This window comes from Corapipo altera, unplaced genomic scaffold, assembly GCF_003945725.1.
Source record: "Corapipo altera isolate COAL_440 unplaced genomic scaffold, ASM394572v1 112, whole genome shotgun sequence".
Classification (NCBI taxonomy): Eukaryota; Metazoa; Chordata; class Aves; order Passeriformes; family Pipridae; genus Corapipo; species Corapipo altera.
In genome coordinates, this window is record NW_020884899.1 from 5601697 (window position 1) to 5673209 (window position 71513).

Sequence of the window (71513 nt, forward strand, 5' to 3'; positions counted from 1 at the left end):
AGATCACATGGGCCTGTGTAGCTATGTGGGTCTCTGGCTTTGGCTAAAGGATTGGTGTAATCCTCATAAATTCATTAGCATTTATCAGCTCCCTGTTTGTGGCTATACTGCTCCGTCTCCCCCTTTCTTGCCCTTCTCCCTCCATGGAGCAAAGATTTATCGGTGAATTAAAGCCAGAGAGCTCCTGGCCGATGAGCTGGGGAAGGAGGATAATTCTATTACTCATCAGAGCAGTTAAGGGGGAAGTTGTGTGCAATAACCACAGCTCAGAGCACAGGCTCCAGAAGTCCAAGCTTGTGAGATGGCATATGGGAAAAAAGTAGGGGAAAAAAAAAAAGACCAGGCAGATGCAGATGTTATGTTAGGAGGCAGCACAACCACATTGCAAGATACATGATAAAAATGAAGATTGTCAGGATTTACCCAAACTGAGAAGACGCAGCGGATGTTGCTCACCTGCCCCAGCTGTGGGTGAGCTGGGGTTGGGGTGCCCAGGGCTGGGGTTTTCCTCAGTGGATGTCCATGGTAAGGAGGCTCAGCAGCAAAGCCACCCATGCAACTCTTGCCCCAACACTAGGATCCCTCTGCACAGCCATGGACTGCAGTATCCTGTCAGTTTTTAACAGGGTGCTGAGAAAGAGGATACTCCTGCCAGGGGCAAAGCCTGCACTGAGGTGGGAAGGATTACCATGGCCAGACCCATGTTCCTACTCCTCCTCATCACTGGCAGTAACAATTATGGGACAGGGCAGGGAACTGATCCAGCAGGAAACCAACAATTTCAGAGGAGAAAAAGAGATCAGATGAGATTTTTCAGCCAGATCAGGTTTCTAGTATTGATAGAAAGAAGGGGTCAGCTATGACAGTGGAGGCAGGACCACTGTTGTGGCAGTGGGGTGGACTAAGACCAGCTGGGCTCACGGTGGTGACAAGAACCCATTTACATAATCCTTTACTTTTAACTGTGATCTCAGCAGCAAGCAAGTACTATTTGTGGACAATAACTTCATTAGGGAACAAAAGACACCACAGTGCTCTGGCTGTTGCCAAATCATGAGCCCATCCTGGTTTGTGCAGTATCTGTATTTCCCCAAATATTGTACTGTGCCAAAAATACACTCTCAGACCCAGCACTGAAGGCTTGATGTGTAAATCTGAACTGAACATTCCTGTTCTTCTTTTTTCAATTGTACTTATTGCTAGTGACACCTACCATCTTCATCTGGTAGCACAGAAAATGAATACTGCCACCTTTCCTTGCACTCTGCAGAGGATTTATGTTTCCTACAGCTTTCCATGCCCAAGGTGCTGCATCAGGTCTTAGTCAAGGTTACATTTTTCTCTGAGGGTCCCTGTTCAGCCCCAGGGCCTTTTCCATTATTGGGGCCATCACACCTCACAGCTGCAGCAAAGCTCTCTGGCTGCTCTTCTTTGGGATGTCGGGGTATGTGCTGCTTTTTATCAAGGGTGGGGAAGGATTCAAGGGATGAGGATGGAATATGGGAAACAAATGACTTCCAGGGCTGTTCTGTGAGTCTAGAAGGTCCCAGACATCCCTGAATTTGCATTGCTGTCAGCTAGATTGCCTCCAGAAAGATTCTTCAGGCAGTGTTTGGCTCTCACTTTAATGCAAGAGGATTTCGAGGCATAACACCTGGTGCTTGGGCATCACTCGTTGCTCACCAGAGGTGTTTGCTGAGCTTAGGACTCACCTGCCTGATGGCAGCTCCTCATAGCTGGGGTCACAGACTCCCACTCCTGTGACCCAGGATGTTTCTGAGCACACGCTGGCCCATCAAAAAAATTTAAGAACAAAAATGCCAGCTCGAGATCTCTTCTGGTGTTTGCAAATTGTCAAGTCAGAGGCCTTGGTCTAGAGGCTCTGCCATGCTCGGAGAGATCAGTGTAATTGCAGGATGAGATCTGGTCATCTACGTTCAGCAATTGCTGCTGAAAGGCTGAGGGTATTTATTTCCCAAGGTCTTCTCTTGCAGCCTTGGGTATAAATTTCCTTCCATTTATTTGTTAAAGGCTCTGCTCCTGTGCTGTGTGTGGGCTGTCAGCGGTTGCCTTGGACATTTAGGTCAATCACAGATATTATTTCTGTCTCTGGAGCTGGCAGCTCTCATCCTGGGCCTTGAGCTTTGTGCCTTGCCAATAAATAAAACACCATTCATCCTCAGCAGAGTGGGAAGAGGCAGTGATGAGCTCTAAGTGATCTTTCACAGGGAGGGGGGCTCATTTTGAATGGCTCAACCCCTCAAAGAATTATGAAGCCCCCTATTAAGCATCCCTATTGCTTTAATAAGGAAGCCTGGTGAGAATTAAGGGATAAAAATAGGTGTTAGAGCTGTTCTGTGAGGCAACTTGCATTTGCAGCTGATCATCCATGGGCTGAACAGAAGTCTGTGTGCGGGAGACTGGGAACAACTGGTGAACAAGGACAGGCAAAGGCAGAGCTTGAGGGGTGTAGAAACACTTGTGTTTGCTTTAGTCCTTGTAGGTGCTGGTTTAACATATGGTTGATGTTCCTGGAGGGAATGAGCCCCCAGAAGCAGGAATCTCAGTGATCCAAAGGCTTCTGGACCATGAGTCAGGTCAGTCAATGTTCTTATTGCTGACAAACACCAGTTCTCAGACCCCGTCTGACAATAGGCTACTGAGCCTTTTTCTCTTCAGATGAGTACATTGACATTACAAAAAATCCACAACAAAAAGCTTTTAAATATAAGTCCTAACCAGGGGTGTCTTCTGGTGGACACTAGATTGCTCAGCTCAGAGGTTTTTGGAGATAGCCTTTTTGGCTGTAGAGACAATAAATAGTCATTAATTTGGGTGATCATCATTCTGCAGCCATTTCTTCTCTAATGGCCTATGAATGCAGATCTATGCACTGGTAAGTAGAAGAGGATGTAAGCAGGAGAGGGTGGTTTTTTCAAATTATTCTGGGTACAAACAAATTTGAAGCATTGACTATTAAAGGGAAATGGGAAAAGCTTGCAAAACTGCTGAAATACACATCAGGCAGGCGTCTTTTACTGTAAATTATTCCTACCCCAAAGCAGCAGTGATTATAAGCTCTAGGTCTTTGTTTAATCTCTTACTTCTTTAAGAGTGCATGCATATTGTTTTGTCATTTATGGGAGTCATTTTGCAAAGTGGATCCAGGGTGTTTTCAACGGAGGTTTTACATTGCTTGTGATTGACTGAGCTGATTCCCTTCCAGACACTCGTGTATCTCCCTGCTGCATATATTAGAGCTGAGCACTTTTTATTTCCTTGCAAGGGAAATGAGCTCTGACGAATGGGGATGAGATGAATATCACATTATTTGGGGGCTGAGACAAGGTCAGGGGCCAAAAAGAAGACATTTCTCTGGGTTTGGCCCAGTCTATATCTTCTCACTTTTTTTTCTTTTACAACCCCATGCTGTGTAAAAAATAAAAATACAGTTAAATAATATTCCAGGCACCCGGTGATTATTATATTAAGATGTGATGAATTGCAATGCTCAAAAAAACTGACGACCCTTTGCCTCTAGATTTCCAACCATAACAGTGAGTTATGGGCCAAATTTTGGCAGGGGGACACTGAGAAGCTTCTGGGGCGAGGGGGATCATAGAATCAGCTGGGTTAGAAGGGACCTCCGAGATCATCAAGTCCAACCCTTGATCCACTACCGCTGCAGTTACTAGACCGTGGCACTAAGTGCCACATCCAGTCTCTTTTTAAAAATCTCCAGGGATGGAGAATCCACTACTTCCCTGGGCAGCCTATTCCAATGTTTGATCACCTTCTCTGTAAAGAAATTCTTTCTAATATCTGACCTGAAGCTGGGTCAGCTGGTCCTGCTGCCACCCTCCATCTCAGCATCCCTCCCGCTCCCTGAGCTTTGCCCTTAGCCCAGATGAGCCCACTGCGGGGTCTGGTCTGCCAGGCTGCTCAGCATGGATCGACTCCCCCTATCGTCCTCAGAAAGGCATAGATTTTCCTATGAGCTGCAATTCCTACTCATTGACAAATCCATCAGTGCGAGGCCTGGCTCTTTCTAACTCGTTTGCGTGTCCCCCCTAATTAGTCCATATTTAACCATTATTGTGGATAAAAGACAGAGACATGTTGCAGTCATCCTCACAAATCATCTTTTGTCCAGATGGCCCACAAAGTACATTCTAAACTTCATTAACAGATTGCAACAATTAATTAACTGATGCGGGAATCACTTGGCTTGCCACCAAAGGCAGCTGCCCCCAGGAGGGAGTGTAGCCAGGGAAGGACCTACAAAACCCATCCCCAGCTGCTGGCCAAGAAAGGGATCAGGGTCAGCAATATGAGACCTTTGCTATTGTTTTTTCAAATTTTAACTAGATATTTTTTTCAATTTCTAAATCTGATTTTTCAAGGAAATGCTGACTGTTTTCTTGAAAGATTTATCCTTGTCTTTCCCAAACTGGGAACCATGTGGCTTGAAATAGATCTGCCTTTCAAACCTTGCCAACAACAGGGAGCAGTTCTCTCATGGCCTTGGATGTATCTCTAGCTCTGTGAAGTTGTATGTCTTTTTTATGCTCCAAAGTAAGCAGATTATAAAAAAAAAAAAATCTCAGTCTAAAGCTCAGTACCTATTGATAAATTTGTAATGAATTTGTACTCTAGGCTAATAATTGCATTGCAGATGTTTAGCCATAGGATTCCAATGCAGATGGAGATCGATAAATGTTGAGATTAAATGATCCAACTGTTTTGAAACCCAAATAATCACTGCTTGAGCTTGTTCAGTTTGGGCTGAGGACAAAAGTAAATTCCTTCCCTGTGGACATTTCTATAAAATATAGTTGACACAAGAAATGATGAGACTCTGGAAAACTAGATTGAGCCATAAATATTCATCTCTGCAGTGGATCTGAGAACAATAATTTAACTTTCTTTAATGCCCAGCTCTCAGAGTGCTTAACAAACTCTCTATTCTTGGCAATCCTCAGATGTTTAACAATTCAGAGCCCCTAATCCATAACTTGGGAGGGAAAAATGAAGATTTGTTTCAAATAAACCCCTGGCTGATGGAGTTAGAGGAGCTTCACTGTGGCATTTGCAATCAGCTAAAAAGAACAGAAAAGGATGGGGAAGAGTGCCCCTGTCTGAAGTATCTACAGCTACTTCAGATAAGCTCTCCTACCATTTTTTTCCTGCTTTAAGTTCCTACTTCCTAGGACAAGAATCCTCTACTAGCATTTGCATGCCCTTGGCAGCAGTTTACACCTCTCCCTCTCCTGGGCCCTCCCTGGCTCTTTTCAGACCCTCTCCTGCTGCTTAAACGTGCTGTATCCAAGGACAGGGGAAACCTTTCCTGGTCAGCTGCAGTCACAGGGGCACATAACATCCACTTACCTTCTGAAAGTGGTTTGCCCCAGCACCTAGAGTCCTTGTCATCTACCCCCTTCCTGTCTGGAATGGGAATTTTGCTCTATAAATGAGTCCTGGGAGCAGCCCGGTAACGGGGGACCAGCAATGCTGAACTCAGTGTGTTTCTGTGCGGAGGCAGAGAATGGTTTTTAACCTGAACAGGGCAAACACTCAGGAGATCTGCTCTGTGTGCTCGATGGGGAGGGTTCTACAGCACATCCCAAGCAGATTCAAGAACTCAAACAACTCTTTACCCCTAGAGGTGCTGCTTCTTCTCTCTGTTCCTCTGCCTTTTCCCATGTGGTCCTTTATCCTACCCCTCGCAGGGATAATGCAACACAGTAGGGGGGTCTCTTTGCTGAACTCTCCCTTGGTTTTCCAGTACCTTTTCCCTTCATTTCTTCCTGGCAAAGAGCTCTGTTGTTGTTATAGCAACCTCAGTGCGGTTAAGTCTCTAGAGGCAAGGTTTATAGGGAGAGACAATATATTTTATTAGACCGCCTGATAAAGCTGAAAGAGAAATATGAAAGAGAAATATAAAAGAGAAAGAAAAAAAAGAAAAGAGGGACAGAGCAGCTCTCTGGCTCCCAAGCTCATCACAGGTCCCCAGAGCTGTGAGTAGAGGGGAACAAAGCAGGTACAGAGAAGGAGGTGACATGTGGGGATTTGTGGGCACCAGGGCAGACCCGGTGCAGGTTTGGTCAGGCTGGCAGGATGGCAGCCTGACAGCCCAGGAGTTGCAAGGGTGCTAATCTGGTTCTATCTGGTGGAAAGCAGTGACTCAGTGGGAAACAAGACTCATAGTCAATGTTGTCTCTTCCTGACAAACACTAGTACTGTGCTGGTTTGCCTTCACTGCCCCAGTACCTTCACAGCATCTCCCAGGCACTGGTGGTTACACTTGCTGCTGCAGGAACCATTGCACCCAGTGCCAAAATAACTCCAGTCTTCTGATTCTCTATGCTTTTAACCTCTGATGAAGCTACTCAGAGCAAACTTTGGCAGCACCCACCCTAAATGCTCCTCTCGGAGTACACACCCCACCTGATGTATCGAAGGCAGAAGAAAACACTTCAAGGAGCTAATCAGCAAGATAGTTCCTAGGTCACCTTCTGATCTAATCCTCAGCCCCAGCCCAAATTCCAGCCCCTCACCTGAACCTGCTGCTTTCAACATTTCTTCCAGTGCATCTCCAGAAGCATGAAGTGTCTCCTTGCTCATATCCCACCTGATCTGCTCTGCTCAATCAGGATCTGAGCTCTGGCATCCATCAAAGACAAGCCACTGCTTTAAGGTGCCTCATCCTTCAAGCAGGCAGTGCTCCTGATGTTGGTGCATCCCCATCAATCACTGGATAAAACCCACCTTCTATACAGCTGATGCTCAGCTGAATGGGATCTATTTCATATGCTGACTTCTGGGAAGTCTGTCATTTAGAATGTCAGTTTTCAGTTAAATTTATGGCTTGCTGATAATTTTATGTAAATAATGAACTCAGGGCAAAAAGCTTTGCAGGCAGTAACGTAAGAGCTCTTTTCTTTCTTCCTGGTGTTTCTAATCTTCAGTATTGCTCAACTGGCAAGTCACCTTTCATTTTGCATATTCTGTTCTGTTTAACGAGGCCCTTGTAACCCCCTGAACAGAAAAGCAGATCAGGCAATAACTCACAGCCTGTCTGCTGAAGAAAACACAAGCACTTAAAAGAAATGTAAATTAACTCAGCATTAAACAGGTGGCTCTGGGGAAGGATGGGCTTGCAAGTGGCCCAACAGAACAATGCAGGATGGAGTCATCTCCCCTGAGCCAAAAAGAGAAGAAAGGCCTGTGGTGGCTGATTTCTTCTTTGTAAGAGGAGGGGAAGTTGCACAACACTAGATAAGGTACTGCAAGGCTTCCTTTATTTTAGTAGCTGCAGAAGATTTTGTTTTGACATGTTTGATAACCACAGATGCTCAAGGATGTTCAAGAGTTGGATGAGGCTTTGAGCAGCCTGGTGTAGTGAAAGGCACCATAAACCCCATTTCAGGTTGGAAGAGACAACAGGCTTACCTACATGACATACAACAGAGTTATAGGCTCAGCCTTTTGTAGACACTGAAGTGCTTTTTAAAGCATCAAGGACTTTCACCTTAAACACAGAAAGGGATTGAAGGGATCACATGGAGGGATGATGATGTTGTATCCTAGATGGGAAGGTTGCAGTATTTCAGCACTGCATTTCCTTGTCCTGAGCGCTGCTGCATGCAGGCTGTATGGTGCTATTCTGTACTGCTACTGCCTAATTGGATCAAACTGGCTCTGATTACATTTAGGGACCTGATAAATAGCATATCTGAAAGCCACTCGCGCGTTACAGCCAAAGTGGCTCTTGCTGTAGGGAGTTAATTAAAGCCAAGGCTATAAAGCTCTTTTTGCTGCTCTGGAACTTGGCTTTTGGGGGCAGCTGGAGGCGTCAGTCTGAATGGAAACAGTCTGAGGAGCCCACACAGACTTATTTCCATTTAGAAGCAGAGTTGTCACTGCGGTTCCAATAAACCGTGAAGCTGAAATGTGAAGCCTTGCTCAGAGCTTGTCTAGAGCTCATCACCAAAGCAGGTTTGATTAGAATATGTTGCCTCCTTGACACTAACATATGCTAAGAGTCCTTGGTTTCCACTACATTTGTTCTGCAAGAGTTTCATTTCTCTGGGATATTGGACACCAAAGAAAAAGACAAGGTCAGAAAATGATGAAGAACTGTGAGAGTCAAATGAGCTTGAGGTATTTTTGTGGCTCATTCATATGAAATAAAAGGCCAGTTTAACCCTTCAGTCCTTCATTTTGGTGAATTCCCTTCACCCAAGGCTCCCTCACTCCATGACAGCACTGGAGGCAGCATCAGAGGTTTGTGAATGTGAACTGGAATCACCATGTACCCACCTGTGTTGCAATGTCTGTGCAGATGACACCTCAAATGAAAAACCACAGTTGGAACTGCTGTAGCTCAGGGGCAGACGGACACCAGTCCTGGATGGAGAAGCGCAAGGAGACTCTTTGGTCCTCCCTGGGTGCCAGGGTATATGCAAGAGCCCCGTGGTGGGATGCACAGCCTGATTGAGGCCCTGGGGAAGGCTGATCAGCCCTAGCCATGTCTTATCTGCCTCCATGGGACACATGAGTTGCTCACCACACATCTCTGGTCATGGGGATGGAGTCTGTCCATCAGGCAATTCTCAGTGGCTTGATACAGATAAGTTTCAATCCCATCACCATCACATTCCTTCAGTTTTGCTTCCCACACTGTAAAAGAAGACATCACTGCTATTCTCACTCTAGACAGTCCATCAGCTCCTCTGACTGATTCTTTGCTCTTATTAGCACAGACTCATGCTCATCAAAAATCAAATACTTTGAGTCCTCTTGCCTGACCAGACCCATGACACATCTGAGGGTCTGTAATTGCTGATCCAGGTGGCTGCTGCTCATATCAGCAAATACCATCCTCCTACCTTCAGAAATGTGTTTTTTTCACTCCTGGGCCGCAGTTGAAACAAAAACCCTTTCCACATAAGTAGGGAAACAACAAAATACAGAAGCCCTACACAAACCCACCCTGGCAGGCTGGACTGTATCACTGCTGATGAGAACTTTTGCTCTGCCATTTGCCTGAGGCACAATTACCAGCTCATTAGAGCTACTCAGTGGGAGAGAAGTGATGAATCTTAGAGAGTGAATACAACCTTGTAGCACAGTCACCTATCCTGCCTGAGAACATGGTCAGCAGCAACAGCACTGATACAGCTGGTGCCTGCTCCTTGCTGGGACTTGCTTTCTTGCCTTTGATAGGAACTTTCAGGATCTGCCAGTTTGGTGCTACTCCATCAGCTCTGGCCCTGGGCTGAACCTCCTGCAGGTACCGAGCCCTGGGCAGAGGAAGGACAGATGACTGGGAAGGAGTTGATGTCCTTCTGTCACCACAGCTAAAAATCTGTCTGGAAGTGTGTCCGTGTGCCTCCAGCAGAAAGCACATCTAGGTAAAAGGGAAGTCTGGTGGGTAAGTCATGACAAGATGCAGTGACTCTAAGCAGTGTGTTCTGCTCTGCCACCAAACCCTTAAGTGACCTCAGTGATATCACTTCATCTCCTAGTACATTCAGTTCCCTACCTCCAAAATGTGAACGTTCACTCCTTTCTCTCTTTTGCCTGCTTGTTTCTACTCAGACTCTCAGGTTTTGGTGGCAGCCACAGCTTCCTGCCATGCTTCATATATACACATCCTGACTCCTGAGACCCTACATCAATCTGGGCATTGATGTAGTAAAACCCGGAGTGCCCATCTTTTATGTGCACTTAAAAATGTGAGGAGCAAGATGTACACCCTTACTCCTATTCACTCCCTCCACCTGCTGCTACGTACTTGCCTGTGAGGAATAATAAGGCAAAATATTTCACACGGAATGGGCTTTCTCCTTTTCTCTTTTCGGCACTTTGCACCTGCTCATTAATGAATGTACACCATCCACACCGAATTGAACTTCGAATGCCTTTTCAGTGCCATAGCCTAGATAATAATTACTTTTATGACTCACTCGACTCCATGCTGCTGGAGCACCATTAGGAGAATTGACAGCACAAATAACAGAAACATTAAGCCTAATGATGTTGCGAGTGTTAGTCCTGATAAAGTGCTCCCAGTGTCACCAAAGAGGAGCTTTTCCCTTTAGCAGTTGTCCCTCCCAGGGGGGGTGTTTTCTTCCCATCCCTGGCATCACAGAGGAATGTCAGCTTTGAGTTTTGACAGTAGGAGTGTGGGGTGCACACGTGGCACACGTGTGCTCGTGCAGCAATCGTTCCCATCTCAGAATAGAATCATAGAATCATAGAAAGGTTGGGGTTGGAAGGGACATTAAACATAACCTAATTCCAACCCCACCCCCATGGGCAGGGATGCCATCCACTAGACCATATTGCTCAGGGTCCCATCCAACTTGGCCTTGAACAATTCCAGGCATAAGGCATCCACAGCTTTGAATTTTCAAACATTGACCAAATGCTCTGAAACACTTTTTCCCAGTGGCTCCACTCATCTTCTAGACAGTAAGTTCCCCTACCCCATCCCCAGGACCCCCATCTATTCCCCATGAGGATGAGTAACTCCCTGGAAAGTCTGGTCAGAAACAAGAAGCAGAAGACAGACGTACCTCCACTGCAGTGCTGCTGCAGTTACACCCAATGTGCATCTCACTGCAATAATTTACTCTCATTTCCACTTTTCCACTAACTTATGATTCTCAGGACTGGAATTAATACTTCCCAAATTATCTTTAAATAGTATATCTAAGGATCATGAAGTTTTTTGAATGTGACAATGGACTTGATAGATTTAATAAGAGACTTTAGTTCACGCAGGGAGTTTCCCCCACTGTTATTCCCAGAAGTAAAACTGTCTCCGTGAAATAGGCATTTCCTTTTCTTTTAACAGGAAAATTCAATTTCTCTTCCCTTTTTCTTAGCCAGTTCCTCCTCTGTGCCTTCATTGCCACAAATTCCCTAATCTCGTTATTCTTGGGTGTTGGAAAAGCGTAATCATCTGAGCCATGAAATCGAAGACAACAGCATCACTTCCAGGGAGGTGACTTAAGTCAGAGGAATTAATTCTCCCAGCAGACAGCTCTTATTTAGAACAAACGTGATTTTCAGAACTGAAGCTATGTTTTTAATGAGGCTCTGTGAAAATATGTGTAGCCCAGAGCTGCTGGGAAATTCAGCATTGTGCCAGAGAAATGCATCAAGTCAAGAAAACAACAGCCAAGAGGATTGTTCAGTCAGTTCATCCCTCAGTTCCCTGCAGAGAAAACCCGTCTGTGTATTTCTTATCCTCAGAGATTGCTGCCCTGAACAAGGGAATCTACAGCCATCTACTGAGTGTCTGAATCTGGCCCACCCAAAAGATGCATTTTGAGGTTTAATGGAGAAAAGAGAGGATTTCCCTCCCTCTCCTTCAAACGAAGCCAGCACGTATGAGCAGGTGGATCTCCACACAATACAGAGTTAAGACATGAAAGTCCTTGCCCTGGGATGTTACATATGTTGAGAGTTGTGGGTTTTTTCTTTCCCTGGGAAAAGCTGACACCCCCTTTTCAGCTCTGTGCCTCAAATTCCTTTCTTGCCTGTTGTCTTTCTCTTTACCCAGAGCAGGGACTGCCCTACTTGCACCTACATAGCGAAACACCAGGGGTATGGATGGGGCTCCTGGTCATCTCCGTGGTGTCAGACCACATTCAGAGTGATTTCCAGGGATTTATGGCCATGAAAATGGGTTTATCCAGCAAGGATGCAGGAAAAATCTGCATTAGTTTTGGAGCAGGTTGGTGTTTTCAGATGAAGCATAAGAAAGAAAAGCCATTTGTAGACCATCACGCAGGGCGAAGCTGGGAGGGCAGCCTTGGAGATCTTTCCATGCCCTGCTGCCTGGGTTTATCTCCCAGTCAAACAGCTCTGCCCCTCCCAAGTGCAGCTGTGATTGCCAGCCAAAGGTTCTTTTTCTCCAGTGAACTTGATGGCCCTGTGAAAGGTTCCCAGCCCGGAAACCAGCTCTGGCTGCTTGTTTGCACAACCAGCCATGGGGCGCAGGCATCAGCGATGTGCCCAGCCCTAAGGAAGCTGCAGAAGCCAGACCTTTTGGGTTTGCCAGCAGCATGTCCTTCCCACACGTTGAATCTGCCTCTGAATGGAGAGTGCACAGCTCCGGAGACAGCAAATGGGATAAAGCACCAGCCCCTTGCCGTGGGAGAAGGTCCTAATGACAGCATCATGCTTGCCTGGCTCAGCTGGAGATAAAAAGATGAACCATAGATCATACTGATTTCTCATGCTGAGATAACAGCAGAGAAGGATTTGTCTCCAAAAGAAGATTTTTGCCTGCCTATGTGCCAGTAAAAGAAATAATTTTTCTGTCAGACTTTATAACGAACTTTGTCAAATATCCATCTGGCACCAGGCCAGAGAGCTACGTATGACACTGTGTTTGCTGTCACAGCAGATGGATGGGAGAAACTCCAACAAAGGTTTCAGCAGGAGAGACCTACTGTGGTGGTTTTGGGAGGGTACAGAGATCTCCAGAGGCATGGCTTATTAAAAGCACTGTTGCAGAGAAATCTGGCTTTTTGGATTTGATAGAAAACAGGGGTTCTGATAATGAACTGTGGTCCCAAAGCTGCCTTTGAATTTTGGTTCTGATGTGGAGACAGAGTTTAACGAGATCTTTTTTTAGGGGTGCCTGGAGGATAGAGTAATAGTGCAATTCTCAAGTGTTCAGATCGGAAATTTCATCTGCAACCCAGGAAGTTTATTTCCTGGCAAAAGCATCATGAGAACCAGTGTCTTCTCAGGACAGGCCAATTTCAAGAAATCAAAATTTCCAGATGACAGTGGGCTCCCAAGAAAAACTCCTGGGGACTCTGCGTGCAAGGATGCCTCGAAAAACATCATGTGTCCTCCCAGGCCTGACACTCTCTGTGCTCTGAGAATTCAAAGCCGTGTCAGCGTGTGCAGGTCCCAGAGACAGACTGAGTGAGTTAGAAGTAGCAGGAGATCTGCTGATGGAAACAGCAAAATCTCTTCAGCAGAAACTTTGTTAATGAGACTGAACAAAGCCATGGAAATGAGCCTGTTTGGAGCAATCCTTGCTGACCAACCCTGACTGTCCAGCTGTCTCCTGCAGCCTGGTGGTTCACTGTGAGCCTGGGTGAACAGTGGTCTCCTCCCAGCAGTGGGGGCAGCTGGGACAGCAGAAGCCCCCTGACTGCATGGAGTGAGTCTCAAAGATCTTTAAATTGGTTTTAAAATTTAAAAAAAATCAAGCTCCCAGCTTCCCTAGGAAGTGAGTGAGAGCAAATGGTGTAAGACACCACCAGGGAGATGCTCCATGTCCTTAACCCATTTAGAGGGCTGTGCTGCTGCAGAGGATGAACATCTGCTGTGGCTTCACATCACCCTGGGGACATGGCCAGGGGGTTGCCCTGAGGCCACCCCAAATGAGGAGCTCTTTGGGGTAATCAGTCTGAAAGCCAGGAGTTTTAAACAAATATACAAACCTCTCCTAGAGCCTGTTGAGGTGGGGCTGCCAGAGGTGTCTGGACATCCCTTCCCTGGATGCTGCAAGCTCAGCTGAGCTGACAGCATCTGACAGTTGGAGAAAACCAGCCTTTCAGCCTCTAAGTTGAGCACATTTGCTATGGACTCACTGGAGACTAATGACATAAAAACTCTTTTTTTTTTTTTTTTTTTATCAGAGGGACTTTGCAAATGGAAATTTCACTTTTTCATGGATGCTTTTGCTCTTTCATGGGTTTTTTTTCCCTCTTCCAGGACTTATCCAGGGAAAAATGCCCAATTTCTTGCACAAGACAGACCTGGAAGGTTTGTACTTTGCTGTGGACTTGTGAGTCCTGCAAAAGAATGGCAGTTCAGGAGCATTCATGGAGCTCCTGAGCCAAAATCAGAGCAATAAGCCAAAGAGGGAAATGAGGGCTCCTGGGCAAGGGTGAGTATTTCACAGGAGGGAAGGATGGAAGGGGTCAGCCAGCTCAGCCTAATGAAAGGAAAGCTCTAGGAAATCTGCAGCAAATCTAAAATGTTTCAGAGATAAAATTTTCCAGGAGGTAAAAAGGTATCTCGGTTAGAAGCCTTTGCTGGTACAATGATAAAGGAAATAAACCAGCCACAGATAAATTTGGGCTGGAAATTAGAAAAAGTTAATTACATTTCATGTAATATTTCTGGTTTATTCTTCCAGAGAAGAGAGAGAAGCTCATGATTCAGGTTAGTGTTGAGCAGCTGCTGTGGCAAGAATACTACAGGCTGCAAGTCCAGGAGGATGGCAATGGGTGCTCTGTGCTTTTTTCTCTGGTCCCACTACTAAAAAAAGAAAAACCTTTCCAGGGAGTTCTTCCTAATGGCCAAAAAAATCCTTTCTGAAGGGAAAAGGTTTTCATTTTACACACATTGTCAGTGGAGCCTTCTTAGCCAGCTCATTTCCCAGGTCTTTAACCAGCCAGCCTGCCTGGAACGGAGAGATTTCCTCTCGTCTCAAATCACTTGGCTGCACATGGGAGAGAAGCCCTTTGACGAGGTGAATTTGCAAGGCTCTCAAATCCTCTTTATTCTCGCTGTGCTATCCTTCCTTGACTCATCTCCGAGAGACCGTGTTGGGCTAAGCCCAGAAGGAGCACGGAAAGGTGACAGCACCAATCCTAGATACACACAGGCACACACAGATACAGCTTCCACCCCTTCCCTGCACCGTAAATTAAATACCATCTATACCCAGGACTGGGAGGGATCTGCTAGAGTAATCCAGTCCTCCATCACCAGAGACTGAATCAGAGCAGCCCACAGTCCTCACCCACCCCAGACCAGAAACCTGCTCCTCCCATGTTCCTGATAAACCAGAGGCCCACAATTCACACCTGGCCTGTTCAGGTACCCAGGGGCAGTTAATGTACACATGCAGAAAAAAAAAAGGCTGAATTTGGCTATTCCTGAGTTAGTCAAAACAAGGGTTGTGAGAGTAGGCAGTGGGACTAGTGTTTAGACAACCAGGACTTCAAGGAAAAGTGGCATTCAAGAGGCAACATGAACTTTTAGGGATGCTTTTTTCCTTGCAGGTACTTGCATTTCTAGGAAATCAAGAAGGAGAGCGAGGAGCACAAGGCAAAATGAATACAGACAGGACTGGGGCACACACAGTGTAGGGAAAAGGGAGAAGGTGGTTGTTAGACTGAAAAAGCAGGCAGGCCAAATGCTTTCTGAGTGCAATTATTTTAATGGGTCTGTCTTTTCCAAATTCCACATTGCACATACGGAAATAGCAATTTCAAAAAAAGACTCACACCAGAAACACTGACTTGGAGAACAAGAAACTCTCCCTATCTCCCAGTACACAAGGAGGCACGAGATTCACAAAAACATTAGTAACAGCCAGTCAGAGAGTGGAGAGACAGACAGACAGACATGGAAATTCCAAAAGACAGAAAAAGGCAAAAGCAGGAAGGCAGCAGCTGTTCTCATGCCCACCTGGCTCTGCAGGCAGGCAGCTGGGGTCATGGCCTGGCAGACAGACCCACTACACCAGGGGATCAGCATCTCACTCGTCCTACACCTCTGCTTGCCCAGGTTCCATCTCTGCTGGTTGTCATCTCTTAGGTCCCAAGGATTTCAGCCCCCAGAGCAACACCGGCTTTGTGGTGACCTGCATGGGCAGCACAGGATGTGCCAGGCCCCAGGGCTGTGTCAGGACTTCCTATATGGCAGTGGTTGTGATGCCACAATGTGAGTGAACCACACCAAACTCCTAACTGGCCCTCAAAGTTCTGCTTTTGTCCTCTTTCCTGCCCAAGGGGCCTTCCACTTGTATGGGATCAGCCATTGTATTATCCAGCACTGGAAGCATTTCACTGTGCAGCTGTGATAAGGAGTCATTTCAGTATGCACTCCAGATTTGGCTTTCAAGTCTTCAGTGAATAAAAAAAAGGAGCTGTATGGTTACCACTTAATTTTACTAACTTTTTGGCTCCAAGTGCTCAAAGAAAAGTGCTGCAGTAACCATATTCATGTGGGAAACGCCTCTAAAGGACTTCCAAACTGTTGTTTGCTATTCCAAAAGGCAAGCTGGGAATCAAACCTACATCAGCAAGCTATGGCTACAGCACTCATGGGCAGACAAAAATCATGGGAGCCTTTTGCTCAGCACAGCAGTTCCTGCATGCCGATGGCAGGCGGTGCTGGAGGCAGAGCACACCCGTGAAAACAAGCTCTAAAGGAAATCATGCAGAGATCAGATCATACAGGCTCATCCACCTTCAAGCAATCTCCAGACTCAGGTGTGCTAATACCAACCTTGCTGCTCATCTTTGAAGCAGCTTTAAGTGGAGCTGGGAGCAGGAGTTTTTCCTTTTGCACAGGCAGGGAGCTGAGCAGCAGCACAACTAAATGAGTTGCCCAGGACCTGGAGGCTGCACCAAACATTTGAACCCACATCTTCCCAGACCCACACAAACATCCTTCTCCCAAGCCTGCCTCTTCTCCTTCCAGCCAGTATAGACCAGCCCTGCTAAAATCACGGATGTAATTCCTTGTTGTAGAAGGAGCTGTTAAAGGCAGCAAACTGTTGCAGCACTCAGGGAGGACCCACATTAAGACTGAGTGTTTAGTCACCTTTCACGAAGGAATTTTTCAATCCAAACTCAATCCAAGTTCATGAAGGGGTCATCAACTGCACAGTGGCTGCCCAGAGCAACCAGGACACCACACGCATGGACTGCACAGCACCATGGCTCCCCTATGAGCACACGTGTCCTCACTTAACCCAGCACACCAGTCATGTGGCTCTCACAGCCTGGCCATGCAGAGCTCTGCTTGTGGCCCAGGGGGGCCGTGGCCCTGTCACAACACAAATCCTTTGCAGCACTAATTCATCAGATTAGGGTCTTTCCAAGGCAGAGGGGGTGTCTTTGCTTGGAACAGCTCTTAATAAATTCCCTTTTGCAAGCTCATCCCATTGCTTTGCAAGCCCATGAACACACTGAGCATCCCATTTCCTGCAGCGAAGAGATCCACTCCTTGTAACGGATCTCCCAGTCACTTCAGGGAAGGAGATGCACTCACCATTTTTCAGCACAGCTATACTGAAGCCCATAAAATTATCTACTCCCCGCCCCGAGGTGATATGTGCCCCAGGCCAGCCTTCCACAACAATATGGGAAGGAAGTTGCCTAGCACTCAGTACATAATCATTGCCCAAAAATTTCATTTTCAGGTTCCTGTTAGTCTCTGGTTACTCCAGGATTCAGCCTGCCTGACCTTCCAAGATAAATACTTTGTGGAGTAGCACAGCTGCAGATCAAACTCATTAACACAAGAGGAAAACACAAGCACTAATTGTGATCCTTGTGATTAGTTCTCTTAGAATGGGTGGCAAAATCACCCAAACGAAGGCAAGATGTTGCAAGGATTTTCAACAGAAGGGAGATTGTTTCACAATGCTTTTCCAATAGCAAACACATAGATTTGTCCCTACTGTCAAAAAGTCTGGCACTAAAAATGCCGAAATCTTCTTGTGACTGAGTAGCATCAAGCTGTAATTTACTGCATTCCTGCTTCTTTTATGTCCAAGAATTGCTTCACTTCTGAGAAGAAAGAGCTGTCGTTTGTCAGTCCCATGTAGCCTCTCCTTCCAACCATCACATTTCCATATTATACTAGACAAATTAATTCATTCCCCTCTTCCTATCTGCTCCCCAAAAAAGGCAGTGTATTTCCAGGAACTGAGAGTCACCTTTTCACAGCAACATCATTATCAATTTTCTTTTAAAAACCATATAATGGGCATGTTTCGGCAAAAATCTGGTGTTTTTTTTTTTTTTTCAGCTGTTGCAACCTCCTCCCTTAAATTGGTTCGGAGAGACCTGACTGTCTACTGGCTTTTCACGAGCACCTTTCCCACACCTCTGACTGATGGTACATCAGGGTTTTCCAGCCCAGCCATTGCAGTGTTTGGCTGGCTGCTGACAAAAGCTCTGCCTGGGTTTAGGATGCAGCCAGGTCCCTGGGCAAGTTGAGCTGTATGGCCTCTCCTCCTGTGGTGTATTTGGCCACTGGCCCGTTGCCTTCCATGGTGAAGAGTTTGCAAGTCTTGGCGTTCTCATGAACCGGTGTGGACTTTTTGGAGGAGATGGGGGAATTTGTGGGGCTCAGCTGAACAGCAGTGGTATCCTGCACCGTGTGCTCACTAGTTTCAATTTCAAAGGCTGTGTTGCCAGGTTTGATGAGCCCAATGTTGGAACCTGGTTTGGATTTCCTGGCCCCATGAGCTGGGGGCCTCCGGCTGCAGATGCAGCAGGCACCAAAGAACGTGAAAGCCACCACCAACAAGATGGGTCCAATGATGATGGGAGGGTTGTTCACGGGGAGGAAGGTCCCAAAGGCAAATGCTCCCACTAAAGTGATGTTGATCCCTGCTAGCATGATGCAAAGTCCACAAGCGCAGCAGAGAGCAGGGGAGGGGAGGCCCTGAGGTCGGGTCTTTTTCTGGATGGGTTTTTGGGACAAAGAGGCGCTGCTCTTTTCGCTGAACATGTTGAGATGAGTCTCAGAGGTCACTTCAGTCCTCACAGGGTGTACGCTGTGTTGAGAAGGCTATCTCCAGTCTCCTGCTCCTGGAAATCCCTGGAGAGGAACAAAGAACCATGCAGCTGTCAGAGCAGTGAACCCACGGCACCTTTCCCCCAGCAACTTCTCCAGGTTTACTGATGCCAACAACTAAGCGCAAACCCAAGCCTGCTCTCAAGTCTGGGCTCTCCCTGACTGTGGTGGTCACATGCAGTCAGCATCAGGCTGGAGCACTGAGCCCAGTGTGCTTAATGTCCTTTGCTATCCCTATGGATGATGCCATCCACAGATACTGTGAATGACACACTGTCAGTCACAGAAGTCTATAAGAAAAGGATTCAAATGTGTGTGTTTTGTCAGCTGGACCATGCTTTCTGCCATGAATCACACCGTCTTCAGCGTGATCACAGGAGATCCCACAGAAAGGGACCAGGAACTTGTTTGCCTCAGTGACTGTAAAACCAAGCTTGCACAATGTTTGTGCACAAGCAACAGCAGCTCCTGGATGGAGGCTCATGGAAACTGAGATGATGAAGCTGAAAAAGAGCCTGTGTGTGGATCGGCCTAGGACCCAAGACAGGAACACATAGTCCTGACTGACAGTAGCAGCTTCTCCATGGAGAAGGTTATTGGATGTGATAAGAGCTGGCTTTGTGTTTGCTGTACTTCGCTGGAAAGTCAAATTGCCAGAGGCCAAATTGTCAGCAGTTTGCTGGTGATGTCTTTGATTTTACAGGCAGGAGAGCATTTCTCTTCCCAGCCTGATGGCAAACAATAGCGGTCTGCTCTCTCCTACTCCCCTGCCTAGCTCCCGAGCTTCTTCCCCTCTCTGCTGTCAAATCCTTTCAAAAGTGTTGTCAGCAGAAAGCTGATACACACAGTTTTTACTGCAGGAGCCAAGAATCACTGTTGTGCTATTACCAGTCTACACCTGCTAAATTAAAAAAAAACAAATAAAATCAAACCAAACAATAAACCATCACCCATCACCCTGAAACATGCCAGTGGGATCAGCCTGGCATTTTCAACATGTTTCCTAGGTTATAAAATTTTCCGGCACCTCCAGCTGAGGCAGAGCTCTCTGCTGCTTTATTGGGTGTCATATCTGATTTCCTTGGCTTGGGCTTTTGTTTAGACCTGAATAAGTGCAGCAGTGAACTTCAAGTGAAGTTCATATTCAGTGAGACATCAGCTGGAGCCAATAGGGACAGGTGCATGAAAAAATTAAATCCTTCCTCATCTAAGAATGCCTGACTGGGAAGGGGTCTCTCAGCGGGCAAAGATTTTTCAGGAAACTGAGAATGTCCAAGGGAGAAGGGGTATTTTCTCCATTAGCCAGGGTAACACATATGCATGTTTCCCTAGCAGTGTCCTTTTGTTCTGCCTGGGAACCCTGGCATGCTGATGTGAGCTGGAACCCTGGTTCTGCCTCCTTCAGCAGCCCTGGACCAGCAGCAAGATAGCTTCTGGTTAAAGACACACATACACACACTGTTTGCAGACCAGCTCTTGCGAATGCCACTCTGAACCTTTTGCACACAGAGGCTGCAGACAGCCCAGTGTGGCCCTTCCTCCTGCATTCTCCCACTGCAAAGTGCTCACCAGGGAACTGTGTGGCTTCTTGTGGTTAAATCACATCACAGATTCACTCTACCAGGTTTCTTGACTCCTCAGCCCTCACCCACTTCCATTCTGAAAGATTTCCCCCTCCTGGGAGAGCCAGACAGCTATCATGGGATCCAGTGGGATGCACAAATAAGCTGGCAGCCTCTACTCCTAGGCAAGACATCACCAGAGGTCAGGCTACCACTGAAATTTTCAAGAGGAGCTTCAACCTGTTGCCCATTGGATCTCTCAGTAGTCACCTGTGATCACTCTAAAGAGACCATGCTGGTTTCTGGCTGTTTTCAAGGCTGTAGTGATATCACCCAGCACGGCCCTTGGTAGCTTATTTTCTCTGCCTAGCAGTTTTTGTTCATCATTACAGAACCCTGAATGTAGGGGGTTAAGCTTGGGCAAAATCCTCACTGGACCTTGCCAGGCAGTAACAGGGGAGCAGGAGGAGAAGAGGCTCATTCAAGCACCATGGACAATGATAAATCAGGGTGGTCCATCCAAGGACAGTTCACCCCAGTAGGTAAAAGAGAACCACAGATCCACTCCGGAAGGATAAATGACACGAGAGGATGATCCAGCTGAGCTCAGAATGGGTTCAGGTACCATTAGCTTCCCAGGCATTCATGGTTGCTTCCTAGGAGGAAAGGGGACCAGATCTACAGTACAGAAACAGGGATGTGTAATGTAAAGAACTGAGACCTCTCACGCTGCAGCTTGACTGGAGGAGGCATTGGCTGCTCCTTGGGCCCCCATAAGACAGAGAGACAGCTGACAGGTTGTGCCAAGTGACTGGTCAGGAAACAGCCACTATCTGCCTCCTGGCAAGTGACAAGGGAAGAAAGGAGTCAGGCTTGAGATCTCATTTAAACTGTGTGAGCAATTCTGGGGCTTATCACACCCTTTCTATAGCTGCATCATAGGTGTTCTGGCCATGCTATGCCCAAGCCCAAACTTCTTTCCTATCCTCCTTGCTTGAAGCAGCTACATGGGGCAACAGACTTTTCCCAGCAGAAAGTGATGGACTCCCTGGAGATTCTAAGGGGAACCTCTTCCATGAGCTTGGGGAGAGAAAATCCTGGAAGACAGGCATTGTCACAGGGTTGGGACATGACCTGCACACACACCACAGGGTAACCAACAGCACGGAGAAAACAGTATTTCTGGACTGGGAACATTCAGAAAGTAGATCACTGTTTGCTGTTTTCTTGATCTCCATGGAAAACATCAGAGATTATGCACAAGGGACTCCAGTTGGAAAACCAGATGACATGGGGATGAGAAAGCCAGCAGAGCAGTAGAGGATAAAGCAATAAACAAACCAAAGCCACAGAATGCCTTATGCTATTCTCTACCTAATAAATCCCTGCAACAACACAAAGTCCATGTTTATTCTGATTGTCATGCACAGCAAAAGCATCTTTGCTCTCCTGTCATTTCCTAAAACACAGGCTGATGCTGTAGGTAATAGGGTCAGGGTCCTTCCCCGTTCCCATCTCAGCCACAAGAATATACTGGTGTGGGTCAGCTGCCACTGCTGACCTACCTGAGGATCTCTGGTAGCTTTTACCTTTCACTTCAGCAAAATCAATGGCTTAAAAAATGAACAACTTTCCAGCCAAATTATACTGCCCAAAATGAACAACTTCTGTTCCATCAGGATTGTAAAAAGTTGTCTTTGGGCTCTTTGTTTGAAACAGGTTCTTTTCTTATGGGTTGGAGTGTAGGTTTCTTCTCCAAACAACATTTCAGCTTGTAATGCACTACTGCAAGCACTGCTATAAGAATAAAAGCTGCATGTCCAAGCTAGCATGAGGGAAATCCAGAGGCTATAGTGATTCCTTCCAGGGGAATATCCATCCCTCCCTATATTCTCAGGGGGGCAAAGAGAGACTTTCATCCGTATCTCTGAGACTTCCTAGAGCTCGAAGGACATGCTGACATATTCATCCAGCATTTTAGGAGCATCTAAAGCCATACCAGCAGCATGTACAGCTAAGCACGTTTCCCTCTTAGTTGTCATGAGAGGGATCGAGCTGTCATCCTTCCACACCATCTCATTGCAACAGCACAACCAAAATATTTGCCAGACTCCAGATGAGTCTCCTTTCTAGAGGTGTGATGGAACAGCAAAATAATGACTGTGATCAGCAAACAGAAATTGCAGTCAGGCAGCTACAACAACCTCCCGCACACAGGCAGACTCACAAACACACAGACACGCACCCTTTAGCTATCAGGAGAAGCACAAGAGTTTTTTTTCCCTGGGAAAAGTGCTGGGAAACTCTCCGGCAGGGCCAGAGAGAGCCTCGGTGTCTGGAAGGGGAGGACACTCACCTGGGCTGGAACGTGGAGCCAGGGAAGGTGATGGAGAGAAATGTCCCGGGTCTCCCTTTCACCCTTCAGTCCGGGATGACAAAGCCATGGCTAGTGCCAGCAATGCCAGGGGTGGAAGCCCAGCTGTGAGCTGGGAGGCTAAGGATCTCACATCCCTCCTCCCCTCTCGTCACCGAGGTCCGGAAACTTTGCTGGGGTGTCAGGCGTACAGTCCTCGAAAGAGCTCAGCAGGCTCTGTGCGAGCTCGGCTGCCTTCTCCCCACTTTCCTCCTTCCCCTCGGAGGAAGATGTCGTTCTCCTTAGGCAGAAAGGGGTTTAGCCGCAGCATCCCTGCCCCGCCGCATCCTCTCCTGCCTCCTCCTCCTCCTCCTCCTCCTCCTCGAACGAACCCGCGGTGCCCAGCGAGGCTCAGCCCACCGCTCCCCGCTGTCCGGCACCGCTCGCCCTCTCCCCGCTCCTTTTCCTTCTTCCTTTTCTACTTCGAGGCTGTAGCTCCCGCCCCCTTCAGCTCACAAAGGTGCCCGGAGCAGAACATCCCCCTTTTTTTTTTCCCTAGGGAGAGGAAAAACCCAGGAGCGCGTCTACGCCGAGGGTCAGCCCCAGCTGCCCTGCGGCGGCCCCGGGGCGGAGAACGGAGCGCGGCCGCCGCAGGGGAGAAGGGGAGACACCGCCAAATGCCAAGGAGTAGGATGTAGGCTCTCGATGCTGCAGCGAGGCACGGATCTCTCAAACAGAAGAGGTCTGAAACGCACGTTACGAATAAAAAAAAAAAAAAAAAGAATACAACTGGTGTGCGGTGCCTTTGGATGCTGGAGGGATGCGGGAGGGATGCAGGAGGGAGTCTTTGCTGGGCGGCCGGCAGTGAGGGGTGCTGAGACAGGACCTCCAGAGGCGGAACGTCCAGGGTGTGGGGGGCTGGCAAATTAAAAGAAAACCGTCCCCAGATGCAAAACTGATGTTTAAAGTGGCAATCAGATCTCAGGTACACTCAAAGGCACTTACTCTAAAAACATGTCTAATGCTAGACCCTGTTGCTAGCACAGCCAAAATCTTAACTCCCATATTAAGAAGCCAACCTCTGTCTGTTTGCAGAGTTGGTGACCACAGGAAACATAGCAAACTGCAACTTATGCACTGGATGGTGTGTAGATAATCCACCCACAGCTGAAGAGGTGCTGATACTCACATGTCCTCATCTGCTCTCCATGCCCACACTTGCTGTAACCAGCCTGGATAATATCAGCAACAGCTGAGCAGAGGCTTCTCTCCAATTTATTGCAGAAGAGTCCTGTACAAAACCAGGCTGGAGCTGACTGAACATCAATCATGCTCCCTTCTTTTTGAAATTACTGCTTTCATGATTGAGAGGGAGAAAAGGAGAAAGGTAACAAAGATGGTGAAAAACAAAGGTCAAAGAGAGAAATCACTGAAGAGAAATGAACACTTACTTCTCTCTATTCTCCAGGCACCACTCCAACCTGAGTATTCTTAATACAGCATCCTCCTCTACTGCACCATACTGCATTTCATCTTGCAGGTCATCCTAGAAATTCAGGCAAAAACAAGCTTTGCAGAAAGGGGTTCATTCTCTGCCAAGGAAGACAACTCTGTTTTCTCCTTAGCTTAAGTAAAGCCAATGGCACACTGCATTGTTTGAGCAAGAGGGCAGGAGGGTGTTGGAAAAGCAGTACTGATCAGATGCCTTGACTGCCTGGGCTTATAGAAAGAAATAACTGGGAAATCTCATTTCAGATCTTTCCAGAGATGCAGTGTCTCCTCTAGGGATTCCCTGGACTCGTAACATGAAGTTCAAAATGGCTCAGTACTCAACCCTACCAGAGAAGTGAGGGGAGAGTGCACAGTGGAAGATTTTCTAGAGAAATCTCCCTCTGGCACATCCAAGAGAGACAACTCTACATGTGGCAGAACTGGTGTTCAGTGTTTGCTGACTGTTGCTGGGTAGAAACCAGAGTGGTTGAACTCATTCTTGGTGTAACTCCATAGAGCTCAACAGAAGCAGTTGAATAAACCCTGTTTATGTAGGAACAGTGGATGTCAGAGGGAAAGATACTGTCAGGGTCTTTGATTCGAGCCCACTGCTATCAAGTTGTATAATAGCATTCATAAAGCACTGAAGCTCCAAAGGGGGCCAATTAATACTGAATGACCTGTGAGTTGTCCCCTAATTGCTCAAAGCACTGATGAAGAAGGCTGCTTCTGCTTCTGTTTTGCTGTTGCATGTCTCTCCATCACACTTTCTGCTTAATGGTCCATAAACCCAATAAAAATGCTTTACTGAAACATTGCATATTTCGAGCTCCACTGAAACAATAATTCTGTGTTTCGCACATGTGGCCCTGACAACCTGGCAGACTGCATTCATGTGATTAAAACAACTGCTAATTCAAGAACTAAAATTAAAGGCTAGATTTCCCACTGGTATAAATCAGAGCAGATTCATTTCCTTGTGGAGCTTTGATAGCTCATGAGCATTCATGATTTGCCAAGGGGGTTTTACCAGACTGATGGCTTCTAGTTTTAAACTTGCCAGGCACTGGGAAGCCCTGCCTTCCTCAGAGGAAAGATCCCAACTCTCGGCTGATTAGAAATTATATTTCTCTGGGAGAAGCTGTTTGTTCCCTGCTTCTGCTGAATTCAGAAATTAGCTGAAGTCAGAAATTTTTGAATGTGAGGCAACATTGCCTGCCTCCCTTTTCCCACTGTCAGTTCCTGATTCTGGTTTCAGTACTAAGAAACCTGTCTCAAGCCCTTTTGCACCCACAAAGGCTGGGCTTCAGTGCCATCACCTCCTGGCCTGGAGCAGGTCAGGATGGTGACTACCACGTATGAAGCCCTCATACAATACACTGGCTATGTGAGGTTTCTGTCTGCAAGGATAACTGAAAAAGGTGGGAAGGGTGAGAATGATCCATGAAGATTTCAAAGGATTTTGTTTGGGAGTCATACTCAAGTGAAAGCACATGAGCAGCATCCACACTTAGGAGAACAGCAGCATGCCAATGGCCCAGTTCCTCAGCATGACAAGACCAAAATGCAGCAGCCCATGCTGCTGCCAGCTGAACCGTGCCCATCACACAAGAGTGTGTGGGAGACAGAGAATGCCTGGAAGTTTATGGCCCTTAATAAGATCATTAGACAAAGGTCACTGCAGAAATATCCCCCTGCAGATTTCCATGAGATCTCCAGAACTGGCACCTCTCTGCGAGTTTACAGTTTAATTGCCTCTTTAGGGAAGGAAATGCCAGACTGAATCTGTTGTTGCTCCAAACCAGCTCTGAATGCCACCGTGTCTGTCTGAAAGTTTGCACTATGGCAGGATCCTCTCTGTCTCATGGTTCTGTGCTGTCTCTGGCACTTCAGAAGGGAAAAAGGTCAATTTCTATAGCAATGTTTACATGTCTACAACATAAAGAAGGAGGCAAAAAACAGATTAGTATTTGTCATTCCTAGAGGCAGCTGTGAATTTACAATGCAGGGGATTTAAACCCACGAAGGAGACACTTCCTTGTACAATGTGTAATTAAAATCACAGGACTCGACCATGAAGAACACCAGCATTAATGTTCTCAGATCCAGAACACAGATAAAACTGGACTGTCAAACACAAAAGACCAGTTGCAGCTTCTGGCTCACCATGTTATGATTGAGAATGAACTAAGGAGGAAAGCTTGCTCTAGGTTTGCCACTGTCCTTCTAATCTAAGCCTCTGTTATTGAGAGCTGTTGAGGTAGAATAATAGGTAAGGTAGATTATTTTACCTAGTCCCATATGACTGTTCCCACATCAGGGTGAAACTTTTGTTTTTTTCTGAATATAGACCCAAACTGGCTTTCCTTATCAGAGAGACCTGGCAGACACACTTCATACCTAGTCTCACTCAGTACAACTGCAATATTCGATGTACTCAGAGCATCTCAGCAGGGATGATTCCTACTTTTACTCTTCTCTTCCCAGGAGCTCTCTCACCATGAGCAGCACTGTCTTCATGACCTGAAGCATCAGGGCCAGCTGTCCCCAGTTCCACTAGCAGATGTTCCCATGCCCATGGCTTCTCATAGTGTCCATCAACTCCCTTAAAGCAGGGCTCAATCAACTCCCAATTAGTCATTTCAGCTGAAGACTGTAGGCAGAATACCAATATTTGCTCACCAGGTCGCATCTCCTCAGGTTGCTGCAGCTCCTCACCATGTACCTGTAGAGCAGTCAGCCCACCCGAACCCACCAAGCCCCTCTGTTCAAAACCCTGTAACCTGACCTGGACATCTCTCCCACACGATCCAGTCGTGCCAAGAATCCCATGCACAGTGTCGAGGAAGCTGAAATCAGAACAGGAGAGACTGGGAGACAGACTGAGAAAGGTATAAAGAGTTGCCTTCGTGCCACGTTGTGTGGGATTTGAGCCCTGGACAGATGGGAATCTCAACTGGACAGTCAGCAGGTACCATCAGCCTGACTTCCAGCATCACTAAAGCTTTGCTTCTACCCTCTGATCTGATGCTCTACTTCCAGAGCACTTTTGTGGTTTGTTACGGTTTTTAAAATGATCTGGAGATAATTTTTCCCCTTCGCACAAACAAACAAACAAAACAGGCTTCCAGAGTTTCAAACAAGTTTCTCCTTCCTGTGACACCTTCTCAAAATACTGGAAAGTGAGCAGACAGGAAACATCTGTGCAAGTGGCTGTTCTATTACAAAAAGACATCAGTAATTTTTTATGAAGCTTTCTCAAACAGGAGGAAATCAGCGGGTCAGTTATCAGCAAGGGGCAAATATTTTTAATTATCTTGCAGGGGAGGATTATGTCTCCTCTGTTTAATTCTCAACGCCTCACTGACAACCTAATTAGCAAGCAGGATCACTGGAAGAGCAGACCTGAAGTTACGTGGCTTTATTCTCCCAGGAGTCAAACACTCACTTCGCTTCTCTCTGTCATATGGTGGATCTCTCTGCTGACCAGATCTCGACAAGGTGTAGTTGATCTGGAAGAGACAAAACCACAGAGTGTGCCCATCAGCTGCTCTCCCTCGTGATTTCAAATGTGGTTCATCAGAGACTTCAGTGTTATATCTTCTTTAAAAGAAGTGGCTGGTAGAGATTTTAGTTGAAGGACTCTTGGCTCCTCATTAACTGAAATCAGAGTTTGCTTTATGTATTGTAGTTTGTACGTAGTATGTTACACATTACACACTATAATAGTTTTACTTGTCTTTCACTTCTTTTCCAGGGAGAATACACCAATACATGTGATCTGCATTGGAGCTGCCAAGGCAATGGAAGCAGCACCACAAGAATCACTGATATTCATGAGAACAGAGTCGGGCCCCAAACACGAAACATTACAGGAACAAGGAACTGTCCTTCCAAGAGAATTTATGCTCTTCCTATTGGGAGTATGCTTTAGGTGAATTTGAGGACATTCCTGAGGATGGGATTTTGGTGGCATCACAAACCAGCAGTGGTGAACTGGAATTTTGATCATGAAGAAAAACGAAAATGATGGAATCTGAAAGGAAACAATAACCATATGCCATGTCCTCTCTGAATCCAATTCTTGTGGCTGAGCCCTGTACACGAGGAAGAGGCCAGCCAGCTGTGCCACCTTCTGACGCTGGATGATGTACCACAGGAGTTCAGCCTCGGGAACCAAATCCACCAAAGGATCCATTGGCCTGCCCAGTGTCCTTCTGTCCATCCAGCCACTCAAGAACTCCCTTAAGCAAGGTACTGCTGCCCAGTTGAGCCACAGACAACACTGGAGGCTGGCTCCAGGCATGCTCAGGTGCCTCACCTGCAAATAAGTTTATATCCCTCATCCCCATAGGGAAAAGCACCTACATGGTGATTTAAACCATCAGCATCTGTTTCCCAGTGGAAGCAGGCTAAGCTATTACTGTGCATAAAAAGATGAATTATAGCTTTCCAAATTCAACCTGTCCCTGGACATGGAGACCAAATCCCCTTTGGAACAGATCTGACGTTGCTTTGTGAGACAACAAAAAGAGACTTAATTTATGCCTCTTATATCCACCTGGTGGTCAACCTGCAGCACGCCAGACCACAGGAAATACTAATTACCAGCAGCACAAATCACATCACTCTTGCCAGTTTGGATTCCTGGAAAAGCTAGCTTTGAGGGATGTCAGACTCAACATCATGAACAGATGGTGTTTCTGTCTGAAGAGGAGACATGTCCTTGATCAGCCTGTCACTGCTTAGGGAGCTGATGCTTTTGTTTCACATCCAATAGTCTTCACCCAAGGACTGGGGCTTCACAAGGCAACACGAAGTCAATAAGGATGATTAAGACCTGGAAATACAGGCAGAAAAGCAATGTCAGGGTGATACAGTTCATGTCCCTTCAAAATATCTAAGAGCTCGGACACGGGTGTGATCTCTTGAAAGTTTTTGTGACTTGCAAAAACTTTCAGGCCCCTCATGGCTCATTCTGCAGTACTACAGTAGAACTCTTCACAAGGTGAGTCCTTAACTCTCCAGAGCAGCAAAATAAGCACGAATTAAGTGAAAATTCAAGGTCAGCGCTGGAAATCCTTCTGTGAAGGTCTGGAAACCTTTTCAATGGGTATTCTATCTCCTCAACTGCAGGCTGCAGGAAAAAACCAGACTGTTCAGACCTTTCTGTGGCTTAGGCAGATCCCACAGAACTTCATGGAAGTTGTTGCAGTTACTTCAGCAAGCTTTGAACAAGGTCTGTAGGATGCTGCCTTGCAAATATTTACCCTCTGTAACACGGCAGATGTCTCTGGCCTCCATATGGGATATCAAGTTATAACATGGCATAGCACAGATCATTAATCACATCCTTAAATGAAGTGATTATAAGGTCATCACGTCAAACATTGCCTAGCACCATTGTGCCTTCACAAGTTTTATTTTACACAGAGCCTGGGGAAGCATCTGTTTAAAACACTTGACTCCAACTCATTAGCTCTGCCACAAAGCCTCTCTCCTAATACACTTAATCTTTCTGCCTCTCTGTTCCTCCAACGCCCTCCCAGCGCCGTCACTGGACACAGTGAGCAGTTTCTCCTCTCCCTCAAAGTACCTGCTATTAGGATGGATTCAGTTCTCAGACACCACAGACCAGAAGTCCTCCTTTATTTGCCTGTAGCAGACACAGAGAAGCACACACTCCTCACCAGACCCCATAACTACCCACTGGTCCCGTAGGGAGCAGCTGCTTCTCACAGGTTTGAGATTAACTGCATGTGGTAGACGTGCAGCTAATGACTTCAAGACCAGGATCTCTTTGCCTTCACAAGAAGGATCCAGAGAAGGAAAAGAAATCCCATGTGCCATGAGAACTATGGCAGCTCATACATGATTAATTCAGCACGCTTTGGAAAAAGATCCTCAGCAGAAAGCAGCAGTATGGTCATACAACCATATGCAACCTTATTTATAGTAGCTGAAAAGAGAGACAAAGAACCCCAAGTCAAACAAGCTGCACCTCCTGCAAAGAGCAGTCACCAGTGTTTGCCCTCACTGACAAACTGAACTTTTTCTTTTAAGCAACTGGCACAAAACAGAGGTTCCTATTCCACCACACCATTTACAGACTGATGGGATCCATAAACAGATAAATTAGGAAACAAATCTCTCTCCTCCAGCACACACCATTTCAGGGACATGCCAGCAGGTGTTGGTGTCAGTGGGTTCAGAGCAGTGGGACCTGGGTGAGCACCAGCAGGCTGTGACTGCCAGCAGATACAGGGAAGCACTACTCACATACTCAGGCTGAGAGAAAAACTGTTGGGGCAGGACAAGAACCAGACAGAGGCACCTTTCTGTTGACATGGTTTAGTGATTAATTTTGTAACTCACTGAAATTGTACTGTTTCCCTTTCCCACCCCACATGCAGACATTGAAGGTAGGGAAAAGCTGCCTTGAGCATCAGTGAGACCCTGTTAACTCCTCACCCAGAGATGTAAATGAGGTAAGAATTAAACACAAGGCACTCAGCTATCATCACTACCAAGATAATGGGAAATTCTGATTAAATCTGACATCCTCCTTAGCAAGAAGCGTAGAGCTGAGAAATCATAAAGTGCTATTGAAAGCAGATGTTGCTTTACAGGAGGACTTTTCAACAAATGTGGTCAGAGCTGGACATCCCTTCCCTCATCACCTTTCAGTATGCTTTTTGTAACACTAACATTTCACCCCTTCCACAGAGATCAGGGAATAAATGTGCGTTTATGTGCCAGGTGCTACATAAACATGCAGATGTGAGGGATTTCTGTCTGAGAGAGGACTGGGGAATGGTGATACACACATTGGTCAGAGTAGGAAACTGCGGTGGAGAGGCTTTCCAGAGTTTGTGCACCGTCCAGAGACACAGCATAACTGCAAAGATACTGTGAATATCCCATCCCATCCCATCCCACCCCACCCCACCACCCAGGGGACTCAGCTTCTCTAAGGTCTGCAGAGGATAAGGGTTTCACTCTTTTTCTCACTAAATCATTTGTAAAAAGAGAGTAAGGACACTTAACCTGTCTGTTTGTGTATTCCTTGGGCAGCAGAAGTGGTGTCTAGAATCACTCACCACCATTTTAAGCAAATTGGAAAAAATGGTCTGTGTATCCAACATCCTGAAGATCAAACTGTGCAACAAACAAAGCAGCATCTGAGGCTGAGGGTAAGAAACTGCAGCTGGGAGAGAAGCCTGGCTGGCGCTGGCTTAGCTGGGGGAGGTGGTTAGTGCTGCAGCAAACTGCTGGGGGATGATCTGCAGGACCTAATGAAGCCAGGGTGGGTTTGTAACAATTTTCTCATGCCCAGCAAGTGAGAGATTGCCCTGAAAATACTGTGGTGTGTTTGGATATGGGATGAATTCACCAGCTGTTTTCTGAAAAGCCTGAGACCTGCAAACTTGATTAAGGAAGAGAAGGAAAAATAAATAAACCCAACTAATGGAAACAACTTGGATGACTGTTTCTGTGACTGTTTAAAAGGAGTGAAATTGCCTCCTCTGAACGCAAGGTTCCCCATCATCTTTACATGTGCTCTCTAATTGATCATTAATTTATCTAAAAAAGAACAGGGGGTTATAGAAGCATTCCCCTGGCTTTCTGGTCAGATGAGAACTGAACGTTCCCTCCCTCCTCAGAGACAGGGATGGGGATCTGAGCTTAGCATTCATTTTCAGTTCTGATCTGCAGTCCCTGCCCAGCCAGCACAGAATTTACCTCCACTGAAGAAACCCCCTTCCTAATGACTATTGCTGGTTTCCATGCAGACTTGCTTTTCTCCTCTCTTTTCAGAATCTGACTCTGCACACTCCCATCCCCTTCCAATTATGGACTGAATTGTGTTAGCAGCACCACGCAGTAATTTTTCCGTGGGATCACCAGGCTGGAAGCAAACACAGAGCTGGCTCTAGAGATTCAGCTAATGAGGGGCACCTCATTAAGTACCTCGGAGAGAGCTTTCAGTTGATGTGTTTTCCTTTGCACTCAAGATGGGCCCGGAGCACACACATGGAGTGCTCACAACTGCTACCTCATTAAGTGCAGTAACTCAACGACTTGCTGTATCTGATGGTCTGTGAATAATTAAGCATGTCCCTTACTGCTCCTTGCTGCTCCCTTAGCCAGTTTTCTAGCCATCTCCTTGCTGTCATCTTTCCTCCAATGAAATTTTTGGGGGGACTCATTGTATGTGCCCCCAGCCTTCCCCCTCTGCTGCTGCAGCTTCCAGGACAAGAGAAGCTGGCACTGCTTTGTCAGGGAAGAAGCTCATCCGATGGTCTCCAGCATCTTCTCTAGGGCCTCCCTCCTTAAAAGCCTCACCTTACCAAGGGCATCACATCTTCTCTGCCTCCAGGCTTTTACCACCAGCTTGCCCACGAGGAAGCTGATCCCTTATCTCTGCCAGGCACTGCTCAGGGCATCCCCAGGCACAGAAGGATCACAGGCTCACCTGGGTGTTTGTCACGTTTAACCCCATTTTATAAAATTGGAGGCAAACGCTCCTCCCATCCCTAACTCACCAGGGAGGAATCTTCTCTTGGTTCCTCTGCGTGTTCAAATGGGTGCAATTTGATGCTGGGTGAATTGAAAGTGCACTGGTACTTCCCTGTGAGATTTTCTGCTCACTGCTGGGGCTTGTACAACACCTACTCATCTCAGTGGGAAATGGTATATGCTTTATAGAAAGAGCAAGAAGCCAAAGTATGTGCATTTCTCAAGCAGTTCTGTATCCAACTGCAGCTTATTTGTGATTCAATAACATGGTGATCTCGGCTTCTGGAGAGATGGATTAAATCAATTATTAATTTAAAGTAATTTATACCTTTTATAACCATTCAAGCTTATTTCCCAGGCCTGAGACCTGTAAGCCACGCTGGATCAATGCCTGGAAATCTACGAGTAGTATTTCAGGTGTACCTGTAGCACAGCAACATCCTCACTGCTAAGGAGACAGTTCAGCTCCTGGCTCAGCCAGAGCGCTGTTTTCTGGCATTTTGGGTCAAGTTAACTCATTTGTTCCCTCCAGGGATGATCCAGCAGGTCTGGGGATGTACAAGTGCAGAACATGCAGAGATGTTTTTCTCATCTAACTCACCCCTGTGGTTCCTCTGTAGCTGCTCCTGTACAGCCTCAGGCCACTCTCAACGGAGAGCCAAGGTCCACAGCTCCCCACAGCAAACACCCAAGGGGCTCTGGAGCAGCCCAGAGGTCAAGAGGCACTTGCAAACTCAAACCTTCCCTGTGTTTATCATGCAACACAGTTTCGGTTGTTTTTTTCCTGATCAGGAGATTTCACTCAGCTCCTGGCGATAACCACACCACCCACGACACAGAGCAGAGACTCCTGCACCAGACTGGGACTGAGAAAAGGTTGTTGTGACTTGGGAAATGACGAGATGTGCTTTTTTCTTCCTACCTCTGCCCTGAATCCCACATGGCACCTTTGGAAGGACACGACTTCTCTGCACCTTGCTCACCCCTTCTGCAACACATGGCTAATTTTGTTTGAGCCTCTCAGTCTCCCTGGCTCATCTGCTCAGCCATAAACTCTCCTGCTCTGCACCTTGCTCCAAGTCTGCAGCCACCTGAATGGCCAGAGGAATAGAAACAGCTGCAGAGGGACTGAACTGATGATGACCTGGTTTTATAGACAACATAAAGTTGACTCTAATACTCGAGTGGCAGAAGTGTCTGTATGGGGAGAGAAGAGTAGAAGAATTGACTGCAAGAGAAGTGAAAATTAAGAAAATTAATGCAATACAATTTCCCCAGATAGCACTTGAGTGGCTAGTTATATCACAAGTGGTGGGTTTGTTAGAAAGCATTCATAAAACCTGCAGTATAATCCAGGAGAATTCATAGGAAACATTACACAGGAATTTATGGGTTTGCTGCAAAGTTTTATATTCTCAGTACTGAGGCTCAGTTCCAGAACACAGGCTCTGAGGTGGGAGGGAAGCTCTCTCTGCTCTCCAAAACAGGCAGGAGAAAAATGGGGGAGAGAAGCCTCTTTAGGGGTGGCGGGAACCTTTGTGGGACTTAGTATTATGCCAGTGAGGTACCAGAGCGTTTGAATTGGTTGCTGGTCCCTCCAAGGCAGAGAGAATTGCCCCACACGTTGATTCAGGTTTTGATCTGGCCTTTTCGTTTGCCAGAGCAGAAGTCAAATGAGTATTTTATTTTAGCCCTCCCAGCTGTACCCCCAGTCCTTGTGAGAGCAGGAGGCAGGATAGAGGAAGGGTAAGAGGCAGGACATAGGAAGGACAGGAGCAGGACTCTCTCTGCACAAAACAGAGATGAACAGATAAACAAAAGCAAAGCAGGGAGACAAACAAACACACACATGAACAGCACCATGTGAGCCTCACTTCTGAAGGAAACCTGGCCAAAAAAATTATTGAGACCTATTCAGATCCTTGCCAGCTGGATCCATCAATAGGCATGTGCATCTGCACAGGCATTTCAGAGCTCTGCTTCTGTGACTACCCAACTACAGGTTCATAGCAATGAGCAAATTTACTGTGCTGGGGATGGGAGGAGGGAGAGGTGATGCCTCTGCTTCATTGTGCAGTGAGTAGGGGTCACCCAGGAGCCTGCCCACACCACAACTGCACCCAGCCCCACCAGGCATCCAGCTGAGATCCCTCTGCAGCAAGGTGGAGGGAAGGGAAGGAAGTCAATGTAAAGGATGGAAAAAACCAGCAGTAGTCAGCCAAGAATTAAATACCCTGAGAAAGTGCCAGCAAGCACCCCTTTTACTTGTTATCATTCCTTTTCATTTGCTTTTAATTGGCTTAACCTATAATTTGTTAAACAGGCTGCCCAGCAGGTATAATCTCAGAGCTGACTGCTATGCAGGTGTTGCTTCTAGCCTGAAGTAGAGAGAAACATATTAACATCAAGATTGGGGCACAGCCAGGAAAACTGCTGATTCCACTGAGAAAATACTAAACATAAATGGTGTCCTGCTTCCTGCTGCTAGCAGGGGCATGAAAAATCACAATGCAGACAGGACACTGCTCAGACCACAGATGAAACATGACAGGAACAATGCAGGGACACACACAGGAGACCCATTTGGAACCCAGAAGGGCCAACCCACACCAGAAGAATCCCAATTTTTCAAGGCAGGGAGCTCTTTGCTCTGCATTTGCAGGGCAGCGCTGGATAGCATGGTTCCTTGGGTGGAGATGTGAGTAGCAGAACCAGACAGAACTGATCAGAAGCCTTTCAAACCCTTGTTTGCACAAAAAAAACCATACAAGGTTTCATCTAGAACATCATAGGCCCCATGAATCTAAACTGATTTTCCTGCAAAGACTGGATGCCTGCTTTCATCCTAGACCAATCAAGGACTGGCACCAGGTCCCAGAGGCTGCTGTCATGTGGATTAAGCAGGGCAGAGCTCCCAGATTTCCAGCAGAGACCTTGGAGCCTGGAGATGGATACAGAGGTCCCACTGAACCATCAATCCCTAAAAAGCTACTAAAGGAAACCAGAGTCAATATAAAACCCACAGACATTCCGGAGAAGGTACCAGGCCTGAGAGCATCGAGCTCACACAAAAACTTGACCCCAAATTGATCTTCTATCCTGCAGAAAAAACCCAGATTTTTATGCTTACTTTAGACACTCAAGGACAGCTGCAATCCCCAAACATAAGTAACAGAAGCTATTTGGCTGCTTAGATATTTTTTGATGGGAGGAAAGTGGTATGGCGAGACCAGAACACCCATCAGTTCATTTGGAAAAGGAATCCACATAAGGTATCAGCTTCTACAACCTGCTAAAGCTTTATTTTCCCCACCAAGTGCTTGTGGACACCCAGTGAATATTATGGGTTAGACACCCAGTGCCTGAGGGTAATTCATTTCGGTGTGAAGGACAGATTGACTTCAGGCCAGTTTGTAAAATGAGCCCAAGCTCCCACTTTCCCCTGTTTGCTTTCACTTTCTGTAAAATTCCCTTGGCTAGGCAGCACCACTGCCAGGCAAGTTGTATTTTAGACCCTTCTGAAGACATTCTATCCAACTATTTTTGGAGTGCAGTCCTGTGTCTCCAGCGCCACTGGCCCTGACTCCCCCACTGTGTTCACACCCCCAGTCCTGCTGTGTGAGGCACTCACACAGGTCCTCCAGGTCCAGCTGAGGACATAAACAGTATGTCAGAAGCAATTTCTGTCAAACAACACACAGCTCAGCTCACCCACGGGTGAACACACAGAAATCAAAGGAGTAAAGGCAACACGTGGCCCATCTGCAAGCCCTTTACCCAAACCACGCTCCTGTAATGTTCCCATAGGCCAGGTACTGCCAGCTGAAATCCCCAAGCCTGGCACCCTGAAGATGTGTGAGAAATGCTGTTTGTCTCCTCCTTCTCCCTAATTTTCAGTGACACAAAACAGTTTTGTGGCCAGCAGTTTCCATCAGCTCCAGCCAGAACAACCCCTTTGGCTGTAGGTGTGAGAATGGGGCAGTCAGTTCTGGCATTAACCAAGACCACCCCACCTCATCCTGCCAGACCTGAGCTCCCAGAGGTTCATCACCCTTTTGTCTTTGCATGATTCTCTCCTCTCTTCCCCACCCACAGTCTCCTTGAACCCTACACTGGTCTCATTCCTCTGCTTCACATGTAGTCACCACCATCCTGGGCCTCTGGGGCTGTGGGAGCAGAGCAGGGTTGACTGAGGAAATGTGCCATAAGGCAGAGGAAGACTTTGTGACTGGTTTTGGTGAAGATCTGCCACTAGAAAGCTGTGCTGAACCCTTTGGTCACCGGTTCAGAAGGCAGGAACTCTTCCCGAGACTGCAGCTGACACATCCCGCCCAGAAAGCTCTAACTTTGAAAGCAATTATTTCAGGATGAAGATGAGCTGTTGTTTCTCTCTGTAAGTCTTGTGAGAGCAGTGTGACCCAGTGTTTTTCACCCCCTCTCCTGCTTTCATCTGTCATAGGAAGCAAACATCAGCTCTCTGAGGCCAGACAACTTCCACTCAGGTTTCACCACCAACTAATTATTGCAAAGGGGTAGGAAATTAAAACCTGTCTAGGATCATACCAGACCTGGGCTAGGAAAATTCTCAAGTTCATCCTCTGTAGCTAAGCCACCTCTTACAAGCTGAACAAGAAAGATTATTAAAGATAATTGTTATTGCAGTTTTGAGGCAACTGAGACAGCTTGTACTGGGAAGAACAACACATTGTGCAAGTTGTAATCATGGGATTACATTTGCTCAGAAAGGTATCAGGCTGAAAGATGGAAAGGCTCAAATCTTTGGGCCATCAAACAGCAGCAAAACAAAGAGGGAACTGAATGTCACTGGAAATGGGGAAGATTAGGCAGAGCAATACGGAGTGTGGCTACACTTTTAGACACTGCTAAAACAATGCTGCTGGAGGAGTTGAAGCAAGGGGCTGCAGTGGTGAGGAATAACATGTGGGACAACAAAAACATCTTGCTAACTGCTCCCTTGCTTCTGATGGGCAAGGCCAGCCTCTCTGTCCCTCATTCAGGCCTTACAAGGCCACTGGGGTGGGCATGACCACTGTGGTCAATGCAACTGCATCTGCTCTTTGGGACAGGATTCAGTCTGTACAAAAGGTGCTGACGGGCAGTTTAGATGTGTCACTGGACCTCCTTTTGGGCCTCTTTTATGTGCTGAGATGAAGTGGCTTGCATTGGGTCTCACCACAAGGCTGTAGCAGGGCTGAGAACTAACCCTTCTCCCTCTCCGACACCATACTGATAAAGCCTTTGTCCTCATTTTCTCTCTGTGTACCAAACCATACACCAACTGATCTATCTGAATCTGCAGCTTGTAAACATGTAGAAAAGTACAGGCACTGATCCTGTACAGGCAAGCTCACCTTGGGGCAGCAGGAAAGTCTTCTCAAAGCCCTTTTACCAGTCTCAAAATGTATGATTTCCAATCTTCTTCCTTAGGACACAAGCTGGGAGGCAGCTGAAAAGATTTTCTCATTCTAGTGAGACAAAAAGGTAATACCAATACAAGGTCAGGTGCTGAACACACAAGCATTGCTGACCTGCACATGGCACACACATCTTCCTTCCTGCATTGGCTTTTGCTGATTTTACAAATGACATTTTACTAAAGAGAGATTAGTTCAGGTTTTACTAGAACTGGCCCCTCCACTTGTTTCAACTTTTGCATTAAGCATCAAGATGCTCAGAGCAGAAGAGGACGAGGTTCTCTAATAACTCAAAAGTCTCCAGCCAGCTTGGAAGAGAGTTTGTCTTCTTACAAGCTTTTAAGAAAATAGGCTACTAAGCAGAGGGGGAGAAATGCTCTTGCTGAAGAAAGGGCAACAATTGGCTACTGTCAATTGAATCTAGATAGAAAACAAGAAGGTCTAGGCCAGGGCAGATTAAAGCTGCTCTGAAAATCCTCAGTGCTAAGACAGCCAAGCCAATTGCGTCCATATGAGACACGAGCTGGCACAGCTACCTCTGAATTCCCTCCAGTCTATGCCCCATGACAGCTCCTGTTGGTAATAGGCCATAAGCAGAAGAGACAATGCTTTCTGCAGCCTCCACAAGGAGACATCCAGAACTCTGCATCATTGTGAGAGTCCTTAGCAGCCCACAAATAGAGCACTTGTGTTAAGAGACAGCTCCCACTTACACTGCCAGCAGCTGCCCTCTCCTACCGTGGCAAGAGCACTGTGGAATAAAGGACCTTGCCCCTTCAGAGTTGGTGCCTTGTTTTAGCTATAAGCATTGAGGCCTTGGTGACTGGGAAGGAGGAAAAAAGAACAAACAGCAGTGAGAGCCTTATGAAACCTACAGCAATGCTCCCCGTGAGATATTCCTGGGGTTTGAGACAAGCAGGATGGGCTGAAGGGAGGAGAAACGGCAAGATCAATGAACAGTACAGCTCATCCCTGAAGCCAGAGGGGTTCTCCACAGTCCAAGACTCATCTCAAACCATATAGAGGAGCACAACTTTAGTACTGACATTGCTCTGTTACAAAGTGAAAACGTGACAGTTCCATAGGATTAGGTTATGTGGAGACACAGGGTAAGGTCCTGAAGACTGGATGTCCCAAATAAAACAAGGAGACAGAAGATTAATTATCCTATTTCCTTTCTTGAAACTGGAGGTAAAGTGAGGCACAAAGCAGTTCCCAGGATGGGCGTCTGTGTGGATGGGTCAAGTTAGGGGTGCTAGAGAGAGAGCAAACATGTGCTTCGTGCATCAAAATCTCTGTGGACACAATCCAAAGAAAAGGAATATTGCTTTCAGTGGCTGCCTTTTTAAAATAGATTGGGCATTTTATTACATTTCAGAAATCACAGCACGTATGTTCTCACGCTGTACAGACTTGGCCCCTGCCAGGCCTCCAGCTCCTGTCCGGAAATAAAACAATGGGGAAAATCTGCATTCCTCTCTGGAAACATTCCCACAAACAGCAGCACAACTTTAATTAATATAATTAGCACCCATAATATATTCTGTTCTTACAGCTGTGACAGCACAGGCACCTCGATCTATACTAGGGCCTCTCTGGTGTGAGCTGGGACATTCTGTCCTTTTTCAGTGTGTCACGCCACTGCCACAAAGGAAGTTCTTCCTAATGGGTTTTCCAGGGGAAAATCACGACGATGGATGACTTGATGTTTCACAAAAGCCTGTGGTTCCCCATCCCAACTTTAAACAACCCTGTTAGATCACATCCTAACCATGCTGCTGAGAAGCCCCAAGCTGTTTCCAGCTCCCTGAAGGGGACATGCGGGTGCCATAGTCTGCATCCCTGGAAAAGGCTGCAAGAAACCCTGAGCTGGGCTTCCAGCTGGGGAGACTGAGGTGTGCTATCAGGCAAGTTCACAAGTTGCTAGACAGATCAGCAGAGAGAGATTGATTTTTACAAGCAAGCCAGATAGAGAGGTTAAGGTGGCATTAAATGTATTTTCCACTTCCCCTTTGCAAAACACCCTGCCAAGGTCTGTGGGTTGTTCAGTCTGTGACTGAATTGATACCTAACGCCCCTAAGGATAGCAGGTTTTTCTGGAAGTGGGGGTTTTAAACACATTTGTTTGGGTGACAGAGACAAAAATGGCAGGTAACAATGGATAGGAAATGTGGTGGGAGGGGGAGAGGCAACCCCCCAGACCTTCCCTTCTCATCTTTTCATTACCAGCAGGCTTACAACTGTGCCCTTTGCACTGCAAGATGTAACTTTGGGAACTGTGACAGCTCTGGAATAAATTCTGAGAAAGGACCGAGGATGCAGATTGAAAGACAACATGAATATGTGTCCAATGGGCAAGAACCAAAAAGACCTATTATCCCTGTGGAGTGCACAGACACGCAGCAGCAATCATTAAATGCAGTCAATTGTATTATCTCTCGATGTGTTCTTCTCCTGTGGACCTGACAATTTGTCTCATCCTACACCTTCAAACATCTGATAGCTGGGAGATGCAACAAGTGAGATCTCGCACCACAAGATATCATTAGTCTGACTACATCCACTCAAGGCTGTTTATTTTGCCTCAGTACAAAGCAGAACCATTTAAAACCTTGATGTACAGTCATGAGAACAAGTGAACCAAGAGCCCAGCATACCTGACAGTTCCCCTCTTTCACGCACTCTGCTAATTCGTGACCACTGATGTTCTGTGACAATTCTCCCCCTCATTAACAATTACTTATTAGCCATATAATTAACTCAGCCTCCTCACTGATGCTCTGTGAGAATCTGGCTCTTCCTTTCCCCCACGGGGCAAATATACCTCTCACAGCTTCACTTTGCCCCAGACCAGAATTTTTTCATCATCCTCCTTCTCTTTTTTTTTTTTTAAAGAAAATAATTGAAATGAAAAGAATACTGTTTCTACCAAGAGATAGTGGCAACAGCTCTGTAGCTTTTATGAATTACAAAACGTTGAAGAGAATAAGCCTGCTGAGAGGGAACAGGGAGATATCACTTGCTGTCATCAGAGGACCTCCTGGGAAGAGCTGAACCCTGAGTGTCCCAAAAATTAAGAGTGTAAATTGATATGTGCTCCTTTGCTTCACAGAATCTGCGTCATATGAGGCAGGGGTAGCTGTTACCATGGTAACTAATCTAATCTTTATTTTAATTTTTGTTGTAGTCAGATCACAACAGATAGGAAATAACTATGCTGAGAATTGGAGCAATTGTATGTGCAAACACATGCACAGAAAACGTGTAATTGCATACATGTCTGTAAGTAAATGTAAAAAAAAATGTTTTAAAATGGGGAATACACTTTTTAAGGAAATAGAACAAAATTTGACTCAATCTTGGAGACACACAGAACAGAGACAGCTCTATACACAGACATTGTGTTCAGTGTAACTGAGCCTATCACCGTCCTAGGGAAAAGGACAATGTACAACTTCTATACCTTCTCTTTGGAGAAATACCTTATCCCATCCAAAACTGCCTGTCAGCTCATTCTCCTTCCCATGAAGGCTTCTTATGGAGAAGAAACACAGGAAACTCTCAATTGTGTGCTAATATAAAAGCCCTGATATGATCCCTTAAGCATGATCCCAGGGATCCCGGTGTCTGGGTGGTGTCCTGGTTTTGGCTGGGATAGAGTTGATTTTTTTTCCTAGTAGCTGAGGTTTGGATTCAATACAAGAATAAATTTGATAACACACTGATGTTCTAGTTGTTGCTAAGCACTGTTTACACTAAGTCAAGGCCTTTTCTGCTTTCCCTTCCACCCCCACCATGAGTGGGCTGAGGGTGCATGAGAAGTTTGGAGGGGACACAGCCAGGACAGCTGAGCCCAACTGACCAGAGGGACATTCCATACCACATGGTGTCATGTGCAGGATATAAAACTGAGGGAAGAAGAAGGAAAGGCTGATGTTTGGAGTGATGACGTTTGTCTTCCCAAGTCACCACTACACGTGATGGAGCCTGGCTCTCCTGGGGATGGCTGAACACCTGTCTGCCCCGGGATGCGCTGAATGGATTCCATGTTTTTCTTTGCTTGTGTTCACAGCTTTTGCTTTGCCCATTAAACTGTTTTTATCTCAACCCATGAGTTTCCTCACTTTTGCTGTTCCAGTTCTCTCTCCCATCCCACACAGGGGGAGTGAGTGAGTGGCTGTGTAGGGCTGAGCTTCCCTCTGGGGCTAAGCCATGACAGTGGCCTCCAGTTAGGTACCACCTTAGGCTGCTGCCACCACCACAGGCTTTCAAAATGACAAGCCAGATCCTCTCCTGCTCTGAACTGAGATAGTTTTCTTGACACCATAAACAAAGCTCAACTATTTTACATCAACTTTGTTTCGTCAAAGGGTCCTTTTACAATGACTCTTTTATTGCTGTTTCCTTTTGCCTGGAGAGCAGGATTTTCCATGAAGAGATCCCAGACAGAACACCAAACTCTGACACTTCTGCCACCAATCCAAATGTAGAAGGCGGCTTGCAAACCTAACAGCTTAAGGACACAGCACACAGCAAAACTCACCACCAACAGGACCCACCCTGAAATATCCTGAATCAAGGGCAACATCAGCTAAAATTCAGCCTGTCTTCTGAGCCATGAGACTGGAGGAGGGTTGTGTCATGGGTGAATCAGACAGGAAGGGAACATGGAATAAGAGGTCTTCTTTAAGTTTGATAGAGACGACAAACATCTCCGCCCTTTGCTGACTGCACAGCACACATTAAGTCCTTTAGCTGCTGATTGCCAAAGCCTGGGGGTTGCCCACAGGAAAAGCAGAGTAATTGCATGTCTTCTTTCAACATCTCCTCCTGACCACTGACAGAAAAAGGATCCAGTTACACAGGATTTAGCTTGGCCCAAAACAGCCCTTCTAATTCTCAGCAAGAAGCATGTTCCAATGTCCAGTTTAGAGGGTGATGGGATTACCAACCTTCCCTTCAGCTATTACCAAACCAGACCCTTGCCTTGAGGGCCAAATCTCTCGTTAGCGTAGGAGGAAGCAAGTCAAGACTGTGGAATAATAGATTCCCTAAAGAAGAAGTTTTGCTTTGAGGCAGTGACTTAATTTGGGCAAATGAGAGAGGTGTTTAGAGAGAGATGGATGTTTGTGCCTGGAACGAGAACAAGCAGAGGAAGCAGCTCAGTAAATGATATGGGTTTAGGTATTTTTAGTAATGTAATGCAGCAGTAAGAGGAAAACAAAGAAGAAAGAGCAGGAAACAACAAAAATCAGTTCAGCTTCAGCCAAGTACAATGGGATCACACCTGTGCACCAGTGCAAGCTCCTGGTCACCACCTTTGTGGGCAGGCTAGAATAAACCCATTCCTATGATCCCACTGTCCCACAGAAAGCCTAAGCCCAGGGTTGGACTGAGCACACTCAATCCCATGGGTTTTAATCACACCCCACTAAGACATGTCCGTCTTCATCCATCTGCTCCTGGTTGCTGCTGGGAACCCTCCCATCACCTCTGATTGCAAAAACAGCAGCTGTAATTAATACTGTGGAGACACTTTCAAATGCTCATCTTGGCAGCCATCTGGCTTCACATCACGCATATCCCTGCTAGGCAAAGCAGAAGGGTATTTTATCTCCTGCCACTAATAGCTGAAGGATGGACTAAGACACAAGCAAGACTGATGTGAAAGAGGAGATAGATTATAACCAAGCAAGAGGCAGAGAGAGGGTGCTCAGCAATACATCCATGCAAACAAAAGGGGAGCTATCTTCCAGAAGCAACAACTGCGAGTTTGCATTCCCTGGGGGCCCATTTTGAACAATGCTCCATGAGCTTTCAATCATTTGTTTTGTCTACTTTCCCTAGTTTTTCCTACCATCATCATTTTTGCACATCTCAGTTTCCCTTCTCCAGGCTTTGAGTGCAAAACAAACACAAGAATTCAGGTCCTTAACAGCTCTAATTTGATGTCGTTCCCTGGATGTCCTGATTTAACTCAGCCTGGTGTCTTCAAAGGACCTTTTAATAGCAATTACAGGCCAGATGAGTGAGATTTTAATTTCAAATTAAGCCAGGCTAGCTCAATTCAGAAGTGCCAAATTTTACCCAGCTGTGCCATTCAGCTCAGAGTTCTGCACTGTGTGTAAATGCTGGAAACACAACAGGAAAGAAATGAGAAAACACACTTCCTGAGATTAGAACAACCTCTCAGAACCATGTTTGTGCAGTACCTAGTATAATAGGGACCTTTGCCGCATGTGAGGAGTTTAGACGTACATTTTAAGTTCAAATTTGAGATAAAAGTCTCTATCAAAGTAAGCATTCCATCCTACAACCACCAGTGAAAATTTTGCCCCAAGACCTAAGATGAGTATCTTCCCTGTGGAAGATCCCTGCAGGAAACATCACGCAGCTAAGACAACGATGTTGAACTCGGATGCAGCACTCAGTGTAATTTTATTTCAGCTGCAGAATTTTACTGGGCAGCAATTTGAGATGAGGCAAATTCTGGTCTCAGGCATGCTGCTGGCTTGAGGGAGGACTTGTCTGAGCCACATCAGCTTGCATTTCTACCTGATTCCTATGTTATGGCAGTTATTTTCCTGCAAAGGAGGTGAGGGACCTTGCAAATGTCCTCCCAAGTGGGACTCTTCAGGCATCCAAAGCTGCTGAACCCTGTTCTGGCAAGCAGAGGTGGGGATCCAGGAAAGGACAAATTCAAAGAGGACCAAGGACCAAAAATGTTCATCTGAAACCTATCAGTGTGAATCTTGATCTGAACAAACTCAAGCCAGTGTTGTCTTAATGCCATTTTAAAGGGGATTAAGCAATGTGCAAAAAGGCATCATGTGTTTATTTTTTTAAATCCCATCTGTGTCACATGGACCGTAAAACATCCAGCTTTTAAAAAAAATCAATAAAGTTGGAAAAGAAAAAAAAATAAACCCGCTGTCTACACAAACTTTTATTCACAAAAACATGGAAAGAAACAGAGCTGCCAACTGCTACACCTACACTCATCCTCTGAATTAGGTCTCTTCAGCAAGTTAACATCCTTTTTTCCATCCAGCTTTCCTGCTTGCAGATATTGAGACAGAATGAGGTTGCAAAGAGATTTCTATTACCATCACTTCCTTCCATGCACACTTCCCTTTCCCGCTTTGTTTTCCAGTGCGGGGCTTGGGTTTCTTCTATTCTGTTTATTTTTTTCTTCCTTGCCCGCTTAAGTTAAGACAACATCATTTTGTTCTGTATTTCCACGGCTCTTCCATGGTGATTTGTTAACAATGTTGGGTTTGCAGTCAAACGACTGGAAAGATAAAAAGTTGGCAAGCTGCTTCCCTCATTAGGGAACACAGCTCGCCCAGCCTACCAGCTGAATTATTCAACAGAAGAAAAAACACTTGACAAAAACAAACAAACAAACAAACAAAAAAACCCTGCAAGAGTAGGGAGGGAAGGGAAGCTTATCGACTTTGGAGCCGTCATAAAAGTTTGGCAGCATTCCTCAAAACTCATTTTGGGGTTAAACCCATCTGAGGAACTCCGGCAAGGCTGAACGGCTGTGTGGCAGCAGACAGAAGCTGGCATTCATAATTCAGACATTGGACTGTATTGTTGCTGTCTTCAACTGATAATGATGGAGCCCAAGGGGAGAATATTTCCAAAACCATAATGTAAGGGATCCGTTTATGTGCAGTTTGTGAGTAACTGGTGGTGCTGGAAATCTTCCATATCCAGCCACAGGCTTTAACAACTCACCACGACGACTCGCAGTAATAGTTTGTGTGTGTGTGTGTTCTTGTTGTGTAATAAATACTGTGTAATTCAGAAGAGCTTAACCACCCATGAGAGAGGAGAGTGTTGCCTTGCATGTGCCAATGGCAAGAGGAGCTGATGAGTGGCAGCTTGTGCTATAACAAAGCTATGAACTGGACCAAAAACTCGGATGGGAAAGTCAGGATTGCCCGGCATCTTTTCTCATGTAGCCTGAAAAAAGAAAGTACTTGTTTCAGGCACAAAGTTAGGCAGGATGGTCAAGACTTTGAAGTTCCTCATACTGCTGGGAAACTGCATGCAAATGAGTAAAACCAGGATCTTAGTCTTAACTCCTGAGAGAGATGACTAAGGACACAGACCCTGGTGAGAGGTTTCCTCCATCTGAGTTAAAACAGAGTTGGTATCTTGGAGATGCCTCCAGATAATGGACAAAGTCCTCCACTGGAGAAGTCAAAACATAGACTGGATGGTACAGAAGAGCATGGACAACTGTCCATACTCCAGAAGCAGCATGGACAGGGAAGAAGGGGGATACTCAAAGCACAAACAGGGCCTGTGATTTAGATATCAACTGGTAATCAAAAGCAGGAGAAATTTGGACTTGTCAAAGCAAAAATACACAAAAATTGGGAAGAAAACAGGAAGAAAAAAATCCCAAGATCTCTACCATTTCTTGCAGCTGTATATTATTTCCTGTGCAAAAGTAAAAGGCATTGAGTTAAGCTATAGGGATCTGTTTATTTTATTTGGTGTGTGATATTAGGAAGGTAAAACCAAATCTGGAGATTCAGGAAGCACATCCTTTAGCTACTGCAGAGCCTGAAAGAGCAATGCTGCATGTGCAGCAGGTTACCACCCACTCACTCGTTCCCAGGCAGGTTCTTTCTTTCACTCAGAAACATTGTACAAATAGATTTTTGTATATTTTCTTTAAGAGATTGGTCATACACACATTTTGTGTAAAAGTAACTTCAGTGATGTTAGCCCCTGAGAGGAATCTGCACAGAAGCCAGAATTTTTATGCCATGGTTGTGCTGACAGGACAGGATCTAACAAGTGAAGTGAAAGCAGGAACAATGGAATTCATCAAGCAATTAAATCATTTTAGCTGATGACCCAGACAGAAAGAGAAGTCAGGCAGTGAGTTCTGCTGATGACACTGAGCCCTCACTTAGAAGAGGAGCAGAATATCACAAGCATGATGCTGAGCACCTCAGTAATGCAACAGGGCTGAAAGTCAATAGGAGACAGCATCACTATTAGGGAGCAATTAGAATTTTTGCTGTGAATACTTGACCTCTGGTCTCTTGTTCCCAGAGGAGAGGAAGGACTGGGTATGCTGAAACAAGATAGTGGCTGCAAATACCAAGACACCCAAGGAATCTTAATGCAATTGGGTGAGGGATTTCTGTGGAGCGGGGAGGGATGAGGGCAGTGCGTAAGGCAGTGACATGCCCTGGGGCACACAGCTGCAACTGGAAGGTGGGGGGAGTTGCCCCATGAAGGGCTCAGAGTATTTACAAGGACATGCAAGGGCTGAGAAGGAATGTGATTACAAGAAATAACTAGAAATGCAGAGATATTTACACTGGAAGACGAGGTTCATTGCATGAACCAAGAGAGCGGCTGCCGATGTGTTCAGATGTTCCCTTCAGGCTCTCCTCCAATCTTTACAACAGCCCAAACCTTTCATGGCATCTGTACATGGCTTTGAAGGTGGGAAAGGCAAGTAGCCCTCACTTCAAACACACAAATTGAGCTAGAGTGCTTACATCACTTCCAGCCCTACGGAGAAGGGAAGGGAAGCTAGAACAGGTGGAGCAACTCTTTCTGGAGTAGCTACAGAGCCAGCTTAGTGTCTTCCCCAGAGACTCCTTGCAATCATTATCCTTTGGGATAACGTGTGTGGAAGGGAAACACACCACATATTAACAGGATCACTTTCAGATGACAGTGTTTGGTGTATGTTTGCAATGCCACACTGATGACAGCTGATATTTCCATATCGAGATGACCAGTCCAAGTTGCAAACTGATTCCCTAAAAATCACCCTCATCCACCCCAGTTTTTTAGAATCAAAAGCAAATTGGCCAAAATGGATTCAAATACTTGGTTGAGGCTTCTGTAAATTTCTCCACAGAATCAACAAGGCAGAAGAGAAACTGTTAGAGCTGAGGAATGTATGGTTTTGCTATTGATTAAAGTGAAGGTCTTGCTGCTTCCCAGACCTTGGGCAATGTTTTTGGCAGTGGGGAGTGTGCTGACATGGTTAAACAAAAGGTAATTAATCAGAAGCCAGTGTAATTGAACACTCCCACTGCTGCTCAATTAATCTGATCACTTCCCTTATAAATTCACAATCCCAGCCTGTGGCTGCAGCAGACCTTATTTATATGCCAGTGAGGTTTCCAGTTTGGATCAGACAGACTGTTCTGGCATTTCCAGACCGAGCCCTAGGGCTGTGTTCATGCCACTAGCACAGATATCACTGCTGGCTTCCTGCAATATATCTGCAGGGGGAAATCAGATGCTCCAGCAGCACATTTGGTGAGAATAGCAGGATGAAGGTTTGCAAAGCTGCCCAAGTGGTTTAGACCTAAAATGAAAAGAAGTGGGATAGCCAAACCTCATAGGGCCCTCATGGTATTTTCTTCAGGAGATAGAGCCTGTTCCACTTTCAAGTAAAACTAGAAGTGAATTGCTCAGAATGGGGCAGCTTTACAGCTGCCCCCTCCTGCACTGCAACAGAGCTGAGAGCAGGTGAAGAGATGGGAGGGAATGCACCCTGCTCTGATAAAGTACCACAGTGTTTTTGCGGGGCATGGATAGCACTGTGAGACAGTTTAAGGCAGGTCATGAGGAAAGCTCCATCCAGCTGATCCTGGAAGGACATTCGGGGAATTAAGGGAATCTTCTCTAGCCAGGGGTGACAGAATCCTTTCACAAAACACGGCAAAAGGCATGTTCCGGATGGCCTCTGCTCAGCTTGGAGAGCATTGGCAGGCTGCTGCAAACACAGCTTGAAAACACCCAAACTAGGTTAAGAGTTCTCTGTAGAGCAGCAAGGATATGAGACATCTCAATATAAGGGGAAACCAGCCAGCGTGGGACCAACACTTGTTGAAGTTAGTTGGAAGCTTTGTCCCAGCGCTCGGTGCTTAAGATGAGCATTTGCTCCACAGAAGTTTTTCACGGCAAGGATATACAGTTTTGTCTGAAAACAGCACGTTCCCATGGATAATGTCACACAGAAACAAAACACAACACTCACTTGAGAGTTATCAAAAGGACTCCACTCCTGGATCATCCCAGCAGTGCTGAGTGCAGCCAGCTCTGCCCATCCCTCTCCAGCAGCGCTTTGTCTCAGTCCCAACACAACCTCTCGCTTTCATTTAGCTCCTCTCTGCTAGAGAAGAAAAGCCAATCTGCTTCATGCACCACCACCATAAGTCCCTGTCAGTGTCACCAATAAAATCCCTTGGCAAAGGTTTGTGACAAGCAGGACCATCCGCACAGGTCTCCAGCAAACAGCTACTTCTGCTCGTATAACTGAAGGATATTGCAGTTCTTGCATCCCCAAAGCCAGCACGTAGTACCCCCAAAAGTCATTTTAATTTCTAATACCAAACAGTTGGCACAGCAACCATAACCAACTGTAGTGGTCAAGCCAGCTGCCAATAAGCCATGCAAAACATTAGTGCAGACACAGAGATATACACTTCTCTGCTCCCAGCAAGTCTTTAAAGCTGGAACAGTTTATATTGGGATTAATCCTATAACCCAGCTCTCTGACTGAAGAGGACAGGACTTGACCCTTCCCACATTCCCTTTTCACCAGCCTTTGTCAGTCTGTGTCTGCTCTTCTCCCACAGGTAGCTCCACAAGTTGTTTCTCCATTTCATTCCACAGCAGGTTGCAGAGGCCATGCCAGTCTGCAGGAGCCTCCCCTGGATAAGCAAGCGGATCTAGAGCTGCTGCAAGAATATCTGGATGAAGAATAGGAAATAGGATGAAGAAATAGAAACAAGGGACTGAAAAAAGGAGCAGGAAATGAGGCAACTTTGCTTTCCCCATAAGGAGCCTGGAGCTAAGTGCAGGCATTATGATTCCTGAGGCAGCTGACAAGAAAAAGTGTCTGAGGTCCAGAGTGATGGTTTTGGACAAGGGAACAATGGGGGAGCTGAGATTCACACACATACACATATACAGGAGTGCCCTAGAACTGGCCACAGGATTTTGATCAGATGGGGTGCCAGTTGGGCCATGAGATTTGTTCTGGGTCAAACAGAAAGCATAAACATAAAGCATCTGACTCCCAGGTCCTCTGTACCCTCTACCACTCAAAAGTCCTTGCCTTCACCCTGCTTCTTGCTTAGAAAAGCATTTCAGGGGGCCCAATTCCCCCTTCCCTCCCACTCCAGGCTGAATCAGAGCAAAGTTGCTGAACTGGGGCTGCTTGTCACCCTGCCAAACTTTGCTAACCAATCTTGGTGCGAAAGCAGCTGTGACAGGCAGCAGCAGAAAATCTAATGTCAAATTGATCAGCTGGAAGGGAACCAGCAAAACACTGGTACTCTGCCTCACAACCACTGGATGAGTCAATTCCCTCCACTCTCAGTATTACAGATGTTTGACTGGGTGCAGGGTCCAATTCCCCAATGCAGCCCCTGCCAGCCAGTCCCCACAAAACAATCTAAAGATGAAGCATTTCTTTTAGAGTTTGGGTTTTTTTCCCAAGTGGAAGGGAATTTGTGTCTCAGTGACATCTCCCTCCAGACTCAAAACAGCTTTTTTTTTTTTTTTTGCAAACAATGCCAGTGAAACGCCACCATCATTTTTACAACTTTTTTGTTCTCTTCCCAGAGAAGTGCATTTCTGTGCCTGGAGCATTTCAAAATGTGCTGATGGAATCTAGCAGGGGTAACCAAACACACACATCACATGGAAAACAGAATCAAGGAAGGAAAGAAGGGTATAAGCAAATATTTCTTCAGGATTGTCAGGCCTTTCAGTTACCATGGCAGTACGTTTCCATGGAAGCCAAATTTGAAGCCTGTTGCTGCCACTGGAGTGGCCCAAAGAAAATTATTAGTTTTGAAAATTAACAAAGCTACTCACTACCTTGAAAGCCAGCCCACCCACAGCCCTCAAGAAAACAAAGGCATCTTTGCATCCCTGTAAAGGATTCAATAAACATGCAGGGAAGGGAGAGAGAGCAGAAAAAAATACCACACAATGAAAAATAGGAGCTTCCTTTTATGCAACCAACAACGCAGAAACCACGCTGGTAAGCACAAGGCTGAATGCACTTGGTGAAATATTGCACATAAAGGTCAGTAAATTCCTACAGAGCATCCTGTGTCACTGGCTCCCGAGGGGACAGAATGGGGGATGCTTTGAGACTAGTGCTGCTTGGTTGCCATTTGTTTGAAATTATTTCCCCCTTAACTGTGCTGATGGCTCTCCCTTGATTTGCTCATCCACCTTCCAGGAAAACCTTCAGGAGGGGAAGCAGAATTTTCCTTGCCTTAATCAACATTAAAGATCAGCTTAGCTCCTTTGATGCTCCCTTTCCCAGTCAGAATATCTTTTTGAATTCTTGAGTTACCTTTTGCCTCACTGACCCTGCTTCCTCACCAAAAAGTCATTTTCTACCGCCCCTGTCATTTTTCAGAAGCCAGGGAGCCCACCTAAGCTGCCTGGTGTACTTTATCACCTGTATCTGAAAAAACATGGTACACCCTAACCCTTTCCAAAGTGGATGCATTAGGATCTGGTGTTGAAGTAGTCATGTTCCACAGGCTGCCAGACAATGGATAAGCAAGCAACACAAGCAAAGCCAGCACTACCTCAAAAGGACAGATCACAGAGTCTCTGATTTATGACTTTCTGCCTAGAAGCAACTGCCTCTTCCTCACTAACATGCAAAGAGCATCATGAAGGCCTTCCAAATTGGGTCTTCTGGGAATAACACGCCTGAGGAAAGCTGAACTCTCACTGAAAGGTAAAGATCAGAGAGAAATAGGCACCTCTTAGACCACCAGCTCAATCTGACTTCTCATTTTTTAGTCAAAGAAAGATCTAAGACCTGCCTCACTGAAACATCACTCTTGTACCACTGCTATAAGGTCTGTGGTGCTCTCTGCTACCTCTCTTGCCCAGGAGGAAGGAAAACCAGATCCTTTTAAAGCATACTTCAAACAAAAGCATTTGATGTGAACATAGCAGATTTCCTTTGAAAGAAAGGTGAGTACAAATAAAAGACCTGCCACCTGGTTTGGGATTCCTGCTCTGTTCAGGTTTCACTCAAGCCATGAGCTGCACGGGGCACTGGGGAGTGCTGCATCCCACCTCTCCAGCTAAACAACCTTCCCCACCCAAACCCCATCATAAACTCTCAGTCACAGACCTCCAAAGAAACAAAAAAATTGCTCTGCAAGAGGAAGTCTAAACCAGACTACACATGAGAGCAGAACAACTGGCTTAAGGCAATGCCTCCTCCCTGTGTGGGAACGTTTTCTCAGTTCCCAGCGTTGTGCAGCTCTGGCAAAACCACTGCTACCCACTGCTTGCCTCCATCTGTGCCAGAGGTTATTGCCCTGCAGAAGGAAAAGTACATCCAGATTTTAGATCTTTAGCCAAGTCTGACATCATAGCTTCAAGTCTCGAACAGATGAGTTTGCAAGGATGTACCAGCAGGGAGCAAGGATACTCTAATACAGGTAGTGTGTGGAGGCAGCTGCTGGCAGCTGAGAGCAGCACAAGGGACAGATGTGGCCCTGAGCCCTCAGCTGAAAGGCTTGTCAGAACCATCAGGCAAAGTTTAACTATTTAGTGCAAGTCCTGCTGGGCATCTCCAGTTTCACACCATTTCTCAAAATCCTTTGCACTGCACCCATCCACCAGCTGAAGTGTTCTCATGCAGGAGGAGGCTGCAAGCCCAGAGCACTTGCTCACCTAGACTGCACCTCCCTCTGCTGAAGGCGATGGCACGAACATCCCTGAACTGAGGTTGTCTTTTCTTTTTCACTCTCTCCTCCCATGGTCAGTTTTGAAAGGGGAAAGCAAATCTGGCTAGCAAGCCAGCTTCCTTCTCACTGTGGAGGACACATATATTGGATTCACTTTCCGTGTTGGACTGTGGGGAGAGGGAGAGGAAAGGACTGACTGTCTGGACCAACAGCTCACCCAAGAATTCAGGAACACCAGCAGCTTCAGTCTTTGCTTCTTAACTTGTTCCCTGGGGCTACTTCTACCACCAACGAGAGGCAGCAGGCACAGAGCAGAGTCTGCAAAGGAGCACTTACCAATGCTTGAATAAACCCACCAGACACTGACATCCCTGGGCAAGCAGTCCCTTTTTCCCACTTCCATGCTAATGGTGCTGCTGAGACTTCTGCAGTCTCAAAGGCTCCAGGCCTCCATCCAACAGTACTTTGCATCGTACCACTCCTCCTGGCCAAGTTTCAGGATTTTTGCTCCATGCAGAAATCAAAAGGAAGAACATGAAATGTAACAGTGCAGATAAGTTCCTGAACTAAGTTAGTTCATCTCTTTTGAAGGTAAAAGGATCACAGGTTCCCTTTCAATCCCCTCCATGCAGTCACAGCTTCATTTTACCATCGGAGACCAGAGACTGACAAATCAATAGAAGAGGGAGGTATGATTAGTCTTCAGAGACTTAAATTGTCTTAAATCCAATGTCACACAGAGAAATAATTCTCTCTTTTTCTGTGGAACCAAAAATTAAGAGGGGAAAAAAACCACACAAAACTGTCAAATGTGTTAAACACATAACTTAGAGCATTTTAATAAAAAAAGCAAAATACATTTCATAATTTTTCGACTGGCACAATGTATAAAAACTTTTAAATAACAACGTTAACATTAGTCACAAAATACAGCCTGTTGTATAAAAATAGCCATATGCACACCAGTAAAAGATAATGTAAAACCACTCTGAATAGGCCATGCAAAGACATTCAGCTTTGACCTTTCAATTTCCAAGTGCTTGTTGCATCTGCTACTTTATTCCTTCTCATTCTGCTTGGGGGGGGGGTTGTGCCGGCACCTGGGAGCCTCCTCCTCACCTCTCTGCACACAAAGCCCTGGCAAAGGGTTTCAGAAAGGGCTGGCAAGTTAAGGTGCATCATGTCGGGCATCTTAGTGGCCCAATTTTCACAGCTTATGTTTTAGAAAGTGCTCAACATCCACATCCTTCTCCATGGACGCCTCCCCTTGGTCACTCAGTATCTTCAGCTTTTCAGCCAGAACCCTTCCAAATTGTTTCTGACTCCCAGTGCACCACAGTCCTAAAACTGGGAGCACAAATCCAGACACTCAGCCTCAGAGCACTGCAGGAGGCAGAATGCAACGGCTGCAGCACCGTTTTTGTACAGATGTAGCTCTGCATTTGGCATTTCTAAATTATTCACACATCAAAATTCACTGAGTTCTTTCCACTCACATTAGGAAGCCCAGGCAGGACACATAAAAGGTCACTGAGAAATACAAGTTTACAGAAAGGAAAGTATAACTTAGGATAGCCTCAATATAATAAAACCCCAAATGAATATTAAAAAACCCACCTAATAGTAAATGTAAACTGTTGCATAAACAGTCTGTTATACTGTGGTTATCAGAATTAAGAATGTAACTGTTTGACGGGGACATAATGAACATCAAACCCCAGAAAATGAAAAAAGAGATTATATGGAGCACATTTTAGTTAAGAGCAAAGAGATGTCAGATAAAAAACCCCATCCCTCCCAGTTTTTGCTCCACATGCTGACAGACAATCTATCAACAACATAAAAAACTACCCGGTCTTCTTCATCTCTAGAAGCCTGAGCAATCCTTGCATCTTTACAGTATCATCCTCATTCAATTTAAGCCCAGTGAAGGTAATGCAGACAGAGATCCACCCGGTCACCACCTTCGTTTCCTGAGTCTACAGAAAGAGAGAGGGGCACTGTTGGTTGAAAACAGTCCCTGCTGCTGACAGGAACAGCAGCACCTTCAGGATGTGCCATCAAGGAGAGCAGCCATTGGCAGGGAGAGGCTTGATGCTCTGCTAGGCAAAGCATTTTATTTCCTGATGTTTTCAAGTTTGCATTTTAAAGTGTGCTCTTCTAAGAAGAAAATGAGGAAAACTTAGTGATTTATCACCTCAGATAATACAGCAGCAAACCCATCTTCTGCAGTTTAAAAAGATCAGTTAAATTATCTTAATGCACTAAATCTGACAGGCAAAAAACATTCCCATAAAAAGCTGTCCCCTTAAAAGTTACAAGTCACATCACAAGAGCGAGCTTCTAATCAAAGTGTCAGGAGCGGAGAAGCTTTTACCAGCGCTGAAAATCCAAATAAGAACACAGACTGATCTTGCCATCTGCAGCAGGAGAGGAGTTTAGAAGGCTTTATGAGGAACTGGCTGGAAGTCACTGGTTTTGGTGGCGTGTGCCATTGCCCTGCGCTTGGCGAGGCGGGACTTGGAGGGAGGGGAGAGTTTCATGGAGCACACGGCGTGGGCAACGCCGTCCTGCTCCGCGCTGAGCTCGCTCTCGTGCTGAGACAGCTGGCGGTTCAGGGCTATGGCCTCTGCAGCAAAGAGGGTCAGGTCTTTTGTGCTGCTGTTCCTGCCAAGGGGAAAGGAGGAAGCAGTTACAACACAGACCCAAGTCACTTCACCTGGTTCACCCTCACACCAGAATAGCCGTTTCCCGGCAGGTTTATTTCTCCTGTGGAAACGTGGAACACAGCAGGCAAAATGACCACTTAATATTTGCATCTACCCTGACTGAGAGGAACAGCAATACGAGACAGACACTCTGGAGTTTTGGCAACAGCCAGAGTTCTAGTCCTCCTTCTGTCAAGGACTTCCAATGTAAACCCAGGAAGCCACCTGAGATGTTGTGGTTAATTTCTACATGTTATCCAAGGATGGACTTATGGGGCAATACTGCTGTTGTTCTTCAGAGGACTGCAGGACCACTACAACTACACCTGTGGCTTGAGGAAATACATTTCTGATGGGAAGAACCACCTAGAATCACAAATGGCAGACATTGAAATAGAGATGTGTGACTCAGGCTCCCCAGCAAACAGAATCTGCCATCAAATCACTTCAAATGAGGCTTGTCCTGCTCACAGTTACAAGGATACTGTGATTACCACCAAGTACAACGAAAGTCGGATCTGAGTCTGTTTATGATGGTTATTCACCCATCAGAAAGTCTCTTTGGATAACACATGCCTTTATGCCTTTTTCTCCCCCTCCTGGGCAGCAAATTGCCAAAACCATCATTATTTCCTGTCTAAGATTCACACTGCACTGCAGGAATCCCCTCTAATGCTTTCCCCACAAACAAGCAAGATTAGATCATAAAGAAAATTCCGAGCTTCAATATTTCTGATGTTCTGAACAAAATTACTGCTGCACATTTGGGAAGTTCCATTCTCAGTCAGGGATGTTAACCCCCGATTTGTCAACTCCTAGCTCTCATCCATTCTTTCAGTAATTATTCCTGACCAACTTTACAAAAAATGAATCTCACCTTTGAAGAACTTGAGGGGTAGGCAATCCCCTTTCAGGAGCCTGCTAGAAGAAGCAGTTAAGAAAAGTTACTTACATATTAGAAAGCTTTCTCAGGAGAGTGACAAATCAGGTAACTCCCCCAAATCTTTACAACTAACAGATACTGCACATAAATTAATTCACTGTGGGCTTACAAATCCCTGTTTGTTTAAAAAATATATTTCATAATCTGTCTCTCCTCACAAGATGATTTCACAGCTTGCAGGTATAAGACTACAGCTTTGAAGCCCTCCAGAGGGTCTAGTCCTTCTTTCCTGAACAGGAAACTGAAGCAAAAGAGGACACTGCTGTTCTTTTAAAACTGTATCTACCAGCATTCTGCATTCCTGTATTAAAGAGTAACACAATAATCTGTGTACTGCAGAGCTTGGTATTCACAAGAAATCCATTTAAAATGCACAAAGCAATAATTAAGAAAACCCAAACCAAACACTTAAAGGTTGACAGATTCAACCAAATATTTACCACACGGAAAGAATAAAGCCGCTGTGTATCATTTAATTAATCAAGATAGAAGCACTAAAACACACAATAGATCTATTAGAAGTTCAGAGACAGAGAACAGCTTGTTTGTCACTTTGCAAGAAGAATAACACTTAATATAAGATAAAGGGGAATACATACTCCTTGAACCCATGAATGTTGCAAAACTTGAGCAGCACTAAGTCGTTCTTTGGCGTCACAAACCAGCAGCTTTGAGATGAGATCTTTGGCCTCAGAGGATATATGCGACCAGTCCTTGTCAGGAAATTCATACTTGCCTTCCTGGATGCTCTCAAAAAGCTTGTTCTAGGGATAGAAATTTTTTTTTAATTGAAATACAATGTAACCAGAAGACTCCTCAGATAGAGGGTGCAAACTGAAACCATCCAGTCTCCTTATGGAGGCAATGGAGAGCGACAGGCAGCTCCACAATGATTCAGTGCATCCTAAGATGGACACAATACACTGTCTGGTGAAAACACCTCCCCCCTCCTGATCCCCCTCATAAGAGGGCAACTGAAGTACTCAGGTTTTAGAAAGAATAAGTTCAGGCCCTGCATGCTAACTCTCCTGGGGCTCAACCTTCATCTTAGGAATTCCCGTGACTACCATAAATCAGATCAAGGATTACAGAACACAGGAGGACTGCAGGGTAGGGGAGAGGATGAGGAGAAGCTCTGAGATCTCACAACAGGAGGAAAGAGAGGCAGTTGCCTGACTTTACTTTGGAAAATGACATCCCTCAGCTTCTACATTACCACTCTCACTTCTCAGTGACAGATCATGTCCCACATAACTGCCTGGGTCACAGACACAGCTCTCCACTTGCTGCCATTATGGCAAGTCTTACACCCTAAGCTCACAGGCAAACTCTGCTCTCCCCACACGCCCAGGACAAGCACATTTCACCTGGCAAACTCTGCAGACTTCTCCTCTGTCCCAGCCACAGTCTGTGCCGCAGTTGCCCACAAAAGGGGGGTAACCACTGAGCATGATGTACAGGATCACTCCCAGGCTCCACAGATCACACCGCTTATCATAGAATGTGGCCTCCTCCATGAACACTTCCACCACTTCAGGTGCCATGTATTCTGCAGACCCACACTAGGAAACCGAATTCAAGCAACTTTTCAAAGGCAGGGTCACATCAAAACAAGACTCAGGTTTATCATTCTCTCTTTATTCCAACTGGACTGTTCTAAAAGCAGAATCAGGCATCAGAGACTACTGAAGTTTACTGCTGCCTTTCACTGCTGGTCTGATTTTGTTAAGCCAAGTCCCAGCTGATGCATTCCTGCTAAGGAGTTGCCAAGAGCTTTGAAACATTTTGTGAGCATGGGAAAAAATTAACCCATTTCAGGTGTAAAGGAGTACAGAGACCTAACAGAAGGCAAAGGAGTTCCTACTGTTCTTTAGCAGCATCATCGGTTGTTCCATATGACTAGGATCCCCAAATACAAGGTCAAAATATTAATTTACATCTTTCAGGTTTTTAGATCTTCTCCATTAATTATCAGAATTTTCAGAAAGTAAGCAACTGTACCATGGGTAGTGATTTCTGTAAGACTCCTGAACACTGTCAGATTTTTCTTTCCCAGTAATGACAAAAGCATAGGGCTGTAGTTTTTCAAACTAATGTGTATTATAAAAGCACACACTGATTATAGAGCTTGCATTCCCCTTAGCTCACGAGTCTTAGCTACAGAACCCAAATATGGGGAAATGAACACAAAACTAGGGTTCAAACTCTGTCCATAAGCACACAAAAATTGTGCATGAAAAGCTTCCTCATTTGATTGTGTAAGGGATGAGTAGGACAAACATGTCCCTTGTTGACCAACAGGAGAATTAATAAGGTGAGCTCCTGTGCTATGACTGTGAAAGCAAGACAGTATTTATCACACATACACACTCACATGAAACAAACTATCTACCACTGGGTGTAGTGGCAGTAAGCCCTTTGGAAGCTCTCCTCTGGAGGTAAGAAAAATTGGTTTATTGTAGAACAAAACCAAAAAAAGCACAAAGCCACAGCAGGTCTCTCACCGGCGTTGTCAGTTCGGGAGTAGTTATTGGAGTACATGCACTGTTCAGCTTCACCCCACTACCAAGATCAAAGTCACATATTTTTACTGGTGATATCTAAAAACAAAGACAAAACAATAAGAGGTCAGGAAGACTGGGATTAATGCAATATATATGAATATCCCATGTAGAAAGTGGAAGATCCTAGGACAGAACACAAGCACCTAATGAAACCCAGTCTCTCACAGCTATCTTCCCCTCATTCCATTCACCTCCTCTGCCCACACTGCCAGCATCTGATCCTGCTGCATAATTTTTTTTATTTGATTAGGCAAGTGTCAGTACACAGCAGGGCACTTTGGGAACTGGTCACATAATGTGACCAGCTGCCCTGCAAATGTTGCTTGTCCATGTGGGCAGTGGCTCAGAACAGATGAGGTGATAGGCTGTAATTGCCATGACCCCTCTAAGGCCAGTTGGCCTTTTATCTCTCAGCCAGATGTTCACATTTTCACAGCTCAAAGAAGAATTTAGTCTCTTTTAAGCTTCAGTTCTGTTACATTTAGCTGACGTTCAGTAATGAGTTCGAAAGTTTTCAAGAAAAGACACAAGGGCTTTTTTTGGAAACCAAGTTAAAAAAATAGAGCAGAAGGTTAAGAGACCAGAGCAGCACCTTTTCTGGAGATTCACACAGGATGTTTTCAGGCTTCAGGTCCCTGTGAGCAATACCTAAACAGAGAGTACAAATATATATCAGAGAGGATACTCTGCTGCTTTATTTCTCACAACTTCTCTTTATTAGAAGGTGGCCTGGGAAGTATTCTAGGTCTGAGCATGCTACATACACCTGCCCTCTTAAATATAATAATTTAGTTGTATCTGTTAAAAGTCACTGTTGTATCCTGCTATACCTTTATCATCCTTAGCTGCACATGAGAGTCTGTCAAGCAAATAAAAACCTGCTAATACTGGAACTCCTTGGCTTAACCCAAATTAATTACGTTAATTAAAACCAGATTATTAAGGTGACTAACCTGTAGGAAAGTTTACTTGTTTACACAGTTTAATCAAAAGATTTTTGTGCCTTTTACATTAAAGTCCTTCTTTCCAGATGGATCAACTGGTGGTTTGCTGAACTCCTACCAGCACAGACAATATTTGAGACATTTTGCCCCACAAAAAAAACCCCTGAGTTCCCAGATGAAAATATTCCTTTGATGTACACACTCACTGCTGAAGCAAAAGAAAAATTAAAGGTTCAGTTGGAGATGAAGAAGAAAAGCTAAAAGCAAACAACTAAAGGGCCTCTTCATTCATCTGCTATCAGAATAGGCAAACCTAACAGGGAAGCACAATGTTATCCGTGTAATTCACATGCAAAGGTGGTTCTGTGTTGTCAAAGCCGTTCTTCAAATGCCTGAACACACAATTTCTGGTAGTTCTCCATTTAACTGGAAGGTAGAAAACGAGAGGCAAAAAAATCAAATCAAATGAGCAACTTGGCTGTAATTTAACTGCACTCTGGCCTTGATTTAAAAAATTACACTCCAAGCACACCTCATACTACTTCAGAGTACGAGAAAGAAAATCCCATCAAACTCTAGGTAAGGGAGTTCTTAATGTCTTTTCTTCAGGACAGTCCATAAGACATGACTTCAAACATAACAGCACAGCCCTGATCTAAAGGAATCGGAGCGTTCCTAATGACGCAGCTCACGTTGCTCCGGCACAATGAATCCATCGAGATGGCCTGTGCTGACATTTACAGCAACAAGGCTGACAGAACTCCCCAACAGTAGGCTTGGTTTGCCAAAAACATCTTTTTGTATCATTGTGTGAATTCAAATGTCCGATTATGTAACATTTTCTTTCGCTGTTGCACGCAGGGCTGAGAAAACAACTCCCTTCAAACACTCCTCCAGCGGATTATTAGCAATAAAGCACACACGTCCCAAGTGGGTGTAAGGCAGCATTATCATCCAGCTGAGTTTTAAACTACCCCTGGCAAAAGAATTAGTTGTCCTCACTCAATTTTATTTTTTTTAAAGCATTTAGCTGTAGCACTTCACCATTAAGCTGTGCAATAAAACTGCTTTAATTTCCTGTTTACTTCAGTGTTCTGTGTGCTACTTACTAATTATTTTAATGTCACACGGAAGAACCATAACAAGAACAACAAAATGAAAGGGGATGTTGCTGTAGCCCATTCTGCAAGCCATGTCCCCTCTGCCCCACTTCACAGCAAACAACAAGAAAGCAGATTGCTGCTCTACAGCCATTTTAATGAATCACTCTTGTCTTGTTTGGGGAAAGGGGAATTATAACTAAAACCTGAGAGAGAACTACAGAAAGGTATTAGCTGAGTCAATGTTAAACTTCCTTGAACAGGGTACCTGGACTTTCAGCTGTTAAGAAACCCTAACACATCAAATAAGAATTTCTCTATAGGTTCAGCCTAAGTTTGATGTTCCTTATCTGCCCCATATCTCAAAGTCAAAATCTTCTAAAGAGAGGTATTCAAAGAGTACCTTCTCTGAAGATTTAAAGTTGAGTTATCACACAGACAGGCTATGAAGATCACCAAAATCTTAGTCCAAACTAAGGTTGATTTCACATTCAAACTAACTTCTCCTAACAGTCACAACATGTGACAAGATCCATATTTCTCAGGTTTACCACTCTATTCCCTATGCATGGCTACACTTTTCTTCTAAAAGGGTTCAACCTGCTGAGGTACCAGTGCTGTGATTCCAGCTTAGCACATAAGCAGTCCTGTGATGTACAAGCACAGACTTGTACATCACAAGCACAGACTTGTACAGACTTGACATTCATGGAACTGGGGCCAGTATTAAATAACTTAGGCAGCAAATGTACATCTGCTGAGATCTACCTGTCTAATCAGAATGGCAAAATACAGGAGGAGAAAAAATGTATCAAAACAAACAGCCAATAAACATAGCCTCCAACTACATGCAATTCTACTCAGAGGGAGTCACTGTGACATTAACTGAAGCTGCAAGGCCAAATAATCACGACATAGGAAAGGTTTCAAAGGGATCCATCACATCAAACACAAACATATACTCTGGGATGACCATAACACACAGGAATTTTGAAATGAAACAAAAGTACTCTCAAGCAGAAAAAGCAGGAGGAAAACACTTTAACATGAAAAAACCTTCTACAAACAGAATTGCTTTTAAATCTAAGCAAATTTCAAACGAAATGAGGACAGCTTCAAACAAGGACTATGGTTCACTGTAGGTCTCTCAGTTTAACAGTGGGGGGTCTAAATGTGGAGACCAAAAGCTACTATAAACAAATGGGTCTTGTAACCAGCAGAAGTTCTGAATAAATACAGCAAAGTATCTCTGTAGACCTGAAAGAGGAGGAAATTAAAAAGAACATTAGCTCCCTTTTGAATAACCTTTACATGGTGGCTTAGGTAACAAGAACAAGCAAACAGACTCAACCCTAATATTAATTCTCCCTGGATGCTGATTTAACTTCTCTTTTTAAAAAGCCTATACCATCCTAACACAGGCACTTACTTAAAATACCACATTATGAAAATAATATTATAGAGTAAAACAGCTTAAGTCATCTGGCATTGCTGTAATGCTAGCAAAGGCTGACTACTGACAGATAAACGTGCTTCCTAACCTAAGTGTACAATACCAACTAGTAAGGATGGAGGCAGCCTCCTCTTACCTTTTGTATGAAGAAAATCCAGAGCAGAGGCAATGTCTCTCACCACTTTGCTGGCTTCTCGCTCATTGAAGTGCTTCCTCTTCTGTATATGGGCCAGGATTGAACCTGTCAGAGCAACAGGTGAAAGGGAAAACCTCAGCATGAGCCCTGAACTAGTTCCAAGTATCACAAACCCATAACCTCATTTCTCATATTTTGTAACAGCCTTTCACAGCAGGCAACTTCTGAGGACCCAGCAGGGGAATGACTAAGAAAAAGGTCCAGCTGAGCAGCTTCAACACTTAAGTGTGCTAGAACACAATTTTGAAACAGTGTGGCTCTCTAGTAGAGGCACAGCATGAGAGGCAATCATTTTTTACTGCCCCAGCACATGACTGGTCTGTTTTACACACACTGGGACAGTAGAGACTTGCCAATAGTCCTAGTAAAACTCAAACATCAGCTAAGGGGGTACATGAGCACTTCAGCAAAACCCAACCTACCCCAGGTCACGGGTGGCCATGCTCAGTCAAACTCTCCTCATTTTGTCACCATTGAAACCCTGCCCTGAAAGTCAAGTACACACATTTTGTGCCTCAACACCATCAAACTAAAAAGAGATTCAACCTTTAAATGCACATTAAATTTCCCACTGACATCAAGGCAAGGCTCACACACTGATTTAAGGGAAAATTTGCCCAAGGATATGAAATCTGACAAAGGACATCTCTAATTGGAACATAGTGAAGGGCTGGCAGCTTGCAGGCAGAGCCCCACTGGTGTCTCTTTAACAAAGAATAAAGGGAGGTTTGATTCCTTATCTGCCTTAAGTGAATTCATTCAATCTTCTCAAAAGATTAAAAATGTCTTTAAAAAACTGATTATGTGTAGTCCACAGAGATCCAAGACCCCTAAATAGCCTTACTACTGCCTTTCATTTTCATACTGAGAGAGGTATTTTGTAAAAGCAATAAGGCAGAGAAATTCAAGAAGTAACTGCCACTTATTATTAGCCCCAGTACATGAAACATTTTCTCTCTCAGGTGATTTCATTTTTATTCTTGGGTTCTAGATGTGGAAGGAAATATTCCATTGGGTAATTCCTATTCTTATAACATCAATGCTTCTGCCACTCCTCCACAGCAAGGATTCAGAGAGGGAAAGGAAAGACAGTCAAAAAGAAGAGAGATGGACAAAAGACTCCTGACTGCTGTTTCAGATGGGTGGAGGAAGGCCCCTTTACATCTGGTTATAAGATTTCAAATATAAAAAGTTTTCCTTGCCAAAAAAAACCACTTTCTTTTTTGCTGGAGATTTCTTAAAGTACAGACTTCAAAGGGTTTTTCTGGTACAGTTGTTCTTTGAACCTTTAGAAAGCAGTAACAGTTTTTCAATGTTTCCATCCCTGTGAAAAAGACCCCACACTTTGCAGGAAACAATCCTGAGCCACCTGAAGTGCTCATTTCACTCAGCAGGTTTATTTCAAATTACCTTTGTGAATAGACCTGATGTCCAAACTCTCTCAGATAAGAATTATATCAATATCAATGGAAACATATTCTACTGACTTTATATTCAGCCCACATAGAGAACTCTCACAAAGAAAGAATAGCAGGGTACTCCTGCCACAGTTGTTCCCACCTCTCCAGCATTCAGAGAAAGCATTATATAGCACCTCCCAAAACACATTTTAGAGGGGAAAAAGGGGGGAGAAATACTTTAAAGTCATGCAAGTTCAGTATAATCAGCTGGATTTTAACTCTTTCAGTTATAAAATGCTGTCAGACAAGGATATTAAAGGGATTCTGCATATCATAGAGAACTGAACTCAGATAGAAGCAGAGCAGAGCTCCTTCGGTTACCAAAGCTACAGGAAGGCAAAGTTGAAAATGAAAAGCCCAAATTATGCTCTAACACCGTAAGCAACACCAGTCTTACTCTTTTAAAAACAGTTCTCCATCTATGCAGAAAGAATTTATACTTCTTGCACAGTTTGCTACTGAAAACTTTCTTGACCAGAGACAATAGATGATGTTCTCAGGACAGAACTGCACTCCTTTAAAAGCTCTGTTTTTCTTTGAAGGGTTGGCCATGTTTAACTCATGGCCTTGCACAGCCATGCAAATAGTGGGTACTGTAATTATACTCAATGCAGACAAATGTGAGAAAGTCCATGAAGTGCTTGATGCAGGTTTCTCATTCCCCAGGTGATTGTCAAGTGCTGGAGCTCAGTGACCACTCTTGCTCAGGTGATGGGCCCTCAAACACCCACAAGCACAATTACAGCAAACCCAGGGAGGAGCAAGATGATTTTCCTAACAGTGCTCCATGAGTTTCAGCAAACAGAGTCAATTCTACATCAAGGGAAAATGCTACTGGAGTATATAAATGCTGTACTAGGATCATGCATAATACCTGACATACTGTGTGTCTCCCCTTGCCTGAAGGGTCTGTGACCTACTAACTATATTTCAAACCTTCCACTTTACCAGAGCTGACATTTCCATCACTTAACTACAGAAAGGGATTGCAAATGCATGACCAGACCCATCAGTATTCAAGAGTAACCACACTTTGAGCTTCGTATAATATTTCCTCTATTGTCTTCAAATTCTCAAGCATTTTAAAAAAAGCTCTTTACTTGCTGCTCTAAAACCCTGAGACAAACAGGACTAAAATGATTCAATGAACAAAGGCACAGTACCTCCTCGCAGCTTCTCAAAGACAAGGTAGTATCTTGTGTCATCTTCAAAAAATTCTATTAACTCCAAAATGTTCCTTGAAAAAAAAAAAAAAAAAAAAAAAAAAAGGGAAATAGAAGAAACAAGCAGTGAGTGTACACACAGAAATAAAGAGTTTCAGCATGGATAATTAGGAAGTGCCAGAAGTAATCAAAAATAAAAGTTCTAGTTAAACAAGTTGCTTTGGTTGCCCATGGCATTAAAACCACATTTCCAACTCACACTGAAATTTAAGTGTGGGAAACAGGCCAAACACCAAAATCAGACAGGATTGTGAGATTCTGCTGCTGCTCAATTGACAGGAAGATAATTGGTAATAGGTTGTATTTAATAATTTAAAACATTGCATTTGTGCCGAAGGCAGTAATAAAAAAAATAAAAATTAAATTGGCATTCTTTCTCTCTGGAAATCACAAAGCAAAACACACAGGGCTCAAAGGAGACAGGCATCTGCCAACAAGTTATTAAATCCAGCACCTTAGTTGCCATTTTTAGACTAATTCCTGTTCAGCTCACGTAAAGTCTTTGCAGCACAAACATGCCATGTTTCCTTGAGAATGTCAAACATGTAAGTCAGAATTTCCTACACCTAACAGTACATACAAAACCCAAATTCTGCATGTGTTTTACAGGAGTTTTACATCAGTTATGTAGTGGATAACCATATGCTCTTAACCTCACAAGAGAACAGACATAATCTGCTCCTCCACAGCACAACAAAAAACCATGAGTTTGGTAAACAAGTTTGGTTTTAAATTATTTCTACATGTTATGTTATGAATTTGTTAAAAAACACTCAATTAAGCTGCACAATTGTAATACAGATAACAGTTGTATACTTTCTAGATTAACAGTCACATCTAAAAGTAGCTTCAGAATTGGCTTAAACTCATCACAGAGCTCTCAGAGCACGCTGCCAGTGCCTGCACAGTTTTACCCACTCCTCAGACACGAGTAGCAGCTTTAAAGTTGCTTCATCCTGTGGCTACATGAAGTCAGCACACATCAAAATGAGAACCAAATTAGCTTTTGGCTCATCTAAGAGTTCCAGTGCAAAAGCAGAAAGGCTGACACAGAGAGAAGGATGAGCCACACATTAGGGAAAGGTATGGCAAGACCTCCTTTCAAAAGCAGCTGCTACCAGGTCAGCTCTTGCTGATGGTGAAATCGCAGGGGAGAGAGTCAAAATGTTAATTCCTCATTTGGACAAAAGCCATTCATCACTGAGACACATCCAGGCTACACTGACCTGGCTGCTAATTGAGTTATATAAATTTTAATCTGTAAATAGTTGCCCTAAATTCCACAAGTAAAAGAAGGGAAAATTCTTATTTTGAATAGGTCAAGTCTAAATTTCAATCGTTTTTAAGGAGACCACTGCAAAGGTTCTAACCACACCACACATAAGAGGCTTAAAAATTTGAAAAAAATAATTAAGATACTTTAAATAAACAAAGACAAAACTACACTTACTTGTTACCCTGACACTGGTACAGCGTTTCTATTTCACGAAAAACCCGACTCCGACTATGCCCAGCATTTTTTTCAATGATCTGTGAAAAGAGTTAAGAACTCATATTTGAAAAATGACTGCAGGAACTATGCATGTAGCTCTGGAATTAGGTAACTGCTCCAAGGTTTGAATCTCAGGCATGCCCACCAGAGATAAACAGTCCACCTTTTGTTTGTTTAATTTCTCAGCTGGCGTTTATTTACAGGGCAGGGCAGAGTCGGCAGAGCTCTGGAAGGCATTCGAAGGACAAGAGAAATCAGGACAGGAAGAGAAGAAAGGAACTAAATTCACATGTTACACGGCCACTGACCAGTTACCACAAGTTTTTTCTTGCATCATTTTAACTCTGCAGTGTGCAGAACAGGATATCCTTTTGAGCTGTAGTAAAAATAGATTCGAGTCACATCAGACACTGAACAGCCAAAAAAGAAGAGATTTGTCATTATAAGCATTTAAGCAAAACGTACCAAAATCACTACAAAATGAGAGTTTGGTTCATAGTGCAAACTTTATGGGGACCCATTAATAGAGCTAAATGTATTAAAGAAAACATACATTCAATCTCAGAGCCCTTCAGAAGTCACCTTCCTTCACATAGTCCTCAGGCTGAAAGGGGACAAGAACAAGGACTTTCCACAGAGGCCAAGACTGAATAACTGCTACGTAAACTGAAAGCTCATGACATTACCACAAGCATCACCACCATCTACATCCAGTATCAGTGTCTTATTTTTACACCCTGACTTCTCTGGTGCAGAACAGGCAACCATTCACTGATACTTCATGGGACTTGGTATCTGATCACATCAAATTCAGAATGCAGTGGTTTGTTTATTTCAGACTTGCAACTTCAACAATTTTACGAAGCACAGACAAAATTATAGCATCCATAGAACTATACTTTTAAAGGCAATTAAAATTTTGTGCCTATGGCTTTTGAATAATATTGAACATAAAGCTTCCCTACTGCTATTATTTGTGTTTGTAATTAAATGGGGGACTCAGGATAACCACAAATCTGTAAGTGAGCCCCAACACTTAACATAATGATATTACAGAAGACTCACCTCTATCTAAAATTAAGAGGCAGCTTCACATGAAGTAGTGGCAGTAACTGATGCTCTCTAAACTCAGAGTAGCACCTAAAAGCTTGCATTGTTTGGTAGGCCACGCTGTACAATGACTCAACCTCTTCTTTCATAAGAAGAGACAAAGGTAGGACTAAAACCAAAGGAAAAAGGAAAGCTTGCCCTGAGATCACACATCACACAGTGATTTACTGTTTGTGACTTCTGTCTGCAGCTGTACAACAGTTCACTCTGGAGGCACAACACTTAAGATGACAGGTTATCTCAACAGTTATAAAAACAGGCTCATTTTGAGCATTAAAAATTTCCTAAGAGGTTTTGCTATTACCCACTCTCTTACAGGTTTTCACTGAGATACGAGGAGGGAGAAGACATGTTACAGACAGAAGTGATGCTGCTTTTACTCTATACTTACTTTCACTGCATATTCCTTCCCAGTTTGGAGGCTGACAGCACCCTGAACTTTAGCATATGCTCCCTCACCAAGCAGCTCAGCAGTCAGCTTGTACAAGTCTGCCAAAGAAAGCCAGCAGAAAGGACACATTTCAGGGAATAATGTCAAGACAAGCTATTTACCTGAAAAGCAGCACTCAGATTTATGCAGTATTAAAGTAGGTATGCCAGTCCTAACTATGCTTCATTTTTCACTTCTCTCTTTCAAATTCCAGAAAAATTACATTTAAACTTCATTCCAGCATCAAAATTGCAAGTCTGTTCACACAAGAAATGTTTTATTTCTCAGCAATTGCTAGGACCTCAGCCAACTTCCCTGTCTTTATGTAAAACTTGGAAACAATTTTTTTCAGGTGGAAAACATTTCATTCCTTGAACAGAAAAATGCCTATCATACAAAATCTGTTTGCAGAGATTGTGTTTTAAGTATAACTTAAATTTGAACATTTAAACCTATAAGAATATAAGGTTTAAACCGAGAGGGCTGCTACCAGCTTTATTTGCAATGTACCTGACAATGCTACTTGCCCAGCAAGAAGTTTTACACTGATCAGTTTTGTCTACCTGAACTATATTTTACTTACAATGCATCACATTATTTGTGCTCACAACAATTCAATCATTTTGACATCAGCACTGTTCCTACCCATAAAACCCCCTGCAAGCAAACAAAAAAACCCCAACTAACAAAACCACCCAAACCCACATCAAAACAGATTTCACCACTAAGAGGGAAAAAAAAAAAAAGAGACTGAAAGCCAGAACATGGGGGATAAGGAAAAACAGAAGTGTCAGCTCATAATGTTTGCCAAAAAGCAATGTTTAGCTAACAAAACTGAGAAAAATAGCAGAGGCAAAGCAGACCACTACAATTCAAAGCTTATAAATTGCCACCAACCTTCAAACTTCCCAGGGACGTGATCTGTGGCTCTGGTTCTTTTTTTCTTTCTCCTTTTCCCACTGTCTGCTATGGGGACAGGCTGACTGCTGACCATCTCTGGCAGAACACAGAGGTGACTTTAACAATTATTACTTTAGGAGAAAAAGTACATGCTCTTGTGTGTTTATTTTCTTATCTATCCAAAAGTTTCTCTGCTTGTCTTCATCACAGGCTGACACCTCCCCTCTAAATATCAGAGGGAACTTAAAAAGACAATTTGGGTGCTAATTAATAGTTCTGGGGAGTTTTGATGAACTGATGTAAAAACAGGAGAAAACAACAATGCATCTATACTGAAACCTCCTCTCCCAGCACAGTAAGGCAAAGCACAGGAACAACCTCATCAACAGCCACCACGAGCTACCCACAACAGAACACATGCCCTGATAGCAGACAGGATTTGCAGCCCTCCCAAGGGCACTGATCTCTGAGTTATTTTACCCTTTCACAAATACTTTTTTTCTAATCAGCTTAAGAAAATGAGCCTTCAAAACAGCAGGAAGGTGTGGGGAGGTTTCAAACCACACAGAGAAAACGCAACCACAGGAGTTAACAGGTCAGAGGAGCAATCTAGGTCAGTTCATGCTGCCAAAGGGCCAGACAGAAAACCATTTCTCACAGAACTATAATGTGCATTTCCAAACCACAGATCAGTGGATAATTTACACTCCAAAGCAAGCAGTGTTTATGGCATCTAGATATTTTTTTCCCCTACATTACTAGCTGCAGATACTACAAGAGCTTAGTCAGAGGTAACAATTCACTGATGGAAGATAATAAAGCAAAAAAAAAAAAAAAAAAAACACCCTCATATTGTTATTGAAGGCCTAAATAAAAACATTGCCATACACTTTGTACAGGTAACCAATCTCCAGAAAGGTTAAATGATTCCACACTACTCTCACATGAGCACTTCACCACACCAGTCACATCCTGCCAAGTTGGCCCTAACAGTTGAAAATCTCAGCTCTAAATCTTCAAGGCAGCAGCAAAGTGCTGCTAAGACATTTCACAGCCAGGAGGATTTCTGAGTGAATTCAGTATTAAAGATCTCATACTACAGAAAAAACTAAATCCATAGAAATAGTGTAATTATGAGAACACTGGTAATGAAAGAAGAGCAACTCCTAAAAACAAGAATGACAAAAAACACTTCCATCAGTTCTCTTTTAAGAGACTGTAAACAGCAGGTTTTCCACCTTTCACTGTTTCTAAAGTGCTCTAAGTAAAACAGTAAAACACAGGAAAAGCTTCACGGCAGAAAACATGACACAACAATCTACCAATCCATGAAATATTTTTTCTTTACCCCATTGCATTCTTCTTGTCAATATCTGTCAGTAACAGCTACTGTGAGTGTCACTTGGAACTCACATGCCTGAAAATTTAAGACAAACGTATTTTGAAAGTCCTTTCCCCTTGACAACAGTAAACCCTCATTTTCAAGTCTTAGGCAGAGTGTGTTCAGAAATCATCATGATGGATGTCATATGTGACTTCCTAAATACAGTAATATAAAAACACGTTTTACCAACTTCTGAAGAAATAGCTTCTTTTTAACTCAAACTGACACACATATAGTTTCAAATTTTAACACAAAAAGAAGGCCAGCATTACAGAGCTCTCCTCTTTTTCAGTTCAGCCTGCTTTAGAAGTTATTCAGAACTGGGATTGAAATGACACATGAAGCTGCTCAGAGATAGGGCTGCTCTGAAGGAGCTGATGGATTTTCACAAGGTGTCAAACAAGTCATTTTAATGACCTGACTTTCTCCAAGTCACACCTTGACAGGTTCTATTCTATTTCAAGTATCACGGTTTCAGAGTTTGTAACAGACTAAAAATTAGCAAAAAACAGCATGTGAATCCTGTGTCTTAGAACAGCTGTCATACTTTTTCACAACTGACTCCTGCATTCTGCCAGTTGGCTATGATATTTACAGTCAGCTCTATAATAGCTCACTACATTATTTCAATTCTCTTCAGTCTGACTCAATTCCTAAATTACAGAGAACTGCTTCCCTGAAACCAGGAAGTTCACTACTCTTGTATACAGAAACCAAATTACTGAAAAGTTAATGGTTTTAACCTACAGTCTTGACCAATTCTGCTATCTGACTAAAGCATGAAACGTTTGCTGTATTACATTCTAATTGTTCTGGTCTGCTACTTCACATCATTGTGTAGTTCACTTCTGTCAACACAGCTTTTCCTTTAAAGGTATCACAGCTTCCCTCTCATTACTCATTTTATTATAATGAACCAGTACTTAAG

The 71513-nt window shown here is 44.7% G+C and overlaps 2 protein-coding genes across 9 annotated transcripts in view; both read right to left on the minus strand.

Moving 5' to 3' along the window:
* Positions 1–15188: 15188 nt before the first annotated feature.
* On the minus strand, positions 15189–37991 carry TMEM275 (transmembrane protein 275). 4 transcript variants are annotated; one of them, XM_027649223.1, is made up of 2 exons: positions 37884–37991; positions 15189–18609 (listed from the first exon to the last, which is right to left on the minus strand). In XM_027649223.1, exon 2 carries the CDS (start codon positions 18517–18519, stop codon positions 17971–17973), a length of 549 nt encoding a protein of 182 aa, XP_027505024.1. In that variant the 5' UTR covers positions 18520–18609; positions 37884–37991; the 3' UTR covers positions 15189–17970. The 4 variants fall into 4 exon arrangements, with proteins under 4 accessions (XP_027505024.1, XP_027505021.1, XP_027505025.1 ...); XM_027649220.1 differs by lacking the exon at positions 37884–37991 and adding an exon at positions 22504–23091; XM_027649224.1 differs by lacking the exon at positions 37884–37991 and adding an exon at positions 22393–22416.
* Positions 37992–53730: 15739 nt separating this feature from the next.
* Positions 53731–71513, minus strand: part of MKNK1 (MAP kinase interacting serine/threonine kinase 1) — a 22785-nt gene continuing 5002 nt past the window's right edge. For 3 of the 5 annotated variants that reach the window (XM_027649051.1, XM_027649053.1, XM_027649052.1), the window contains 11 exons: positions 69199–69297; positions 68263–68360; positions 66720–66799; positions 65210–65283; positions 62527–62631; positions 59486–59541; positions 58834–58929; positions 57697–57891; positions 56929–57093; positions 56264–56307; positions 53731–55345 (listed from right to left, as the gene is read on the minus strand). In XM_027649051.1, coding sequence (XP_027504852.1) covers positions 55117–55345; positions 56264–56307; positions 56929–57093; positions 57697–57891; positions 58834–58929; positions 59486–59541; positions 62527–62631; positions 65210–65283; positions 66720–66799; positions 68263–68360; positions 69199–69295 — 1239 coding nt within the window. In that variant the 5' untranslated portion in view covers positions 69296–69297 and the 3' untranslated portion in view covers positions 53731–55116. Of the gene's footprint in view, positions 55346–56263; positions 56308–56928; positions 57094–57696; positions 57892–58833; positions 58930–59485; positions 59542–62526; positions 62632–65209; positions 65284–66719; positions 66800–68262; positions 68361–69198; positions 69445–71513 lie in introns of those variants that run through there. The other 2 variants (XM_027649055.1, XM_027649054.1) reach the window with 2 other exon arrangements.

Coding starts and splice junctions, on each gene's coding strand:
- TMEM275 (XM_027649223.1), bottom strand. CDS start 18,519: ATGTTCAGCGAAAAGAGCAGCGCCTCTTTGTCCCAAAAACCCATCCAG.